Genomic DNA, 72089 nt, shown 5'->3' on the forward strand with positions numbered 1-72089 from the left:
TACTAAGTTAAGATTTTTCTTGACCAGGATTTTAATCCTAGCTGCTTCCTAATTGTGTAACCATTCTTTCCTGTCTAAGTGATCTCAGCTCTCAATTGTTATATCTTTATGGATAGGGGAATGATACAGTTCTACATGTCTACATTCATAATTTTTACCAAATATCAAGAGACTAACTTACAGTCTTTGCTTCCAGATACAGTCCTGTTTGCCTTAACTGTAATATCAGCTGCAGCTATTTGTGGCCATTATTTATCATGCCCATGAGAACAGTAGCTCCTTTATTTTCCTTCTGGTCCACTGGTGGTAGCCAGATGGCATTAACAGATTCTCATTAAACGAGAAATTTTTCTGTCTCTGCTAACAGAAGTGTTCTATCCCTTTTTGGGAGCCAGAATATCTAACTTGGCAAAGACTAACTTTGCAGAGATAGAGAACAAATGTTGTAAGAGAGTCATTGTGAATTATGGTGAGAAGACTGGATTCTTCCTCCTTCTGCTGCCTCCTGGACCTCGGGTCTTGGAAATGTAGCACCATGTATCAGCTGCTGGCTCAGGGAGCATCCTTCCTTCTATAGGACAGTTCCTAAACTAAAACAGGTCTCCTTCAGCTAACAGTCTGGCTGAGACTTCAAAATTCCATTCTTCCAATGTCTAGTTATGAGTGAAATAAAATCAGATGGCTCCACATTTGTAACTTCATTTTTCTAAGAATTTTTGCCATAAAAATGGATTTCTTTATCTAAAGTATTGTTGTGGAGAGGAGGTTGGCTATTCTGAAATTCTCAGGTGACTTTTTGGAATAATGACAAATACAAATAAATGTATATATTGATTTTCTTTTCAGAAGAATTTCAACCTCCTTCCCGATGTCTAGTAAAACCAAAACATAACCCAGAGACTGACTTATGTCACTGAATAGGGTGACATGCTGAATGTCCAGGCTTGGAACTAGAAAATGAAGTTTGGACACTTAGTAATGGCAACAGTGTTTTATTTGCCTTGGTGACTGAAACACCATTTGTTTAACCTATCTAGAACCCACAATTACTATTCTTGTGTATGTACAACAGAAGCATGTACAAGAGAAGCGTCGGCATGATTAATAGGAGGTAGCTAAAAGCTATACAAAAAAAGCAACCCTGGACTTTTGGACAGTACATCTTCTCTGATAAGCTAATGCATAAATAGGAGGGTGCACATATTTTGGACCTTTATCCATAGGTACAGCATTTAATGCTTCCACCAATGTTCTCATTTCTCAACTTATTCCAGTCCCTTAATTAACCTTCTAGTACATTATTCACTGTCCTGAAGTAAATGTTTATCCATCTATTACCTGTCTTCCACTCTAAGTGGATTTTCAAACACAATGACTGAAAATCTGCCTACCTAGAGAATTACTTGCCTTACACAGTGTACCTCAGTGTGACTTCTGGTAGAAGGAAGCAGTCAATTTAGACATGAACCAGGCCTGAGTATAGCCCTTCCTCTTCAGTTGAATGTAGGAAATACAAAGGGAATCTTCTTATGGTGATAGAGGCATGGGGTGAGAAAGGACACATTAGAGATCAGTGTATCTAATTGTTCTTAAGGTCTGGATGTTCTTGGTCCCACCAAAGCTCTTATATTGAAAGCCTGGTCTCCACATGGCAGTTGAGAGTTGGTAAGACCCATAAAAGGTGATTCCTAGTGGTAGCTGATAGCTGACAGGACATCTACCCTCAGAAAGAATTAAGATTGTTCCCAGTGGATCCTGAGTTAGTTATTCAGACAAAATTGTTATTAAAAACAACAACAGCAACAGTACCCATAGAGCTTTCTCTCACTTTGAGTTCATTGGTATTGTACATGCTCCCATTATTATATGTCACCATAACATCCTTTCTAAAGCAGAATCAGTGTTGACATCATGCCCTCAAGGCTGCAGAATTCAGAAATAAATAAACTTCTTCTCTTTAAAGTATACAACCTTATATATTTCCCTATAATAAAACGAGTGGGCTCACACAATTGAAATGTAAATTCTTTGTCTTCTAGACTTGCACCAGGTATTCCTAAGTCTAACATGTCCATGCTAAATTTGAGTTAATGATCTTATAAAGGCTCCCAGTTTATAATGAATAGTCCCAAATCATAGTGTCTCAGTATACCATGATAAAGCATTCACCCTCTACTGTTGTGATTAAGATATAAAAAGAAGTCAGAAAAGTTCATGCTGGTAATTCTTGCATTTTGAAATTTGAGGCAGGCAGATTTCCAGATTTTTCTATATAGTGAGTTTCAGGAAAGCCTGGGCTAGAGTGTAAGATCTTGTCTATGATAAGATATACAGGGAGTTGTTGTTTATAAGATGAATAATGCTCTATTACCAGAGGTCTTGCTTCTGTGACATAAAGGTCTGTACAACTCTGTGCGTTGTGTAAAATGTGATGCAGCAAACAGTCCTTTACCACACAAAGCCCCAGGATTCCTCAACCATGTGATCACCCTCAAACATCCCTGCAGCTTCCAAAGCATTGTAGGCAATGCTTCCTTCTTTCTGGAAAAGTATCTTTCTAGAGTATTAAAGGAGATTTTATTTTATTTTTTTCTTCAAAGTCTAGCTAGCCTTGTGTTCTCAACACAATAAAATGGTTGTATTCTTTATTCTGGGAGATACATATCCAAACTAATCTTCAACACAGTGGAAGAATACTACTTTTTCACTGTTTCAAGAGAAATTTCTCAAACAAAGAAGCAAACAAACAAACAAATCTCAAGATTGTAATTTTGTTGCCTTACTGAAGACACATGTATTCCATCAGCTGTGATTAGCTGTGCCACTTGGATCTTTCTTGATGGCCTATCAACATGCTCCACAACCAAACAAGGTTTAGCAAACTTCACTCTGTAAATTAAATGTTACTATAATTAGAACCTATATCCTTATTTATTTATTTGTTTGTTTTGACAATTCTTCTCTAGATTGATTAATTTCTTTCTAGATTGATTAATAATTTATAATATTTTGTGTCTACCATGGTGGTGGAGCAAATTGAGAAACCTCTACTTTTTTTTCCTTCAGAATGATGGTGAACCATGGGTTAAAGTACCAGCATGAAGAATTTTCAGCTGCTACATTTCCAACTAAATATATGAGGCTAAGCAAAACTGTTTCATAAAAGACTCAAATACTCACTGTATGGAAAATCAGGGAGGAAAATAGAAGGACCTGGAGGGGACAGAAGCTCCACAAGAAGATCAGCAGAGCACTAGCCAAGGACCACACATGAACTGGACCTAGGCCCCCCACACAGATGGGCAGCTTAGGCTTCATGTGGGTCCCCTCATAAATGGAGCAGGGTCTGCCATTGATATGGAGTCTGTTGCCTGCTTTTGGATCACTTCTGACTGGCAGGATTGCCTCAGCAGACCATAGGAGAAGAGGAAGCAGATGCAACTTGATGTGCTGGGGTGGGTTGGTAGGAAACTCTTCTTTGGAGAAGTTGGGGAAGGGGGATAGGTGAAAGAGGGAGGGAGGGTGGGACCAGGAGGTGAGGAAAAGGACTATGATCTGGATGTAAAGTGAATCAATCAATCAATAATGAACAAACAAATCAACAAACACTTAAAACGTTTTAGTAAAATTCCATTCATTCTCTGTAAACTCTCACTCTACTCAGGAAATTCTAGCAGTGGGTTTCCTTCACTGGTACTTTCTTGCTAGTTGCACATCTTAGAAAAGGGAGCACAGCTATCCTAGAAGTTGTTTGAAACCATTTTGTGAATGTTATGCAGTTAACAATGCTGTGAAAATTTCCTCAAGAGCCCTTGCCTTTCTTTTCAATCAATGAGCTGTCTCAGTGAACTGACAGATCTGGGACCAGGATTGAAAGTTAATTTTCCATCCCTATACTTGATAATAGTTTGTGTCATAGCCAGGTTTCTTTTATTTCTTTTTTTCACATATAAATAAAGTGCAATGCAGATAGCTTTAACAGACATATGGAGATGGATATGGGAGCCTGAAGCATCCTCAGTGCTTCACAGGCTGCACTGCCCTTTTTGGGGGCTACATCTCTAGTGGAATCCCCTCATCCTCAGAGGATGCCTGACATCACAGGTAGCTCCAGACCTTGGATAGACTGTGATGTTCATTCTTTCTACACCTAAATAATCTATACTGTAGTTAATAAATTAGACATGGTGAGATGTTCAGAGCAATAATAAGTGAATAAAACAACTAAAATAATACAGTGAGATAAATTACATATAAACAAATATGCTTTGTTTCTGTCAAAAACCTTACTGCCTTGTATTTACCCTTCTTTCCATAATGAGTGAGGTGAATGAAATCAGCTATATGTTATTATGTGGAGTCACTAGGCACAACCACCTTGATACTAGGACAGTCGATCTGGTCCCAAAATAGTTAATAAGTGACTAATAGTCCTGACATATTCAGAATGGAGTGAGTACACAAAGAAATGATTGGAGCTGTTTGCCTCTGGACAGGGATGAGCTGAGATTTTATCACATTTTCCAGAATGGCAGACAATATATAACTCATGAATTGTTTATTTCTGGTATTTTTCTGTTTAGTGTTTTCAGATCACAGCTGACTGCATATAAAAGGGGATTCTATATGTGCTTCATATTTGCAAGCTGCCACCTGCCCATACCATTTTAAAAATGTTGTCCTCTTCGTTAATACCTGAATCCCAGCTTCATAGTGACACATTCATGCAGATAAATCCCCTTCTAAAATGTATTCTTTGTCACTACAACAAAAGCAGTGCCTTTGAGTCCTCCCTGGAAACCTAGGCAGATAATTGTTTTCCAGTTATATTTACTCTGCAAATTTGTCACCAGCCTGGCAACTCCCTGTGAGTACAATCATCTCTTTCTGGAATCTCCACCCCATTTCCAAAGGTCACCTTATAGATAATCTTTAACAACAACAACAAAAACTTCAGAGCAAAATATAACCAGTTTTAGGAACACTTGTCAGAATGTTGAACATTAGTGTGAATAGCCATTGTGACAATGACTTATACTATAGCTTTGCAACATTGTTCTTGAAGTCCTTGCTAGAGCAATAAGACAATTGAAGGAGATCAAGGGGATACAAATGAGAAAGGAAGAAGTCAAAGTATCACTATTTGCAGATGATATGATAGTATACATGAGTGGCTCCAAATATTCTACCAGGGAACTCAAGGTAGAATTAACACCTTCAGCAAAGTGGCTGGATACAAAATTAACTCAAAAAAATCAGTAGCCCTCCTGTATACAAAAGACAAAAGGGCTGAGAAAGAAATTAGGAAAACAACACCCTTCACAATAAAGACAAAGGACATAAAGTATCTTGGTGTGAACCTAACCAAACAAGTCAAAGACTTATATGAAAAAAAGTTTCCAGTCTCTGAAGAAAGAATTAGAAGAAGATATCAGAAGATAGAAAGATCTCCCATGCTCATGGCTTGGCAGGATTAATATAGTAAAAATGGCCATCTTACCAAAAGCAATCTACAGATTCAATACAATTCCCATCAAATTACCAACACAATTCTTTACAGACCTTGAAAGAAAATTTCTTACCTTCATATGGAACAACAAGAATTGCTAAAACAATTCTCTACAGTAAAAGATCTTCTGGAGGTATCTTCATCCCTGATCTCAAACTGTACTATAGAGCAACAATACTAAAAACTGCATGGTACTTGCATAGAAATAGACTGGTGGATGAATGGAATCGAGTAGAAGACCCTGACATAAATCCACACACTTATGGACACCTGATCTTTGACAAAGATGTCAAAACCATTCAATGGAAAAAAGATAGCATCTTCAACAAATGGTGCTGGTCCAACTGGATGTCTACATATAGAAAAATGAAAATAGATTCATACTTATCACCCTGCACAAAACTAAAGTCCAAGTGGATCAAAGACCTCAATATAAAACCAGACACACTAAACCGCTAAGAAGAAAAAGTGGGGAAGAGCCTTGAACTCATTGGCACAGGAGACAACTTCCTGAACAGAACACCAACAGCACAGGCTCTAAGAGCAACAATCAATAAATGGGACCTCATGAAACTGAAAAGCTTCTGTAAAGCAACGGACACTGCTGTTTTTTCTCTTTCTAGATCATCCAGCCCAAAATTTGGTTCTGCACTTCAATCCCTGACAACAATGCCTGTGTATTAAATTTCTTTTCTTTTCTTTTCTTTTTTTTTTTTTTTTTTTTTTATTCACAGAACAATGTTTCTTGCTACCTTGGATACAAACAGGGCAAGTAGAGACAAGTATCACCTTGCTTCAGAAAAAATACTCCATGGTATTCAAATACAGAGATACTGTTTAGCAAGAAAAAGCCTGTTGTTTCTTACTGACCATGAAATCAATGAAACTTGATGTTTAAAATTCTTGTGTTCATAAATTAATCAACCTGCTTCTCTTTTCAAGGTTCTACTCCTTAGGAATGTATATTAAATCTCCTTTTGCAGCTTTGTTACTACAATGATCAAATCCAATGTCTCATTTTTAGTTTAGGCTATCTAGTTCATTAAAAAGAGAAGCCTTCTTAAAGGACATACACTAAGCCCTCCAACTTTTAAACCATGCTGTCAAAACCAGCCATTGGGTTTATAATCAATTGCTTATCATTGTTCCCTCATAGACTGGGTATATTAACCACTTAACCCTGCAATGTCCTATCTTCTGTAAGTACCTCAATTCTAAATTAGCTATAGGTGAAAGTTTTAAAAAGCACACACATCCTAGATTTTAAAATCTCTTAGCAGTAAGCCAAATTCAAACTCCCATCTTTTGCTTCTTTTCAGATTTAGATGCCCTATACATTAATCAAAGTTTTCTAGAAAACAGATTCTGAAATGGAGTTTGCATATGAATCCTTTGTTGAATAGATGCAATCACAGGACATGGAGGATATTAGTGAAAAAAGGAAAGAAAACACAAAGGGGTGTGTTAATCATAGCATCTTAGCAAAAGCCTTACAAGGCACAAAGCTGCTCCCTCAATACTTCAATTTAACTTCTTCCTATGTTCTGTGTTCTTGATCAGAACTTAGGGAACTCTTTTCCTGGCAAATTGCGGTTACTTCTAAGCAACAAGTAGCACCCTTGGTTGACTGGATTGCAGAAGAAGCCTTGCTAAAGTCCTAGTGTTCGTAGCTAGAAGAGAGCCAGATATGTTTGAAGTTATGTTAACACTGGAGGTGGTAACCCATCTTTTGTATGGATTGTCTCTCAGTACATTGAAGCTACTCATTTGGGGAATGGACATCCCAGTTGCTATTGGAAAGGCTGCTGAAGCTCTGTGACTCTGAGGAGTGGGTAAGCTAAGACAGTAAAGGTGCATACTCCCTCAATGGTGGCCTCTAGTGCCTGAGAGAACACTTCCTTGAGGCAGATGATGCGGAAATGCTAAAGGTGAGAGTTGAAATCCACAACTGAGTCTAATTCCCTCATGACCTCGACTGGCCACAGAATGCAACAATATCAAACAAACAAGCTACTATAGAAACCTGCCATAGCAAAAGTTAGGCTGTTATTAAAACCTTCAGCACAAATGGTGAGTTCAAAACAAATGATAAAAGGTACAAGCAGTTTTCAGTGATGATTTTCTGGAAGCGAACTGGAAATGTTAGTGGTACACACTGAAAATTTTTTTACAAGGTTATTCTTTCATTCCTGAAAATAACCCTCTCTGTCTTTTGAGGTTCAGAACTCTCATAAGAAAGTAATTGTTTTTGTTGAAACACCCATTTTCTGGGAACAAGTGTCCATATTTCCTCTAAAAAAATTACAAACACACAAAAAATTTTCTTTCATTATGATCTTGCCACTGATAGCAATAACTTATTTTCAGATTCTATTTGAAATAAATTTGACAAGAGAGATTAGTTTTCTTGGCTAAAAATAGCAGTGATAGTGAGGCTGTTTTGTCGACCACCTTGAGGAGTGAGGAATATATTGAAACTGTTTATTAAATTCAGAATGAGGGTGATCAGCATTTTGGTGCTTATTATATGCTTAGTGAAGGACAAAAAGTCCTATGAACACTTTGAGCAATAGAGGAAGGATGACTGAAATAAAGAAGTACATGGCAGAAGAAAGTGGGAATAACAACCAAGGAACTACTTTTCTCTTAATTGTTTTAATCAAAGAATTAGTTCAACTTGGTTTTTCCTTTTATTTAGTAATAAATACAGTCCTAGTTTTCATTAATGTAATATATTCTTGAAGTCTGAGAAGATCTCCATTGGTGTCATGCTGCCTGAGCAAACCTAAGAGGACCCCAGCCCAGTGTCATGAGTCCAAAGAGGGACGATCACACTTGAAATGACCACACTTGAAATGGGCACCTCTAAGATAAGCAAGTAAGTGGTGAAGAGATGAAGAGAAAGAGATTCAGAGGTGTGCATGTACAATGAAGAGAGCTAGAACTGAGTACTCAATAATAGCGAGGAACAGCCTGATATGAGTAGTGTGGGATGCCATAAGAAGCCATAAGAAGGAAGGTCCTGGACCATGCTGCCACTGAGGGCCATGTTTAGATTCATGGCCCTGAAACAGCAGGGCTCTGTTACCACCAAATGCCATGTGGACATCTCTGGTCTGGGCTTCCACCTGGGGCCATGTTGATGTCTGCGGGCTATGCATAGCTGGCTCTGCAGCTCACCAACTGCAACATGGTGGGAGAGATGGCCCTGAAGGTGTGAGAGCAGGAGAGCTAGCCCTGCTCCTCACTGGCTGCAGCACTCAGGAGAGTGGACTAGTATAGCAGAACTGCAGTAGAGCTGGCTCTGATTATAGGGATTTTAGGTGAGCCAGCCCCAAGTGTATGAGCTCCAGAAAGCTGACTCTACCCCTGTTGGTCATGCAGTGGTGTGGGTTTACAGGGGAGATTTGCCCCTTTCACCACCTGTGGCAAGCTGGAGAACTGGCCTTATCCTTAGCTTTGGCAGCATGGGAAAGCTGGCCTCAGGATCAGGAGAGCAGGAAAGCTGTCCCTGCCCATCATTAGCTGCAGTGCTCAAGAGAGGGGCCTTGAACCTCACCTGGGCAGCATAGTTGAGCTGACTGTGGTGGCAAGGGTGCAGGTGAGCCGCCCTAATGGTGTGAGTGCTGTAGAGCTGGCCCTACCACTTCTCTGCCCCACTGGAATGGGCAAGGAAGAGATGACCTGCCCCACCACCTTTCAGTCCTGGCCAACTGAGGCAGATGAGAGAGCTGGGCCTTGCATCTACCCTGGGCTGTCCTTGGTAGCATGGACAAGGATGAGCCAGCCCTGAGGCCCCAAGAGAGGAAGAGCTGGCTATGTCCCTTGCAGGTTGTGGAATTTTGTGAGCTAGCCTGGGCAATGCTGGAGAGTTCACTCTGGTAGTGTTGGAGCAGGAGAGTAGGTAGGTTGACCAGCTCAGTTACCACCCAAGCCCAGATCCAGGGCTTTGAGTTGGCCTACCCCAACATCTACTCCATCTAAGAATTGCTGGAGCATGTGAAGTGTTTGGTGCTGTAGATCCAAAGCCTTAGGATCTCCATGACACAGGGCAACAACAGAATATCCTTGAGGAGTCTTGTTAAGGATCCAGTATTGATAATATAGCAGAAGCCAGAGGCCTCAAATCAGACCAATGACTCATTGCAATGAACTTTTACACACTACAGCTCCCACAAGATTAAGTTTTTTTTTTGTTGTTTTTTTGTTTTGTTTTGTTTTTGTTTTTGTTTTTGTTTTGGTTTTTTTTTTTTTTTTTTTTTTTGAGGGGGGAGGTTGCAAAGGCAAAGCACTTACACATTATTTAAGGTGCTTATTGAGATTAAGAAGGACCTCTGGTTCCCAACAAAACTTATAAAGATTAGATTTGACCAGATAAGACCTACTACTAGCTGAGATATAAATGTCTTCACAGGTTTGCTGGTTTGGTGGTTACCTGGAGTTCTGAATATCCTCATGACTGAGATTGGTATTGCCATAAAAAGAATCCTACAACCCCTTTCCCTACTAATCTCCTACCTAAAGTTGGGGGAAGAGGGTTGGAAGTGAGGTAAAGATGTTTAAGAACCTTAAAGTAAGTAAATTTGTTGAAAAATCTAAACCCAAAACTTCTGAAACTAGCACACAAATGATTATCTAAACTAAGATAGAAATATTTCACTCTGCTATGCAGTATTGATGAAATAATGTGAGTTTTTCTACACTGATTGTAATAGTTAAAGACCACCACCAACATACACATGAACACCAGGATGCAGTTACTTCTCCCTGCAGAGCCAAGTAGAGAGCTGTGATTAGTCATGTGTCTCCCTGTCAATGTAACTCCACTGCCACCAAAGCAAAAAAATTCTTTTTTTTTTTAAAAGAATAAACAATTTGTTGAAGGTAGCCAGCTTATCAACAGCAGGTCCAAGGTCATGTGCGTAGAAAAATTGTACAACTTTAAATATATAAGAAAACAAGTAATTGTGGTCCTGAACAAACAAATAGCAATGTATTTTATTACATGGAAATTGGCTTCATGTTTAATTAACCTTCCCATATATTTATTCTACTTGGACATATGAGATGAATATCTAAAAAACCACCCACAGAAACTTGAAGCCTGCAGTAAGCAGTCATGGAACAACAATTTTATATTGAAAGTTCTCCAAGAAAGTAAAATATTTTTATTCTTTTCTTTTTTTTAAGAAATATTTTTTTAATTCTCATTAGTTACATTTTGTTAATTCTGTATCCCAGCTGTATCCCTCATTCCCTCCCCAATTCCACCCTCCCTCCTTCATCTCCTTCCTGCCCCTTTCCAAGTCCACTGATAAGGGAGGACCTCCTCCCCTTTCATATGACTCTGTTTTGTCAGGTATTTTCAGGACTGGCTGCAAAGTCCTCCTCTGTGACCTAACAGTACTGCTCCTCCCTTGGGAGGTGGGTAGGTCAAAGAGCCAGTCATTGAGTTCCTGTTAGAAATAGTCCTTGTTCCCCTTACTATGGGAAACCAATTGATTACTGAGCTATCACGGGTCACATCTGAGCAGAGGTTCTAGGTTTTATCCTCTCATGGTCTTTGGTTGAGTGTCCATCTCAGAAAAGACCCTGTGCCCAGATATGTTTGGTCCTTGTGGAGCTCCTATCCTTTCCACATCAAACTCCCCTTCTTTCACATGATTCCCTGCACTCTTCCGAAGGTTTGGTTATGAGTCTTAGTATCTACTTTGGAACACTGCTAGGTAGAGTCTTTCAGATGCTTTCTGCGGTAGACTCCTGTCATACGTTCAATGCATATCCCATTTGTCTTTCTAAATGAGGATTGATCATCATACCTTGTGTCTGCTTTCTTGACAAACATGGAATATACTCGCTTATATAGACCTAAAAGATATGATAAACATAATGAAATCTATACACCTATAGAAGATAATCAAGAAAGCAAAAGAATTCTTAACATTTTGGTAAACGAATCTCCTTTACTATATTCCATCATGCCACATTTCAGTTTGACATATAGTGGGATAATTATGTTCTCACCCATTGTGTTCGGTATTTCTTTCTTTCTTTTTTGCTTTTTAAAGATTTATTTATTTTATGTATAAATGAAGTGCTCTATCTATCTGCATGTAAACCTATATGCCACAAGCCAGAATGGGGATCATATCATATTATAGATGGTTGTGAGCCACCAGGTAATTGCTGAGAAATGAACTCAGTATGTCTGGAAGAGCAGCCAGTGCTCTTAACCACTGAGTCATCTTTCCAGTCCCATGTTTGGTATTTTCTAAAAGAACTCAATGTCTTTCTTTGTTTCTGCTTAAGAAGGCTTGTCAAGCATTTATACTATATTTACAGTATCTTTCAGGTTCTTATCCAGGCTATCTTTCAGAATTCATTTTCATGTCATATCTCTTAGCAGCTAGTGATCTCTTATTTTGTATATAGTTGGTATTTCTGAATATGAGATCCTAGGTTAAATATACTGTTTTATATATCCCCTGCCTTTCTGCTCTTCATTCCCTCCTCTCTTTCTCCCCCATTTCTCTTTCTTCTCTCCCTTTCCTCTCTCCATTCTCATGTCATTTATCATTCTAATACCTATTTCTATGTTCTTTAGAAGTATTTGTGTAATTTTCCTTAATATTAAAATTTGTGTCCAATTTGATTCTTTTCTAACTGAAGAACAATAATTTTAGATCTAAATTATTTTTAGATTATTATTTTAGTACTAACCATTGTTTTCTATAGATACGAAAAGTTCTTAAATATTTCTGATTATATTAATTAAAGGGAAATTTTGTTGGCATTTAAGTTGTTATTGTGACATCAGTTTTCTTTGATTGTAAGTTTTTGGTTTGTTTGCTTGAGTCTTCATTTTTATTCTGAGGCCTTCCCTGGAATTTTGAATTCTAAGTTACCTACTCTAAATGAATAATGAATGAACAAAAGGCTGACTGACCAGTACAGAGAAGTTCCCCAGACATTTCCCTTACTTTCTCTGTAAATAAATAAATAGATAGATAGATAGATAGATAGATAGATAAATAAATAAATAAATAAATGACGTATGTTTCTTTTCCCCTGTCAATGAATAGATTCCTGATTGTCCTCCTGTCTGTGGGACACTGTTGGAAGGTAGTGAGGTTGGTAGGAGGAGTGGGATGAAGCTTCAGGCTGTCCTCCTCTCTGAGGATACTGTGACAGGCTGAAAGTTTGGTCAGACATCAGACCAGTCTTCAATAGATGCCATTACCTCAGTCTCACTTGGGAAAACACCTCCTTCACCTGCTTATGCACATGCATAACCTAGGGTCTTCATTCTATTCCTTTTTCATCATGCTGTCAACTTCCACCCAATTTCTATTCTCAAACTCTTGCTATACTGTCACCATAGTCAGTGTCTTCATCATCTTTGTATTTTCTTACATATTTACTACTTCTTTGGTTCTCAGGACAGAGAAAGACCAACACCTGGTCTACCAGCTGTTCTAAACTTAAACTCCAGGATATAAATAATGAATTAATAAAGCAAAACAATCAAATAATTTGCATAATTTTTATAAGTGGGGAAGCAAGATCCCTAAATGGGTAAAGCACTTGTCATGCGTGCATGAGTTCCATTACAGGAACCAGGTGGAAAGAAAAAGCTAATTCCAGTGTTGGTGTTGTCTTCTGATGCCACATACTCACTGTGGCATACATGTGCTGTACACACACATACACATGGGGGAGGCAGACTGAGTGACAGAGGGATAGAGAAACAGAGATGTGATAAATAATATTTTAAAATTATCAGTTACTTCATAGACTAATTAGCCAATCACTCTACAATTTGTTTCACGAAGAATGGTGACAGACCACAATAAGTAAAAAAGGGATAGTGAAAATTATTTTATTTCTAGTCACGGACAACATTCTAGTTAATATCTAGTCAGTGTAGCCTTGGTGAAATTCCTGACTGCTTTAAAGAAAAAAAAAATCTGTCTGAAAAGAAATTGTTTCAGATGTGTTCACTCCTGCCTGCTGAGAGCTCAATACCCAGCATTTTATACCTAATCATAAAATGTATCCACCTTTTTTAGCCAATGTAGCTGGAAATTAATTGTATCATTTTGATTTTACATTAAAATTCTATGATTTCTTCTTAATGGCAAAATATGTCCCTTTAAACTTCAGTGAATGTCACTAATTTTTAAAGAAATTGATACTCTGTTTTACAGGATGGTACAAAGGTTTGTAATCCTGTGTTATGGCTTACATGTACAGCTTCTATCCCACTGGCTTTTGAGAGGCCAATCATCTGTAATTTAGCAGGGATTGTAGTGTTGGAGCCGTTTGCAGATTCCATTTCTCCTACTTTTGAGAGTGCTTGTCTACTTTACAAAAAGAATAAAAAGGAAACGAAAAGGAAAAAAATGCAATCTTTTCTTAAATTCAAATGAGCAGATAATTCTTGATTGCCCCCTCAGCTGGCTCCTGATGGGCATCAGTCAAGGGTCTCAAGACACTGTTCCTTAAAAGAAAGCAGTTTTGACTGTTTGAGCTTTGAATATCAACTATCTTGCCCTGGCAACCAGTGAATGTAATCATACACAGGTCTCCACGGGCCTCCCAACTCAGTACTGGCTTATGTTTGGTGACAATACAGTGTGTTCAAAGGCAACTATTCCCTTAAAAGTGCTCTGTGGTTCTCTAGACATAGAGTGAGTGGACACATTTTCTACTTTTTCTTATTCTTTATCTCTCTGTCTCTCTCTGTCTGTCTGTCTCTCTTATTTCTTTTTCTCATCTTCTCCTATAGTTTTCTTTTCTTATAAATTTTAATGTTAAGAGAGTCATCTTGCATAAGAATCAAGTGCAAAACTCTACGCTGCAGGGTATCAAAACAAATGCTGAAATCTACAGTAAAACTTTGGGCAGAGTGCGGGAATCTTATGAAAGAAATGAGAGATAGTAAGACCTGGAGAGGACAGGAGCTCCACAAGGAGAGCAACAAAAACAAAATATCTTGGGACAGGGGTCTTTTCTGAGACTGATACTCAAACCTCAGACCACTCATAGAGATAACCTAGAACCCCCGCACAGATGTAGCCCATAGCAGCTCAGTGTCGAAGTGTGTTCCCTAGTAATGGGAAAAGGGACTGTCTCTGACATGAACTGATTGGCCTGCTCTTTGATCACCTTCCCCTCAGGGGAGCGCAGCCATACCAGACCACAGAGGAAGACAATGCAGCCACTCCTGATGAGACCTGATAGACTAGGATCAGAAGGAAGGGGAAAAGGACCTCCCTTATAGTGGACTTGGGGAGGGGCATGGGCTGAGAAGAGGTAGGAAGGGTGGGATTGGGAGGGGAAAAGGGAGGGAGCTACAGGGGGCATACAAAGTGAATAAACTGTAATTAATAATAATAAAAGAAGAATCAAGTGCTGGCTGTGGTTAATGTAGTATGAGAGAGTTGCTGGGGGTTGGTGACCACAATCTTTTTATCTTCTTACTATTCTTCATGTTTGATTTTCCTCCATCTAGTCATTGTTACTTTCACAAGTTTGACTATGGGTCTCCATTCACAATAAGAAGAGCTCTCTGGATAACCACATATTTAGTCTCTTTGTCTTCTTCACACAGGATGTGGCAGTGCATCTGAAAAGAAAAAGTATGGATTGAGATAAACCTTCAAATAAAATAACCCTTACATTTTGGAATTTTCCTGTAGCTAGGAATGTCCACATGACCCAGTTCAGCATATTAAAGACAAATTTCCCATCCTCTAAATTTGTGTCCTGTAAAGATTTTCAAATGTATGGGAGAGGTGTTTGTGCTGGACTCCTTTTTTTCACTTGTCCTTCTTCCTCCTCTCCCTCTCCATCCTCCTTTCTCTCTTCCTTCCATTCCTCCACCTTCTACTTGTCTTCCTCCTCCTCTTCTTCTTTTTCCTGCCCAGAGAAAAATAGCAATTCCTAGACTTTTGTCAGCCATCATGAGAGTGAGAAATCCATAAACCAGGAAGTTCAGAGTTAGAAGGAGCAACCATCACAACCTCAAGTGGCTAATCTGAAGAAAAGCCATGCTCTAAGTGATTACAACACTAAAAAGCAGAATTCTTGAAGACTGGTGGTATGTTCCACCCTGAGACTGAAAACAAGATGAGGACTTCACAGACATTGCGGTTGATACCTGCTTGACTTTTTTCCATCAAGAGAGTTTTGGTTTTGTTTGTCGCCTGGAGTTTAGCACCCACAAACAGGTCTCCTCACACAAGGCGTGCAGTTCTCTTGGGGGCACCGAGTTCCCTAAGGTGAGGCAACACATTTTGAACAACCAGAGCAATCTTGCTTCCCTTCAAGACACCAAGTCTAACTAGCGTAGCAGAAAATTAAAACACATCTTAACCTTATCTCACAGGGCTGACAAGCTCACCCTTGAGCTTTTCTTCACCCCCGTGGGGCCCGTTAATGTAGGAGTCACCTAAGTCACCTCTGGGTTAGACGAAGGAACTTCTGAAAATGTGTCAAAACTTTCTGAGAGAAGAGGCATAGTTGGTCCTAAGGACAAACAACAGATGCACCAAATGCCAGTCTTTTCTTTTAATTAAAAGCAAATGATGGTAGCCACTTTTGTCGGAACTGGCACCCTTCCTTCACTTGACAGCCTCTCATTTACAGGAAAACGGGTATTTGTTTTGATCATCTTCACTGGGAGAGAGACTTCCTTCTTCCTATATACTGGCCAAAAAAGTAAATTTATGTTCATTTATATAGTAACCTCAGCCATTAATGTCTGTCTGATGGAACTTTGATATTTCTCTTGATGCAAAAACAGTCATTATTTTTTTTTGAAAAATGGGACTGGTCACCATCATATTAAAATAATTGGTTTCAGGATCTGGAGAGATGACTCAGTGTTAAATGCACTGGGTACTCTTCCAGAGAACCTGGGTTCAATTCCCATCCCCCCACACAGCAGATTGTAACCATCTATAGCTTAAGATCCAGGGGATACAATATCTTTTTCTGGCCTCTGAGGACACCAGTCATTCCAGATATAGTCAAGTTGACAACTGTGAACAGCTATCACAGATCCGGAGATCAAACTTAAGTCTTCAATTCCACTTAGCAAATGCAGTTACCCTCTCAAATTGTCTCACTGTACCCTAAGAAGGTAGTTTTAACAGACATTATGGGTGAGGATAATTTATATCTGCTTCTTGTTATATATTGTTATAAAGATAAAAAGCTTTTCAAGTATCATGCCATAATAGGATGTGAACTGTATCTGCAGTTTACCTTAGTTCAACAGCAGTTTTCCACACTACAGTGGGTTTAAATAAGCTGAAGGAGCCTTATGAAAAGAAGAAATTGTGAGATAATCCAGAACCTTAGAAAAGGAGCTGTGAACAATTAACATACATTTATAAAGTTATTAGGACTACTCATTAAAACAGCTGTTCTGTCAAGGATTTCTTTGATTTAATACACATTATTGCAGTTCATGTCTGTGGCATTCTGTGATATTTCTCCATCTATATTGCTTTTAAGAATCACCTCCTGCCTATACCTCTCTTTCTTCTTACTCATGAAGACTTCTCTAGTCTGTTTAATCTTCTCTGTCTGAGGCCATTCTGAGTCTGAACATATGGAAGCATCTTCCTTTGACTGATCTCTTTAGTTCTATTTGCCTATGACTATCTGTGGTGGTTTGAATAAGAATGGGCCCTATAGGTTAATAAATTTGAATATTTCATCATCAGAGAATGTCACTAATTGAAAGGATTAGGAGGTGTGGTCTTGTTGGAAGAAGTGGGAGTGGGCTTTGAAGTTTCTAAAAGCCCATTTCAAACCCAGAGGCTCTCTCTCCCTGCTGCCTGTGGATTAATTTGTAGACCTCTCCACTGCTTCTCCAACACCATGTCAGCCTGCATGCTGTTACACTGTTGACCAGGATGAAAATGGACTAAACCTCTAAAACTGTAAGAAAAGCCCAATTAAGCAATTTCTTTTTTATAAGAGTTGCTATGGTGATGGTGTCTCTTCACAGCAGTAGACCACTAAGACATTATCCCATTCATTTGTTTCTGAGATTCTCCCTTCTCTCCTCTCTACCACTGCCACTAAATGTGTCTTCTTGCTTCTTTGCTTATCAAGTGAACCTCCATTTTGATTTCTCAAAACAGTTTCCAACACTTCTTCAAACTACTTATATCTACCTTGCTAGATCTACTAGGTTTATCTCCAACCCCTCATCTCTTTAATTTCTTTGGTGCTTTGAAATTAAAAAAGAACAAAAACAAACACACAAACAAAAAAAAAATCCTCATAAAACTGCAGTTGTCTTTTCTTTCACTTCTCTTCTCTGTTTGGTAGAGAAGGACAACTCCTGTTTTTGAATTTACATCATACTCCATGGGAGAAAATCAGGATTGGAAATAGGAGTTTTACACTGTTGCAGATTAAAATATATTGGCATATCATATAACTCTAGAAGGTTTTTTTTTTCTCTTCCCACACTGAAAATAATACATATGTCATAACAGATAAAATTCTCAGAACAGAATGTGACAAAAGCTAAACTACTAATAAGCAAAAACTATAGTTATTTATAATCAAAATTTATATAACTTTTATTAGTTTTATTTTGGACAACTTTATTTATGTATGTAATACATCCTGGTTTATTTACCCTTATTTTCTCCTTAGGGTGTTATGGTGATGGGTAGCAATCAATCTCAAGGCTTCCTGTAGGTTAGGCAAGGACTCTGTCACTAAGCTATGCCCTCAGCCTTCCATTCCTCTCAGATGTCAAGGTCTTTCTCTAACATTTAGCATGTGATCAAGATCACTTAGGTCTTACATTGGTAACAGATACTCAACAGTGGATTTTATGGCATGTACAGTGCCAAGAGTTATCATTAAAACATGCTACAATAAAACTGGCAAAAATACCACCTTCATAAATTGATAATGAAGTGGAAAGTTTTTATTTGCACCATTTTTGTGCAAAATGGAAGATATATATACAAAGGAGAAACTAGTATTTCAACCAAATAACTCTAAGCTAAAGTTGAATAGTTTAAAACAGTTCAGTAAGTAAGAGAGTATATTTACAACTCAATCTATTTTACCATCTCATCTTGTCTATCAAAAGTATGTTTACCAAAACTATTTAATATGGAGGGTTTTTTATTTTAATAATAAGGTCCACCCTGCTTTGCTGGGTGTATGACATTGTAAATATCATTCCACAGCTGGCACTATGAAAGAATCAGAGAATTTCAATTGTAATTTCATTATGCATGTAATAACTATAACCAGAGGCCTATAGGTCAAAATAAATAGTAATATCTTATGGTAGATGAATTAGAGTGAAATAAAAAACTCTGGAGAAGAAAAATGTTGCTATGGCAACTTTAATGTTCACAATCCACTTTTGAAGTCTCTGCTGCCTCGGTAGGCTTTTGGCATTTAACTTTCTTTTCAGCATTTTATTTGAGAAAAATAAAAATCCCTTCACTGCTGAGTCCTAAAATGTGACAATGACAATCTGCTCTGTAGTCTTCTGAGATCTGTGTTAATAACTCAGCCTACTTACAGCTCCATGGTATAAAGACAACTTAATTGGACTGAAAAGAGGGTGAAGAAACAGCGGTATGCTCCAGCTAAGTTAGACTATTTCCTTCCAGGATGGATCCAATGGAAGAATATGGAACAATTTTAGTCCAAGGTCACACAGCTGACAAAAATGGCTCTTTAAGTCAAGTGTAAGGCATCGTGAGATGCTTTATTAGCACAACACCTAATGTCCACATTGTTTGAGAGAAGAAAAGTGCATACTATTTCAATTAACAAGTGAGTCAAAAGTGTCAAGTCAAACAAGAAACTTCTGGATCCAAAATTTTTAAGTGGTATTTATCTTAATTCCCTGAGCAACTCAAACACATCATTGCCATCTACATGTCTGGAAAGCTGAAACTTAATGAGACTAAATCCACTTCTGCGTTGTGAATCTTACCGGCATGGCTTGTGCTGTTGATCCTCTTCCTACCTGCCCACACACTCAGTAACAACTGTCAGTAAGGGATAACACTCCCTTACACTGCTTGAATTTCAGGATCATTGGTTTGGTCACAGGAAGCATACTCTCTTTATATATGATTCCTTGATGAATCAACCTACCATTCATAAATGAGACACTGTTCTCTTTCCCTCTAGGCATCTAGAATTATTTTTTTATTAATTATAGTTTATTCACTTTGTATCCCAACTATAGTCCCCTCTTCCACCCTCTCCCAACCCCACCCTCCATCCCTCTTCTTCCCCTATTCCCCTTCCCCAGTCCAATGATAGGGGAGGTCCTCCTCACCTTCCATCTGACCCAAGTCTATCAGGTCTCATCAGGACTGGCTTCTTTGTCTTCCTCTGTGGACTGGTAAGGCTACTTCCCTCTCAGATGGAGGTGATCAGGGCCAGCCCATGAGTTAATGTCAGAGATGGTCCCTATTCCTATTATTGGGGAACCCCCTTGGACACTGAGCTGCCATGAGCTATTTCTGCCTTTTGTTTTGTTTTGTTTTGTTTTTTGTTTTGTTTTGTGTGTGTGTGTGTGATTTTATTTATTTTACTTTTTTATTATTATTAATTACAATTACACTTTATTCACTTTGTATACCCCATAAACCCTTCCCTCCTCCCCTCCTGATCCCACCCTCTCTCCCCCTTCTTACATGCCCCTCCCCAAGTCCACTGACAGGGGAGGTCCTCTTCTCCTTCCTTCTGAGGTTAGTCTATCAGATCACATCAGGAGTGGCTGCATTTTCACCTTCTGTGGCCTGGTAAGGCTGCTCCACCCTCAGGGAGAGGTGATCAAAGAGCAGGCCAATCAGATTATGTCAGAGGCAGTCCCTCTTCCCATTTCTATGGAACCCACTTGGACACTAAACTGTCATGTGCTACATCTGTGCAAGGGTTCTAAGTCATCTCCATGAGTAGTCCTTGGTTGGAGTATGAGTCTCTGGGATGTTCGCTGTGTTCAAATTTTCTGGTTCTGTTGGTTTCCTTGTGTGGTTCCTGTCCTCTCCAGCTCTTAATATTTCCCACTTCTTACATAAGATTCCATGCACTCTGCCCAACAGTTGGCCAAAAGTCTCAGTGTCTGCTTTGATAGTATGCAGGGCAGAGGCTCTCAGAGGCCCTCTGTGGCAGGTTCCTAGGTTGTTTCCTGTTTTCTTCTTCTTCTGATGTCCTTTTTGCCTTTTAGGATGGGGATTGAGCATTTTAGTCAGGGTCCTCTGTCTTGATTAGTTTCTTTAGATGTACAGTTTTTAGTAGGTTTATGCTATGTTATATGTCTATATGAGTGAGTATATACCATGTGTGTCTTTCTGCTTCTGGGACAGCTCACTCAGGATGATCCTTTCTAGGTCCCACCATTTACATGCAAATTTCATGATTGCCTTATTTTTCATTCATTCTGTAGATGTACCACAATTTCTGCATCCATTCATCAGTTGAGGGGCATCTGGGCTATTTCCAGCTTCTGGTTGTTACAAATAAAGCTGCTACAAACATGGTTGAGCAAATGTCCTTATTGTATACTTGAGCTTCTTTTGGATATATGCCTAGGAGTGGTATGGCTGGATCTTGAGGAAGTGCTATTCCTAGTTGTCTGAGAAAGCGCCAGATTGATTTCCAGAGTAGTTGTACAATTTTACATTCCCACCAGCAGTGGAGGAGGGTTCCCCTTTCTCCACAACCTCTCCAATATGTATTGTCACTTGAGTTTTTCATCTTGGCCATTCTGATGGGTGTAAGGTGAAATCTCAGGGTCATTTTGATTTGCATTTCCCTAATGGATAATGACATTGTGCATTTCTTTAAGTGTTTCTCTGCCATTCGATATTCCTCTACAGAGAGTTCTCTGTTTAGCTCTGTTCCCCATTTTTTAATTGGATTATTTGGTTTGCTGTTTTCAGCTTCTTTAGTTTTTTATATATACTGTATATTAGTATATATATATATTCTTTAGTTTTTTATATTACTGGATATCTGACAGAGGTGTCAGATAAAGGGTTGGTGAAGATTCTTTACCAATCTGTAGGCAGTCGCTTTGTTTTGATGACAGTGTACTTTGATTTAAAGAAGCTTTTCAGTTTCATGAGGTCCCATTTTTTTATTATTGCTCTTAGAGCCTGAGCTGTTGGTGTTCTGTTCAGGAAGTTGTCTCTTGTACCAATGAGTTCAAGGGTATTCCCCACTTTTTTTTTTTTTTCTAAACGAGTTAATGTGTCTGGTTTTATGTTGAGGTCTTTGATCCACTTAGACTTTAGTTTTGTGCAGGGTGATAAGTATGGATCTATTTTCATTTTTCTACATGTTGACATCCAGTTAGACAAGCACCATTTGTTGAGGATGCTATCTTTTCTACATTGTATGGTTTTAGCATCTTTGTCAAAGATCAGGTGTCCATAGGGTGTGGGTTTATTTCTGGGTCTTCTGTTCGGTTCCATTGATCCAACATTCTGTTTTTATGCCAGTACCATGCAGTTTTTATTACTGTTGCTCTATAGTACAGCTTAAGATCAGGGATGAAGAAACCTCCAGAAGAACTTTTATTTTAGAGGACTGTTTTAGCAATTCTGGGTTTCTTGTCATTCCATATGAAGTTGAGAGTTTTTCTTTCAAGGTCTGTAAAGAATTGTGTTGGTAATTTGATGGGAATTGCATTGAATCTGTAGATTGCTTTTGGTAAAATGGCCATTTTTACTATGTTAATCCAGCCAAGCCATAAGCATGGGAGATCTTTCCATCTTCTGATATCTTCTAGTTCTTTCTTCAGAGACTTGAAATTTTTTCATACAAGTCTTTGACTTGCTTGGTTAGGGTTACTCCAAATTACTTTATGTCATTTGTGGTTATTTTGAAGGGTGTTGTTTCTCTAATTTCTCTCTCAGCCCTTTTGTCTTTTGTATACAGAAGGGCTACTGATTTTTTTGAGGTAATTTTGTATCCAGCCACTTTGCTGAAGGTGTTTATCAGCTGTAGAAGTTCCCTGGTAGAGTTTTTGGGGTCACTCACGTATACTATCATATCATCTACAAATAGTGATAATTTGACTTCTTCCTTTCCAATTTGTATCCCTTTGATCTCCTTCAACTGTCATATTGCTCTAGCAAGGACTTCCAGCACTATGTTGAAGAGATATGGAGAGAGTGGGCAGCCTTGTCTTGTCCCTGATTTCAGAGGGATTGCTTTAAGTTTCTCTCTGTTTAGTTTGATGTTGGCTTTGGCTTGCTGTATATTGCCTTTACTATGTTTAGGTATGTGTCTTGTATCCCTGATCTCTCCAATACTTTAAACATGAATGGATGTTGGATTTTGTCAAATGCTTTTTCAGCATCTAGGGAAATTATCATGTCGTTTTTTTTTTTCTTTCAGTTTGTTAATATGGTGGATCACATTCATGGATTTCTGTATATTGAACCACCCCTGCATACCTGGGATGAAGCCTACTTGGTCATGGTGGATGATATCTTTGATGTGTTCTTGTATTCAGTTTTCATGTATTTTGTTGAGTATTTTTGCATCAATGTTCATTAGGGAGATTGGCCTGAAATTCTCTTTCTTTGTTGGATATTTGTGTGGTTTAGGTACCAAGGTGACAGTGGCTACATAGAATGAGTTTGGTAATATTCCTTCTGTTTCTATTTTGTGGACTAGTTTGAAGAGAATTGGAGTTAGCTCTTCTTTGAAGGTCTGGTAGAATTCTGCGCTGAAGCCATCTGGTCTTGGGCTTTTTTTGGATGGAAGACTCTAGATGACCACTTCTATTTCCTTGGGGGATATAGGACTATTTAATTGATTTACCTGGTCCTGATTCAGCTTTGGCAATTGGAATCGATCAAGAAAATTGTCCATTTCATTTAGATTTTCAAATTTTGTGGCATATAGACTTTTGAAATAAGTCCTAATGATTGTGTGGATTTCCTCAGTGTCTGTGGTTATGTCTGCCGTTTCATTTCTGGTTTTGTTGAGTTAGGTGGTGTCTCTCTGCCTTTTAGTTAGCTTGGCTAATGGTTTGTCAATCTTGTTGATTTTTCTCAAAGAACCAGCTCTTGGTATCACTGATTCTTTGAATTGTTTTATTTGATTCTAATTGATTGATTTCAGCCCTGAGTTTGATTATTTCCAGCCATCTACTCCTTTTTGGTGTGTCTGCTTCTTCTTTTTCTAAGGTTTTTAAGTGAGCCATTAAGTTGCTTGAATAAGGTGTCTCAAATTTCTTCTTGAAGGTACTTAGTGCTATGAACTTTTCTCTTAGTACTGCTTTCATTGTGTCCCACAAGTTTGGGTATGTTGTGTCTTCATTTTCATGTTCTAGGAAGACTTTAATTTCTTTCTTTATTTCTCCCCTAACCCAGCTGTCATTTAGTAGCACGTTGTTTAGTTTCCATGTGTACATAGGCTTATTGCTATTTCTGTTGTTGAGGTCCAGCTTTATTCCATGGTGATTAGACAAGACACAAGGGATTATGTCAATCTTCTTGTATCTGTTGAGGCTTGCTTTGTGACCTACTATATGGTCTATTTTGGAGAAGGTTCCATGAGGTCCTGAGAAGAAGGTAAATTCTTTTGTGTTTGGGTGTAAGGTTCTGTAAATGTCTGTTAGGTCCATTTGTTTCATGATCGCTGTTAGAGAGACATTGTTTCTTTGTTTAATTTCTGTCTTGTTGACCTGTCCTTTGTTAAGAGTGGGGTGTTGAAGTCTCCCACTATTAATGTGTGGGAATCTATGTGTGGTTTAGGTTTTATCAATGTTTCTTTTACAAATGTGGGTGCCCTTGTATTTGGGGCATAGATGTTCAGGATTGTGATGTCTTCTTGGTGGAATTTTCCCTTGATGAGTATGAAGTGTCCTTCCCCATCTCTTTTTATTAATTTTGGTTGAAAGTCTATTTTATCAGCTATTAGAATGGCTACTCCTGCTTGCTTCTTGGGTCCATTTGCTTGGAAAGCCGTCTTCCAACCCTTTACCCTCAGGTAATGTCTGTCTTTGTGCCTTAGGTGTGTTTCTTGTATGCAACAGATTGCTGGGTTTTGTTTACACATCCATTCTGATAGTCTTTGTCTTTTTATTGCAGAATTGAGTCCATTGATGTTGAGAGAGATTAAAGACCAGTGGCTGTTAGATCCTTTGATTTTGATGTTGGTTGTGGTCATAAGTTTGTGTGCTTGGTTGCTTTTTGTTTTACTGTAGTGAGGTCAATTATTTCTTGTGTTTTCTTGAAAGTAGCTAATTTTCCTGGGTTGTATTTTCCCTTCTACTGTCTTCTGTAATGCTGGATTTGTGTGTAGGTATTGTTGAAATTTGTTTTTGTCATTGAATATCTTGTTTTCTCCATCTATGAGGACTGAGAGTTTTTCTGGGTATAATAGCCTAGGCTGACATCTGTGTTCTCTTAGGGTCTGCATGATATCTGTCCAGGCCCTTCTGGCTTTCATAGTCTCTGTTGAAAAGTCAGGTGTGATTCTATTGGGTTTGCATTATATGTTACTTGGCCTTTTTCCCTTGCAGCTTTTATTATCTTTTCTTTGTTCTGCATACTCACAGTTTTGATTATTATGTAGCGGGAGGATTTTTTTTTTCTGGTCTAATTTATTGGGTGTTCTGTAGGCCTCTTGTGTTCTGATTAGCCTCTCCTTTAAGTTGGGGAAATTTTCTTTAATGATTTTGTTGAAAATATTTTCTGGTCCTTGGAGCAGGGAATCTTCTTTTTTCTCTACTATTATTCTTAGGTTTTGTCTTTCTATGTTGTCTTGAATTTCTTGGATGGTCTGTGTCAGGAATTTTTTAGATTTAATATTTTCTTTGACAGATAAATTTATTTCTTCCATTGTATCTTCCACACCTGAGATTCTTTCTTCCATCTCTTGTAGTCTACTGGTTATGTTAACCTCTGTAGTTCCTATTTTCTTCCCTAAGTTCTTTCTTTCCACAATTTCCTCCATTTGTGTTTTCTTTAAGTTTTCCAATTCTGTCTTCAGGTCTTGAGCCATTTTATTGATTTCCTTCATTTGTCTGACTGTATTTTCCATCAATTTTGTCAGCTGTTTGTTTGAACAATCCTCTTTTTCTTTTATTTCATTCAGTGATTTAAGCATTTCCTCTCTATAGGCCACAAACTCTTTGGCTGAAACTTCCTCTATTTCTTTACGGATGGTCATAAACTGTTTTTATCTTCCTCTATTTCTTTACACATTTTATTTGTTTCCTCTGTTATCCTCTTCAGAATCATAGATGTTAGGTCCTCTTCTTGCATTTCAATTTTGCTGGAGTGTCTAGGGCTCCTTGTCCCTGGATAACTGGGTTCTGGAGATGCTCTGGCTTTTGTTGGTTGAAATTTTACGCTGGTCTCTACCCATTGGGTTATCTTAGGTGTTTGGAGTTGGTTTCTGGTGGTTCCTGGAATCCTGTGGTGGAGAGAATCTCTTTGGCAGGAAGATGGTTTTACCTGAAGGAAGCCTTCTCAGCTTTTTGGATATAGTTAGGGGATGGCTGTTGTTTTTCAGGAGTTGCCATTGCTCACCTCAGGCTTAGACACCTGAATGTGGTGTCTAAGGACCTGTGGTCCTTGTTGGCCGAGTGGGCTCTCCTCTCACCAGGAGAAGTCCCAAAGACAGCTGCCCAGTTTCTTGCTGTGAATTTAGTGATCTGCTGCTGTAACCTGTGTGTCCTGTGGTTTGGTTGGTTTTGTTAGGGATAACTGGTTGCCCCTTGGAGCAGTACCTGGGGGTTGATCTCAGGGATCCCGGGCTTTTGTAGGTCTGAGGCTGGGGCTCTGTGCCCCAGTACCCAAGCAGTAATCTGGCATGTGGGTACCTCTCTCCTGGTAGCAGCAGGCTATCTGGTGCACAGCAGGTCCCTGGTTTAGGCCAGGCTGCCAGACCTTTTCTGGGGTGGTCTAAGTCCATCCCCTATGCTTAGTTCCCTGTGAGGATTTCTCCAGAGAGTGACTCCAAGTCTCTGGTGTCCAGGGGTGCACAGTTCTGTCTGTGAGGAATAGTTGGTACAAAGCAGGTCTCTGGGCTGGAGGTACACGCGCCTGCCTGCTAGTCTACAGGAGCTGGGTACCCCACTACTCTCTGTGCTTCCAGCTTGGGGCCAGATCATTGATGGCGGCTCGTACCCACTGGTCTGAGAGAGACTTTCTCCAGGGTAAAGCCTGGGTGGCCGAAGTCAGTACTGTTTCCTTCCTTTCCTGGAGGCCTCTCCCGACAGGAACTCCCAGTCTCTGTTGCACTAGGGTGCACAGCTCTGTCTGTACAAGAGAGCTGGGTGTGCAGCCCTGTCCATGCTGGCACTGGCACTGGAGCCCAGTTCAGTGATGGGGCTCATATCCTCTGGTCTGCAAGACTTTTTCCAGGAGAAGACTGGGTGAGCCGTGGCCAGTCCCGCTACTTCCCTTCCCCTTGGGTTTTTCTCGTGACTGGGACTCTCAGTCTCTGGTGTTTTTGTGCTCACTGATCAGCCTGGGAAGGTGATCGAGACATGCAAGCATGTGGCTCTGGTCTGGCGACCTAGTCCCTGCGCGACCGGATCTCTTCCGGGTTCTGGCTGGGTGACCTGAGAGTGGACCCGACTGATTCCCATGCCGTGGGGGTTTCCTCTCACTTGAGGAACACGATCGCTGTTGTTTTAGGGCCCAGAGTTCAGTCTCTTGGTCTCTGTATGGAAAATGTTGTCCTGCTCCTCAGACGCAGTGTTCTCCTGGCGCAGCCATTTTGGCCCCCCTCTAGAATTATTTTTAAAGCCATCACACTCATTGTTCCCTTTTCTAAACTAAGGCTGAGGTCTAGGCACCTGGTAAAGTGGAGTGAATTGAACAGAAGGGCTTTCGATTAAACAAGTTTTGTAAGAACGCATCACTTCTGCTCATGGCCGTTGGGATATATTGTGTGCTTTCTGCTTGTTATGATGTTGGTGTTAAACACAAAACCATTATGTAAGGAAATTGAGGTTCCAAAGGCATTTTAAAGAAACGGATCCTAAATTTGAATGTAACAAAGAACAATAGTGTGTTATCTCTTTGTACTCACCGCAAGGAAACAAAAGGAAAATGAGACTATGAAAGCTCATATCTCTTTATTGAGTCCTTAGCTATACAGACTCAAAACCCTGCTTCAAATAGCCTAAGGTGTGCCTCTTGAAAGCTTTGGTTAGAAAATGTGCTGATTCATTTACACTAATGAACAATTCCGTTATTTTCATAAAGCAAGTTACAAGTTACACAGTGAGCTACACTGAATGCAGATAAAATGATTGACTACCAAATTGCTTACTCTGTGGACTAATGTTCTCTCCAAGGAAGAATATTTGAACATATATGCATATATGTGTGTATACATGTATATATGTGTGTGTATACATGTATATATGTATGTGTATACACACACACCAGACACACATATACATATTGGTTAGATTCATCCCTAAAATGCTTTACATCATAGCTTTGACCTGGAACATAACATAATTGGTGTTTCTTTTAAAAATTAAATGCAGCATTTAGATCGTAATTGTTTTTTTTTTCCTAATCTAATTGGCTATAAATGTAAATTCACATTTACTGCTTAGAATAATGGCTCTGTCCATAAGAACATTCTTATAGAACTGGCTTAGGAACAGTGAAGCTTCTAGAATCAATTGTCAACACCATTCTTAGTTTTTACCACATCACACACCTTCTAGCTGGTTAGCAATTAGCATGTGTAAAGTCCATGTAGCATTTTTAACTGGAGGCAATTTAAGAAGACCATTTAAATAAGAGATCCTTGGGCAAAGCAGAAATGGTTCTTGGGTTATGAGTGCTTTTGCTTATCCAAAGGACTCCTGTGCAGTTCCCAGAATCTGCCAGCAGTCTTACAACTGTGTATTCCAGCTCCAGCATTTCTAACACCCTCTTCTGACCTCTATGTGCAGTTTGCATACATTTTGCACTTATTCACAAAAAACCCATACACTAAAATATAATAGTAATATTAATGATGATGATGATATCTTTCAAAAATAAAGAGGCTAGCAATCCACAGTTTCATTCTGAATATTAAAACCATTGCTTTTCTTTTTAAATCTGTACAAATAATGGGATATTTGCTGGCTTAGCTTTCTGGACCACTTCAAGGTATGTTCATGAACCCTGATTTTGTTTTCTCAGTTTACTTTGGTTTGTTATTTAAGTAGTAAGTGTCAATTTACACCTTCTATCCTTTTGTCATTTAATTGCAGTGAAATATTTCACATGGATGTGCTCTATTTCTGTGTGAACATACACACCATCAATCCTAATTCATTCAAGGAGTATTCTAAAAATATAAGGAATAAAAAGAGGACAAAACCAAATTTAAATTTTTTTTTCACAAGTCCATGGATGAAGATCACGGTTTTGCACATTGGGTTTGTTTTTTGACTGGGTGTCAACTCAGTCACCTAAATCTCCATCATTAAATGAGAGTGCACTGGATCAAGCATCCTGAATGAAGTACCTCCTAGTGAAAGCTTTCTCAGGGGGAAAACAAGTGACAGGCAAACAGCATGCTATAAACCCTCTCCATGTAACTTAGGTTTCCTAAGTGGAAGTATTGCAGATATGAATGGAAAGATGTCCTGGCAGATGGAAGGCCAGGAATACTTCAAAGTCACACCACACAACAAACCTCACACAAGAGATTTATTGGAAAAGACGCAAAATGGGGTTGCCTGTGGTGGGGTGAGAAGCAGCAAAGAACTCAGCAGGAGGTAGGTTGTATACAGTGTTTTTTGGAGGGTAGAGCTTTCCAGGGTAGCCAGGGATTGGTGGGATTTTGTGGCCTTATTTTGGGGCAGCCTCAGGGATCGCTAGGATTTTGAGCTCAGGTATTGGTTGGTTTTCAAAACCTGGAAGTGAGCTCAGACTTTTTATCCTACTGTGCAAATAAACATATGAACACCGTGCATGTGACCATCTAGATTTTATGTTGCTAAGGGAAAGAAAGCACGCCTGATCAAGCTGAACGATGCCAGTGCTGCTCATATATGTTTTAGCTCCTCAGACTCACTGGAAACATGCTAATTTGAAAGTGTTTGTGCAGCAATTCAGACATGAGATAAAAATAATAAAAAGTAGAATTGTTAAATTTCTTAACAATCTTGAGCAGCCTTAGAAAGTTTTGACGCAAAATTCAAATGGAAAATCTGAAAAGAAAAAGAGGCTTGTCAGTACTCAATCATGGTTTTTATCAAAACTCCTTTAAGACCCCTTGATTCCACTTAACTAAAACACTGGGGATGGATCTTTGCAATAATGTGGATATTTAGAAATCTGACTCTTTTATATACTGCCTCTGAGAACGAACAAAATGCCATCTGGATGCAAGGTTTTCTTTTAGGTCAGAGTTTTACTGTTTCCATCATAGCTGGGGAGACTGATGGTGGCAATGTGAGGTCACAGTGCAGACGTGCAAATCAGAGAAGAGTGCTTCCTGGTGCTGGGCTCAGTTTCTTCCTTTTACAAGATATCAGCCCATGGGGTGGAACCATACAATCTCTCCTCAGCTGAACCTCTCTAGCAACACCTCATAAAAGTATGTCTCCTAGGTAATTCTAAATTCTGTCAAGTTCACAATTAAATTTAAGCATCATTATTTTCATTACAAGTAACCAATGAGATAAAGAATGAGAAATAATTTAAAAATCGTAATATATCTTAAAACTGTTCCTGAAATTCCACCCAAGGGAAGACCTAGGAAACTTCCATAAGGCAGTAAAAGCAGCAACAAACACTTCACCAAGAAGAAAGAGGGGTTTGACTATGGTGTTACTGCATAGAGTGACTCCTTCATGTCAATAAACTTGGGAAAGAGGTGGTAGGTTTGATACATACCCTCTTCTTATCACGTTTTTGTTTACCTACACGATGTAACGAATTTTCTCCTGGAAAAGTCACATAGATATACTCTTATTAAACCAAAAGAACTGAAATCTAATGTAAACATCCTTAAAAAAACACCCACATTGCAGCCCCAGGGGAAATAAACAAGGCCATGCAAAATTGCTTCCTTTGTCTATAGCTTCTGGTCTTGCTAGGAAACCTAATTCCTGGCTCATTTCATACCACATTCAAGCCTTTTGTTTTTGTTTTTGTTTTTCCAGTGTTCCGCATTTCCCATGATCCTCATTGACTTGCCATTGTCAAAATTTCCTCTCAGTGGACTATTTAAAGTTTTTGCTGATTTGAAACAAATATCATATTGGTTTCTTTTATTCCAGAGAAGGGAAACCTTGGTTCCCATAAGTAATTTCCTTAGTCATTTAATTTGATCTGGGAATTACTGTATTTTTGGTAGTAGTTGGATCACAAGATCTGAGCTTATTATTTGAGACTATGAATTTGAGACTGTAACTTCCTAATAAGTTAAAAAAAATTCTCTCTCTGACCCTTGTTAAGTCGATAAAGTCAAATGAACATCAGGTTAATATAAGTGTCTTTCATTTTGTCTCTGGCACACAAAAATTCTTGATGAAATAATATTTAATATATAATAATGATGTCAAGAAGATGGTGTTATTGAGGAATTGGTAAAGAATGTCTTTTTTCTAAAAGAAAAATGGCTTCTAAAGAAAGGAAAAAAGAAGGAAAGAAGGAAGGAAGGAAGGAAGGAAGGAAGGAAGGAAGGAAGGAAGGAAGAAAAGAAGGGAGGAAGGAAGGAAATAATAATAGGTGTATGCCAGGAGCAGAAATCAAGTTTGTGAACATGGTCATATCTAGAGCTATTTAAAGCATGCCTAAGAAAAATGTCACTTGCCTTTTCAATAGATGCTTGCTATTTTTTTTTAAACATGGAACTAATTGGACTATAACAAAATAAAAAAATTAAAATCAAACCAAGCAAAACCCTCTGTAGTTTTCAGATTTAATATTCTCAATTTTCTAAAGGAAATATTTTTAATAATTTAGATGGTTTCCCTTTTCTCCATGTTTACAAATTCTAATGCTGTATTCTTATTCTCTGGTTTATATATTTAGATACAATTTCTTGATGTCATTTAATGAATAATTACCTTCAATAAGCTCTCTCTATTGAATTATACTTTTAGAAATAACAGCGTTTCCTTGATGTGAGAGAATATTTCATGTTGAACATACAATGACTTTTTTTTTTTTTTTTTTTTTTTACAATGTCTGCTTTTTTACATTAAAGTCTGGAAGAATTATAAAATATAACCCCATGACAAAAGCATAAAATGTAGTATTCTTCAACAATAAAAAGAAATAAATAAAAATAAATAAATTACATATACATATAGACACAAAGATGGACCACAGTGCAATAAGCTAAGTGGCAAAAGTTAAATTTCAAAATCTACTAAATACATTGGATTTATGTGATATTTGTCTGACATTAGGGAAAAGGCAAGACTCTGAAGCCAACACTGACTGCTGGTCACCTGATTTAGGGGCTGGAGTAAGATTACCTAGTAGGATAGAGTGGAAACTGGGGTATTGATGGTATTATTCTAGATCTTGTGTTGTTTATAGGACTACATGCATTTTTTATGTAGGCAAGTTGGTATAGTTAAAAACATTGCTTTTGCAGAATAAAAGCTATACCTTAATACAAACTAAAAATATTGCTCAATATGCTAACTTATTACATGCTTCTTCACAGGCTCAACATTTTTCTTAATGCCTTAACACATCTCTCTGGGAAAAAAAAAAAAACTTCAAAAAACATCACCTATGACCTATCAATTGCTTTTGTTCATGAAGGAGTCCCACCTACCTCTTGCCTTCCATTTTGCTGCTTGCTGTTCACTGGTTTTCCACTGATCTGATTTGTGATTACTATATATGATTTATGTGCAGAAATATCCTGGGTGGGATACTTGGTCTGAGGACTTCAGTGCCTTACTTTTCAATTTTTATTGTGCTTCTGTTTATTGAAGCCAAATAAGGATTTTTATATACCAAATAAAGATTTACTTCTTATTAACCTATATTAAATATATTTAAATTAACATAACAGTGTAAATATCAGAGATAGGATAAATTAGAAAGATCTAAATAGAAACCTGAGCATTAACATAAACCACACACAGAGAGAAAGACAAACACACAGAGACAGGTAGATAGAGAGCCAGAAAGAAAAAGAAAGAGAGAGAGAGTGAGACAATTGTCTCAGATGCTAACAAATGGCTTTACTTCTCCCAAAGCATCACTGAGATCATAGAGAGGCATGGGAAGCCAGCTGGGGAGGAAAGCATGAAGGCATCTCATCTCATAACCCACTATTGGATGAAATAATGAAAGATCATCATACATCCGTAGGGAAATAAACAGGATCCTGCAAATCATTTCTATGTGCATAAGCCTTCAGTGTCTGGAGGAAAGCCTTTCTCTGCTTTATGAGAACTATATTTAAATCCCCCAGGCCTTTGTCTTCTTACCTAGAACACGGTGGCCTGTGCTACCACTCTATCTTCTTTCTGTTGCTTAAGGCCCATGTCCTTTCTATGTCTTCATTTCTAAACAGAATTAGCCTGTGGTTTGCTTGTCTCACATATTTTAGAGTTATGTAGCCAACATGCAATTTAAAACTCAATGCGGATTTAGAGTTTTTCCCCTATTAATGTTCAATTTTCTTCCCTTCTTTATGGGAAAAGACAAAAAACAAACAACAACACACGTTTACTACTTCAAAATGAATCAATTTCTTTTTAAAAATTATGTTCTTTCCTTTCATTTTCTTGCACAGGACCTCAGCATTTCCCAGCTCCTGCTCCCCCACTATTGCCATTTTAAAACAACTGCATGGAACTTTTTAAAGAAACATGACTCTATTTCAGCCCAGCTTTCTAGATCCCCACTAGTTTCTTTGCCTTCTGCCACTGTCTGAATTGGAGTGACTCCAGTGGATTCTCCCCACTGGCTTAAGAAAAAAAAAATTCCCTGGTAAATTGTGAGACTGGTACCATCACAATGTGTGAAAAATAAAGCTAGAACTTTCTATGGTAGGAGCCAATTTTTAAAGTCCCAGCCCTTAAGAAAAGGTCGAAAGATATGTGCTTTTCAGTTAGATGAGAAGTTCTGACACTGGGAAGATGGCCTCAGTGATTAAAAGAACTGCTTCCTCCTGCATAGGACCGTAGTTCACTTACCAACACCCACACAAAAACTTCCAACCATCTATAACTCCAGTTCCGGAGCATCTGATGACCTGCCTAGTCCTTGCACAGCCTCAGACACAGTCCTCACTGGGACAATGAGGGAATAAGGAAATGACAGAGACACACTGATATACAGAATAGTTGAGGTAGAATGAACTGGGATGGATAGTCAGACAGAAAAGCCACCATAACTTGGAAGCTCAGCATGCTCATGGTATGCAAGAGAACATTTGAGGCTTATCACATAGAGCTGAACAAGGAGACAGAGGTATTACATATGGATAAACAGGGATGCAGGGTTTTTGGTATACAGCTGGATCAAGGGGGTGGGCTCAGCTAATCTGAGTAGGAGCGGACTCTGTGGGGAGCAGTTAAGGACCTTTCTCTTGTGAGAAAAAGCTGCTGTGGATGAATTCTGCACACACTATCAACATTTGCACATTGACTAGATATTTGCCACCCATCTGATTTTGGGGAATGGGAGACGGGTTGCTTTACCCTACTTATGGGTCTGAGGCTTTTTGGTCTTTGACATGGTCATGTCCTTCACTTACTCAAGGATTCCTCCATTCCACAAAAATAAGAAAAACAGAAATGATGAGTACTGTTCACTAAATACTTCTAAATACTTAGGTAGAATTTGATGAATAAATTATATATATATTGATCGATTATGTCAATGTCATTTCAATTTCTCTTGTTGCTTACCCAAAATATTTTTAAACCACATTGAATATAGTTTTTAAAAATAATGGAATTTTATGTAAAAAGTGGGAAATAGTAAGAGCTGGAGGGGATGGGAACTCCACAAGGAGAGCAACAGAACAAGATAATTTGAACACAGGGAACTTCCCAGAAAATCATACTCCAACCAAGGACTATTCGTGGAGATGACCTGGAACCCCTGCACAGGTGTAGCCCATGGCAGTTCAGTGTCCAAGTGGGTTACATAGTAATGGGAAGAGGGACTGCCTGTGACATAATCTGATTGGCCTGCTTTTTGATCACCTCCCCCTGAGGGGGGAGCAGCCTTACCAGGCCACAGTAGAGGACAATGCAGCCACTTTTGATGAGAACTGATAGACTAAGATCAGAAAGAAGAGGAGAACCTCCCCTATCAGTGGACTTGGGGAATAGCATGCATGCAGAAAGGGGAGGGAGGGTGGGATCAGGAGGGGAGGAGGGAGGGGCTTATGGGGGGATACAAAATGAATAAAGTGTAATTAATAAAAAATTAAAAAAAATATTTTTGGTGAAGCACAAGAGAATTTCAAGGCAGAGTGAGGAGGTGAAAATAATATGTTTGAAAGTTTTATGTCCAGCTTGAATGTTGGCAGAGAGAGGTTGGGAGTATGTCCTCATTAACAACTCTTTCATCTCACTGTCTGGGGCATTCTTATTTTACTCTCAAGAATTAGCCTGCGTGAAAATCAGCCCGAAGGTTTTTCTGCAGCTGCAGACAACCTTGCGTATAATAACGCAGTATGAGAGTCATATTCAGTCCCTGGCAATATCTACCTGAATATGCCTTGTCAAGACAATATGCTAACTGTGCTCTTGTGTTGTTCTTTCAGAATGAAAATTAGTACTTTATGTAACAAAGCAAGACTGGAAAATAAGGCTTGGTGGCTACAAATATGTGGCTCTTCCTTTAGACATACCCAGCTTGAATTTGCTGTGGAATTAGTTTGTTCTCTTTTAACTTGTGCCATCACTTGGATATCTATCTTCCAGATTTTTATTGTGTTTAAATATCTATACATAAACTAAAACATTAGACTTCAAAAATACCATTATACTCCAACCAAGGATTATCCGTGGAGATAACCTAGAACCCTGACAATGCAGCCACTTCTGATGAGAACTGATAGACTAAGATCAGAAAGAATGAGAGGAGGACCTCCCCTATCAGTGGACTTGGGAGGGGCATGCATGCAGAAAGGGGAGGAAGGGTGGGATCGGGAGGGGAGGAAGAGGGGCTTATGGGGGGATACAAAATGAATAAAGTGTAATTAAAAGTTAAAAAAATTGTAATTAATATAAAAAATAAAAATAATTTAACAAATAAAATAAAATCAACAAAAAAAATACCATTGCATGGTACAACTTGTATTTATGTGAGGGCTGACTACTCTTTGCTTAGTTCAATTGTTATCTAGGTGGGAAGGAAATAACTGTCACATATCCATCGAAATGTGGCTTTACATATGGCAATATTACATAACTATAAACAGAGCATGGATATACTGTAGGTGAGGTTTACTGTTTTTTTGTTTTGTTTTGTTTTTCTTGCTGTCTCATACACTGCCTCCTTCAGCCTTCCCACTTCTGCTATATTCTTCTGCAAGGTTCACATGATTATCACCACACTAAGGAATTGATTCTGTCATATTCTTATGTTGGCAAATCCTCACAAAATGTTGATGAAGTCCTGCAAAAGCAGGTATTCTCAAGTATTTTTTTTTTTTTTTGGTGGAAATTATGACTGGCATTGTCTCTTTAGATGGAAACAGTGGATTAGAATTCCAGAATGAGCTGTTGGCAGCATAAATTGTAATAGGGCATTCTTACTCAGATGAACAGGAAAAAGGCTGATGAATAGAAAAAGACACAAGTAAGAGAAAAAATGCACATTATTTATAATGGCATTTAAAAAACATAGGTATGAGTTAAATGTTCTCCTTAGAGAAAGTAGGTCTGGGGGAATGTCCATAGAATATTTGAATCTTAAAAACCTGGGTTTGAATTGCTAATAGCTTTATATTAAGCACATTAAATTCTGCTCTAAAATGTCATCCAATTCTATGAAATGAGGAATTATGACTTGTCTCACAAGGGTTTGTAAGGTACCTTATTTGATGAGGAATGTGAAAATCAGCACCTTACCTTTCTGTAATGGCTATTCTTGGTTGTCAACTTGACAACATCTGTAAATAACTAAAGTACAAAAAAATAGAGAGCACAGCTGTGATGTATTTCTGCTTAATTTGAAGTAGGAAGATCAACTTCTAACCTAGGTCTTTGAGGTAGAAGCACATGCCTTTGTTCCAGATCTTTAGTTCAGATCTAACCTAGGCCACAACCCTCTGCTGGAACGCTATATGAGGATATGGAAGAAAGAAGCTTTTGCCCTTTACCTGCTCGATGTCATCTCATCAGCAAGTCCATTTCTTCCCTGGCATTAGAGCCTATGCATTTGGGATGACAGTGTATACTGAAGACCAACTAAGACATCTAGCCACAAGTACTGAGCAACTACTGGATTCCTGGACTTTTAATTCACAGCTAGCCATTATTGGATTAGCTAGACTATTGCCTATAAGTTATTCTAATTAATAGCCAGGGTGTGAGAGAGGGAGCAGAGAGAGAGAGTTTTGTTCTGTAGGTTCTATACTCTAGAGAACCCTGACAAATACACATTCTCTTCTGATGCTTGCTTTCCTAAGAAAACAAAGGATGACAGGAGAATGGGAAGATTTGAGGAGGATTCAGGAAGTCAATCATTTACATTACATAGAAATCAGAAAGAGGTTGTGAGGGTTGATGGATTTGTGGAAGAAACATCATGCGATGAGAGAGAACTTGAATGAAAAGAATTAACAGAAACAATTTTTGAATGCCACAGCTAAATGGAATACTGGGCATGTTAATTTAAAATCTAAAATAGAAGAAGAATCAAGGAAAAAATTTCAACAATGGGAAGCTACCTGGAGAAGTAAGATTGTATTACTAAAACATACCTTACTCTTCTAAGAGCTTAATAGCTGATGTTTTTGGCACACTGCTTAATAGATGGCCTTTCCAAGCCTAATCAGAGCATCCTGTCAGAAGTATTGGAAATACAATTATTCTCCTATTTAGGATGCTTCCATGCACTATTTTTGCACACATACACACAATCATCCAAGCTTCTCCCTGAGATTTCAGTATGGTACCGTGGTTCTTTATTTTTATCTTTAAAGGTGTGAGGTAGTCTTTGTAGGAATAATTGCTATAACTGTCTGGAATATTGGAAGGCTACTGAAATAGTTTAACTTGGACAGCCTGACAATGATGTGCTATCAAAATGTGCTATCAAGAAACCTGTCTTCAGTAAGGCCTTAGCATGATGAAAACATATACAGACCACTGGAAATCACAATGTTCTGAGCTGTTCATGTCAGATCATAGCACAGTGACTTTCAAACAAGCCATAAAGCCTGAAACTGACAAATGGCCAGCGACTTTGATTCAGTTTACTTTCTGCCTTCCTCTTCCCCTTGTTAAGAAGAAACGTGAAATAAAACATAGTGACCAGCTTCTTGTAACACTAGGTTATAGGGAATCTGCTAAAAAGACAACTACCTGCTTACTTATTTAAAACTGTTTACTCATTTCCCTGCATTGCTGTGAATTCATGTGTTGTCTCCGTTTCTTTCATATTTTAAATTTCTGAAACCTATTTCTTCTGGAACATGCAGCAGTATTATTATTGATGGTTTTGGGGATCAATCTTAGGAGCTTCCACTCTACCATTGAACCCCAAGACTGATATTTTGCTTTTTAAACAGGATCTCGCTCTGTAACCTAGGCTGGCCTTGAACTTACAATATTCCCAACTTCTCTGAGGTCCTGGTTTTACAGCTGTGTACCACCAGGTTTGGCCTAACAACACTCTTAAATGAGCTCAGGCTATCTTGGTTCATATATGTTTTTTTGAAGACAACAGTTTGTAATGGTCAAGCCTTATAGCCTGTCTTATTAATGTGTACATAATCTATGTTCTGGTTGCTTAAAGGATTCTGCTGCATGACCAATATTTCTGAAATGCAGTAAATGACATCTGCATCAGAGTGGTAACTAATGCCTATTCTTAAATTCCACCCGACTGCTTGTATCATGCCCTCATTTGCAAAAGACAATGCTTGAAACACTTCCTCTTTAAATGAAGAGAGGGCTCATTTCGGCTTTCTTGACAACCTGGCTAAGTGCCTCTCCAAAGAGCAGGAAGAAATTCCAAGTGTTGTCATTAGTCACTGAAAAGAACTGTGTAAAAATGTGTGAGTTCTTGTGTTGTCTGGGAGCTGGGTCTCTAGAAACATTCTTTTTTTTGTTTGTTTGTTTTTAAATTCAAAATTCATTTTTTTATTTTTTTATTTTTATTTTTTTAAAATTTTTTATTAATTACACTTTATTCATTTTGTATCCCCCCATAAGCCCCTCCCTCCTCCCCTCCCGATCCCACCCTCCCTCCCCTTTCTGCATGCAAGCCACTCCCCAAGTCCACTGATAGGGGAGATTCTCCTCTCCTTTCTGATCTTAGTCTATCAGTTCTCATCAAAAGTGGCTGCATTGTCCTCTACTGTGGCCTGGTAAGGCTGCTCCCCCCTCAGAGGGAGGTGATCAAAAAGCAGGCCAATCAGATTATGTCAGAGGCAGTCCCTCTTCCCATTACTATGGAACCCACTTGGACACTGAACTGCCATGGGCTACACCTGTGCAGGGGTTCCAGGTCATCTCCACGAATAGTCCTTGGTTGGAGTATGATTTTCTGGGAAGTTCCCTGTGTTCAAATTATCTTGTTCTGTTGCTCTCCTTGTGGAGTTCCTGTCCTCTCCAGCTCTTACTATTTCCCACTTCTTACATAAAATTCCATTCACTCTGCCCAGCAGTTGGCCATCAGGCTCAGCATCTGCTTTGACAGACCATACTGCAGAAGCTTTCAAAGGCCCTCTGTGGCAGGTTTCAAGGTTGTTTCCTGTTTTCTTCTGGCTTTCAGAGGCCCTCTGTAGCGGGTTCCGAGGTTGTTTCCTATTTTCTTTTTCTTCTGATGTCCATCCTCTTTGCCTTTCAGGATGGGGATTGAACATTTTAGTTAGGGTCCTCTCTTTTGCTTAGTTTGTTTAGATGTACAGATTTTAGTGGGTTTATTCTATGTTGTATGTTTATATGAGTGAGTATATACCATGCGTGTCTTTTTGTTTCTGGGACAACTCACTCAGGATGATCCTTTCCAGGTCCCACCATTTACATGCAAATTTCATGATTTCCTTATTTTTCATTGCTGAGTAATACTCCATTGTATAGATGTAACACAGTTTCTGCATCCATTCTTCAGTTGAGGGGCATCTGGGTTGTTTCCAGCTTCTGGCTATTACAAATAAAGCTGCTACAAACATGGTTGAGCAAATGTCCTTTTTGTGTACTTGAGCCTCTTTTGGGTATATGCCTAGGAGTGGTATGGCTGGATCTTGAGGAAGCGCTATTCCTAGTTGTCTGAGAAAGCGCCAGATTGATTTCCAGAGTGGTTGTACCAGTTTACATTCCCACCAGCAGTGGAGAAGGGTTCCCCTTTCTCCACAACCTCTCCAGCATGTGCTATCACTTGAGTTTTTCATCTTGGCCATTCTGATGGGTGTAAGGTGAAATCTCAGGGTTGTTTTGATTTGCATTTCCCTAATGGCTAATGAGGTTGAGCATTTCTTTAAGTGCTTCTCTGCCATTTGATATTCCTCTGCAGAGAATTCTCTCTTTAGCTCTGTTCCCCATTTTTTAAGTAGATTACTTGGTTTGTTGCTTTTCAGCTTGTTTAGTTCTTTATATATATTGGATATGAGTCCTCTGTCAGATAAAGGGTTGGTGAAGATTCTTTCCCAATCTGTGGGCAGTCGCTTTGTTTTGATGACGGTGTCTTTTGCTTTACAGAAGCTTTTCAGTTTCATGAGGTCCCATTTATTGATTGTTGCTCTTAGAGCCTGTGCTGTTGGTGTTCTGTTCAGGAAGTTGTCTCCTGTACCAATCAGTTCTAGGGTATTCCCCACTTTTTTTTCTAGCCGATTTAATGTGTCTGTTTTTATGTTGAGGTCTTTGATCCACTTGGACTTCAGTTTTATGAGAATATGGATAGAAACATTGTTAACACTAATCCAGAATGCTATTTTGACTTAAGTCCAAAGTTTCAGGGGCACACAAGGAATAATGTGCATGCCATAAACAATTCCCTGTTGCTTTTTTCTATGATTGGTTAACTAGATTAAAAAAAAAAAAAAAAAACTCAGTGGTCCACCAAAAGTAAATAAATAAGATTCTAATTATAACTTTTTAATAGGCTGATTAGGCATAAATTTTGTTGTCCATTCATGTGTAACAGTCATGATGAGTAAATATTCATGGCCTCAATTTTCCTTAATTCCTATTAAAGGGTACCATTGGGATATGCCAGCGATTTAGCAGCTTAGCTCTGCAGTTTGCATAGTTATCTGCTCACCAAGGAAGTGAGGTTGACTGCCTAGAGGGGGAGGGGTAAAGGGCACAGTGTTAGATATCTCACAGCAGTTTCCTATAGGTGCTGACAAATGTAATTGAAAAGGTGCAGGCATTTAGGTTGAAATTAAACTTAGATGAGATAATTTGTTCAGGCATGGTATTCATATCCATTATCCCATACTTATAAACCTGAGGCAGAGGGACCCATAGTTTGGGACAGCCTGGGCTACACACAATACAATGCAAAGCAACAACAAAACATGAATTTAGTTCCTCAGTAGTTTAAACACAGTTTCTTTCCTCTGCTCCAAAGCCACTTTTGGAGAATAGTACTGGAGGATACAGAACAAGCCGAAAATATTTGTACCATCCTCTGAAATAGCTCTGTGGTCATATGATGTTCTAGGTGAATGTGTATCCTCTTTGAGAAAACAATCATATACTACAATAGGGTAAATAGTTATTCACCATTTATAACTAATTAGCTACAAGAGAACAAGAAAGAGTTGCTTTTAAGCTCATGAACTGAGAATCAGCAATCCATCACTAGGAGAAAGAAAAGAGCAGATGATATAACATTAATGAACTCTGATATCTGATAATCATCAAAACAGAGTACTAAGAAATATCCCTCCAACTCATGGTGTGTGTGTGTGTGTGTGTGTGTGTGTGTGTGTGTGTGTAACACTTTGCACCTTTCTCTCCCTGCTTATCTGTGGAATCCCCACTTGCAATTCCCCCCACAAGCATCCCATTTTTCCTCTTTCTGAGCCTATACTCTATTATTCTCTTAGCATTTATGTTACTGACCTCTATCTTCTCTTGGAATTCTATTCTTAGCCTTAACCCATAGGGAACTATGCTCATATCTTTATGAATTAACGTGAACATTAATGTACAGCCTATTAAATACTGTCACTTCGTAGAAAGCAATTCAGTTAGCCAAGAAGCCCACAGCATGGTGAAAGAAACAGAAACAGCCAAATTGAATTGTGGTATATTAGTTCAAAAGATTTCATGGGATCATGGTAGTTGTGATGGCCGTGCAGTCTTTTCTGCAGAAATGTCATTGGAGATAGTTATAGTGGGAGAGTGAGAAAGGGAGAGAAAGAGAGAGGGGGGAAGAGAGATTCTCAGATACAAGGAAAGATTTGAGTCAAAGTTTTATTCTAGATGGTAAGCAATTTAATATTTTAATTTGCAATTACATTATCATCAATAACCTGTAACAACTTTTCATATTAATGATCCACAAGATTTTTGTGAGATAGTCTCATACATATATGGTTTTGTTCTCTTTTCTTTCAGTATAATTTTTATGACTTTTGTTGAATTCATTTAACTTTATCAGAGTCTGCTAGATCCAGCAGAGAAATTTCAGAGCAAAAATTGCTAAACAATATATAACCATATAATTTAATATGCAAAGTTTCTATCATTCATTTCTAAACAAAAGAGTACTGTGAGTTTCTTTAGGGGTGAAAATGGCTGGTTCACACATGTTTGCTCCTGGATTTACCATCAGATATGTTTCTAAACAACCCACTCCTTCATGATATGCTTCCGTTGGCTTGGCTCTGATTCTTTGGAGAGGCAGTGTATGTTCATGACATCCAACATAGATTTGTGTCCTGAATCAAGTTTTAGTGTGATTAGGCAGGTTATTTAACTTCAATGCCATCTAGTTTCTTTATTTTAAGCTCTTAATAGTCATAATATTCATCTCTTAAATTTGCCCTTGAGCGAAACAAGATGCCGGTAAAGCCCTTAAAACACTGCTTGTACCTACCCAGAAATAGAGTAAACTGTGTGTTGCTAAAGATGACAGTGGTACTAGGAAAAAACACCAACCTCTAAGCTTTGTGCTATCCCTGAAATATTTTTTTTTGATAGTTTAACTGAATCAGGCTTTTCCTTTTGACATGAAATCCTCTGAGTTCCATTTAAAATCCCTACTGGAAAGTTCATGGAAACATTTTCCTGATTTTAAGGCTTTTGCCTTTTGCCTTTCACACTGAGGTTTCATCTGAAATTAACGTTTGTGTATAATACTATGGGATGAAGGAATCCAATTCCTTTTCCTTTCCTTTGACTTTTGTTTGGGATGCAACAGCTGAGCCAATATCCCAGCATCACTTTGTGAATGTTGCTCTCATCCAAAAGTAAGTCTCTGTCTTTGTCATACATCAAGTTTTGTTAGTTTGCCTTGTAGAATTAGAATAAGTTGTCCTGGTGCAAAGGAACTCTGCGTATCTACAACATAGATTGATGTTCAAGCACGGTGAATCTAACTTCAGATTGTAATCTTATAGTTATGTAACTGGGCCTTGGCCAATCATAACAGCTGACCCTGAAGGGTAATTATGTTCTAATTAATCAATGACTAGAGTGCACCAATCAGGTAACATCTATGTCTTATTTTCAATACATCCGCTTATAAAAGTCATTCATTATCTTGCAAATAGAGAACATTCAGAATCAATTTTTGTCTAGAATGTACACTTGTTCTAAAAGCTGCTTGCTTAAATAAACATTGTTAAATTGAGGTGATCTTAGCATTTGACAGCCTTTTCCCCTTGAGTTTTCTACTAGTTAATGGATCTATTGGTGTTCTGAGGCAAGTGTACGATTTTACTACTAACTCATTTTGCATATGCTTCTTTTCATAGTGTAACATATTTTAAAATTTTTTTCTACATAATATATTTTGATTACAGTTTTCCCTCTCTCTACCTCTCCCAAGTTTTTCCCTTCCTTCCCTCCCATCCAGATGCATTCCTAGTCTGTCTTTCATTAGAAAAAAAGGGATTCTAATGGATAATAATAAATATAATATGATGAAACAAACAAAAACAAACCTAACACTGGAATTAGACAAAACAAACCAAAGAGAAAGAATCTAAAAGAATGCAAGAATTACAGACTCACTTGTTCTCACTCTCGTGAGTCCTATAAAAATGCTAAATTGGAACCATAATACATACACAGAGGACCTGGTGCAGTCCCTGTGCATACTGCCTCTGTCTCTGTGGATTCATAGGAGCTTTGAACATGGTGATTTAGGATCATACTTTCTTGGTGTTATCTATCAACTTGGGCTCTCACACTCTTTCTACCTGCTCTTCCAAAGGATTTTCTGAGCCCTCTGAAGAGATTTGATGGAGACATTCAATTTAGGGCTAAGTGCTCTAAGGTCTTTCAATTTCTGCATAATTTCTTGCCGGGTCTCTGAGTCTTTGTGTTTGTTCCCAATCTGATGATGGCAGGGCAAGGCACTGATCTATGAGTATAGCAGATCAATAGAAGTCATTTTATGGCTATAGGCTTAGGGGATTTTGTTGTTGTTGTTTTGTAGTTGTTTTCTATTGTTTTGTTTAAAGCAGTAGTATAGGTCCCTGGACTATATAGGCTCACGACTATAATGTATCTTACCAATATATCTAGCAATTTGTTCTTTTAATTTTCTGTTGACTGTTTTGGATGAAATTTAAAAAATATATTTAAATCTATTTTACATAATATCTTTTTATATTGTTATTTAGTACTTGAAAGCAACAAAATGCAATTTTATTTGTTTTAGAATTTCTTCTCAAATCCCATCTAATTTTCATTTAAAATGCTTCGAGTTGGTATTTGAAGTTCAATTTTCTTTATTTTTGGTATTCCTCCTTATTGAATGGCCATATTTTCTATTCTCTTTGGTTAGAGCAGACTAGTTTAGGAAGACCCAGAAGCTGTTGTCTGAGTTGCAATTCTAGAAGCCGTGGTGAAGGCAAACAGACTCATTGAAAGGTTAGCTCGCAGAGAGCTGTGGTAGTTTGAATAGGAATGGTCCCCGTAGTCCTGTATCTAAGTGTTTGGTCCACTGGGGTGGCACCATTAACAGGTATGGCCTTAGAGGAAGTATGTTAAGGTGAGGGCCAGCTTTGAGGTCTCCTGTGTTCAAGCTTCACCCAGTGTAAAATTCCAGCCTCTTCTTAACTGCCTTTAGATCAAGATGTAGAACTCTCGGTTCCTTCAGCACCTTGTCTGTCTGCAGGCTGCCATGCTTCCTCACATGATGGTAATAGACTGAACCTTTAAAACTATAAGCCAGCTCCAGTTAAATGTTTTCCATTATAAGAGTTGCCTTGGTCATGGTGCCTCTTCACAACAATAAAACCCTAACTAATACAGAGCTTAAGGGCCCTAGACCCCTAAAGAAAGGGCTACATTGAAGATCATTCAGGGTTTGCTGACTGACTGGCTACACAGATGAGTTGGAGGCTTGCATCTTTTATCTCCACTCATTTAAATCATCTTTATCTTTTTGATCATGTTTTGTGACTTTTTTTTCTAGCAGAAATCATAGATATCTTTATAAAACTTTGACAAAATAAAACTTTTTGGATGTAATATCATAATTAAATCATATTTGCAAAGCTTTTAATAGTTAACAGAAATCCAGTTAAATTTTGTGTATGTATTTCATATCCAGCAATGTAGCTGTACTTTTACTAGCCTTCTACGTGGAGTTTTCAAGATTCTTTCTGTGGACAAATTATTAATCCCATTATTGTCATAAATTATTTACTTTTTAATTTTGTTTTACTGACTATAACTTTTAAGACAATGTCAGATCAAGTAATGGTACTTTTATTATAACTGCAACTTTAAGACATTAAATTTCCATTATTTGTTTTAAAAGTGTTTGCCATGGTTTTGATATTTCCTGAGGATCTGTTGCCATTACCTCTCATCAAGATAACAAAATCTTTTTCATCATGGTTAGATTGAATGTTTCTAAATTGCATTCCTCTGTAAATGGAGAAAACCAGTTTTCTCCTTTAATATGGTAATGTGCTAAAAGTGTAAATACATTCTCCAATATTAGCTAAGTAGCAGAAACCACATATAATCCAATTACATAACAGCAAGTGATCTGAACAGACCTTTCTCAAAGGAAGACATGCAAATGCTTAACTATATGGTCAATATCCTTTGTCATCAGACATATATAAATCAAAACCCTATAGAGATAATTCACCCAATTAGAATGGATATAATAATACAATACTCTCACTCTCTCTCTCCTTCTGTCTTAAACACACACATACACACACACACACACACACACTCACACTCACAAATACTGGCAAGGATGCAGAGAAGGAAGACTTCTTATAGACTGCTGGTAGGAATGTAATTCATAAAGGTGAAGAAATATGTATGGAGGTTATTCAAAATATTAGCATCACCATATAATCAGCAGTTACATCACTGAGAGCATAGGGGAAAAATGATATCATTATATCAAAAGACAAATCTCTGTGACCTTGAGATGTACAAGAAAGGATATGTAGTTTGGAATGGCTACAATTTTATATCTTTGTGGCTTATACACTAAAATCATTGTTGAACTAGAGTTTCATTTAAATGCTACTTTAGCTGGGTCCAAGAAAACACTTCCCTTTGTGTTGCATATAAATATTAACCACCTGTGGATTGGTCCAAAGTAGAACAGAAAATCACGTGTTCTACCACTCTTATTACCAACTTTACAAGTCAGAAAGACACATGAGTAAACAGCCTCATGATATCTATTTATAAAGTCTACATGTGTGCTCAGTAAAGTTGAGTTATTATTTTCAAAGCATACAGTGAACAACAGCTATGGTATGGCTAAAACTTTCATGATGATAATGCAGCTGTCCCTGCTTATCCATTTGGATACATTTCAAGACTTCTAGAAGATATATGAAGCCATCACTAGCACAGAATTTTATTCACTATCTGTTTTCTTCTCTACTTACACTGAATTTGAACAAATACATTAGGTACAGAAGGTGATTAACAAAGTTAGAAAGTGGCTTAGTGGCAGACAGTTTGCCTAGCATACACAGGACCCTCATTACTATAAAAAATAAAAAGACAGGAAAAGAATGAGAGGGAGTCAAGGAGGAGGGGGGGAGGGAGAGAGAGAGCAAAAGAAGGAAGAACAACAATAACTAACAAAAAAGAAACCATTAAAACACTATAGTATAACTTACATTTTGTGGCTATGATTTTTGTGTTAAAAAAGCCAAGGGAAATATTAACATTTTCAAGTGAGTTTGACTGTAGATTACTACTCGGGTAATCCAAACTGTAGCAAAGGACAATAAGCAACTGTTGCCATGTGCTGGGAGGGTCCATTTTCTCTTAGACAAATAAGATGAGAAACAAATTATAGATAAAAATTCTAGTTTGGTTACAGGTTTTATACCATTGTATATTAATTTAAGAATTGCAGGTTCTTCACCATCACCACCAACTGAAAACTTTACAATTAAGAAATTTTCCTGTCAACTTTTTTTTTCTATGTTCTATTGGTTAATTAAACAATCTGCCTGCTGCTGCTTCAGGAAATAAAAATCACAGACGCTTTGTGTGCTGATTAAAATCTAAGCAATCTATGAAGCTTAATTAGGAAAAAATGAACAATAAAGTTTTATTTGGCTTCCTAAATTTTAGTGGCTAACATGTTGCTTTATTTTCCATTGCTTTACTTCTTCGCAATCCTAAAAAGATTTGACAATTCTCACCAGAGAAACAGGGTTTTGCTTTGTGTAGATTATGTAAAAGACATAAAATAGAAGCATTGCATCGACTCCTGGTATTATATCTTAATGCTTAGGATTAGTTTTAAGCAGTTGTTCTCAATATCTACTTTCAACATTTTAATTGTCCATCCTAGTAGTTTCCTTTGATTGTCCTGAATTTTGGTATTAGCTCCTGGGCTATTGGATAGAATCTAATTCATTCACAATTCCTCCTGTACTTTCAATGTATTCACTATGAAGCTATTTGGGGGAGGAAGAGGAAGGAAGCATGAGAAGGTGAAAAAATACACACAAACACACACACACACACACATATACATACATCATATATATAGCATTTGCATGCATATATTTACATATATGAATAAAAATGTCATGATAAATCCTGTTATTTTGGATGCGATTTTAAACAATTGGGTATAGAAAAATGCACATTTACATACATGTAATTTAATAACTCATTGCTATTTGAATTTTTAGGAGTTCTTACCATTTCTAGTTATTATCATTTGCTCAGCTTTTTAAAATACAGTTTTTCTGCTTCTCATTAGAAGAGTTACTTTATTTACCTAGTTTCAATTTTTTAATCAAAGTTTGAACCTCAGCAAGTCTGATATATTAGTACTCAGTGATAAGAAAATCTATTCACTTGCTATTTGTAAAATCATAAATTTATATAATGTTTAAAGTGAAATGACAAACTATACCAAGAACGTAAATGATTTTCATTCCTTAAGCATCTCTATTCTTAGACAGTCACCTTAATCAAATAATTCAGTAGTAAAAGACACAAAATGTCTAAATGATTGATTGTGTTCCAATTTAGAATTGTGAAAATATGGTGGAAAATTCTACATGTATAAAAAATGGGAAATTTGTCATAACTTATCAACTATAATTTATAGTATAAATTATACTTGAGGGTATAAGTGTGCTTATGATTTTAATGGGATCATGAATAAAACTGTATTGAGTTTTATTCAAGTGTGTATCTTATAAAATTCTGGACCCTTAGTCTTTACCAAGAAGTAGCTATGCAGCTCTAAGGCAGGGATCTAGTCCTGTTCTTGCGTTCATCAGCTCCCGCTTGGCCTGTGCCATCTTGTCAGCGTGTTCCCTCATCTCTGAGCTGTAATGTATACAGGCTCTGATCTACAACATTTAGCACACAAAGGTGTGTGAGGCTCTCTTTCCTTAGATTTAGAGCAACACTCGCTTCTTTCTACAAATAGTCTGCCTGCCATGAGAAAGTGCTGCCATCTGGCAAACTGAGGAGAGCCCTGGATGTTTAATGCAGCTGATATCCTGTGGAGCAATAGTCAAGTCCTGACCATAGACACCAGTCTTCCAAAGAGACTGTGTGTATTTGCCCTGCCTGGCTGGCTGAGAACATTGCTGCAGGCTGCCTGCATGACTATCTCGCAACTCTGCTGATGACTTGGCTCCCTGCCTAACTTCACAGCCAGAGGCAGGGCTGGGCCAGAGTGATTATCTGGGTGTGAGGGCAAAGGCATGATTACTTAAGAATCACTCAGCCTGTAAAAAGGCCTGTTGTTGTGCAGCTTCCCTCGGCCTTGCTCTTCAAAATCACTTGAGCTGATCACAACCAGCCTAGCACAGAAGAGCTCTGTGTTCATTTTAGCTGCTATCCCTAAGAGCACAGTATTGTCATCAGAGATTCCATTAATCACTAAAACTAACAGAACAAGGGATGAATTCTCAGCACTCCACAAGTACGAGAACCCTATGGAGAAAAGGAGGCTTTTTCCTTGGTTTGAAAGTAGATAATGCTCTGAAATTTCCTCCATGAAAGCGAAGGATAAGTGGTTGAGAGGAAAGAGATCTGAGAGGTGGCATGAGCTCAGAAGAGGAAAGGGGCATCGGCTTCAAGGACTAATACAAGCATAGACCAGAGCGGGCCAGCATCTTCTATCAGAGCTCTGCTGCCCACCCCAACCTCATTTTAATCTGTGAACATTTCCTTTAGGAAGTCAACAGGGCCCAATAGAAATCATGGATAATAGAAATGGCCCTCTGCTTTCTAAAATGAAAGTCTTATGAACAAGGAGCAGAGTCTGAGGTGATCTCCCCCATCTATTACTCAGCTCGTAGGAAAATAGTCTGGCAGAGAATCATTCTTAAAGTTCCTGTGTTTGTTAATGGCACTATTTTATCCCAGTTCTGTCTGTACCATTTGATGTAATGGTACATCAGCAGGAATAAAGAAGAAGGAAACCTTGTCCCAGCCTTCATTTATTTAAGAGTGGACTAAGGTTATGCACTGACTATGGACTAAGGAGATGGTGGGTATTTTGAAAGAGGTGAGAAATGGGAGCAACACCACAGAATAACAGATTGCAAAAGCAAACACTGCAGACAGAAAAGACTCCTAGCCAGGCTCATGGTGAAAGGAAGGGGAATAAGAGGAAGGGAAAAAATGAGAATGGAAAGAGGAAGAGGAGGGGTAGGGAGAAAGAAAGGGAAGGTGAAGGAAGTGATAAAGGGTATGAAAATAGAAAAGGAGAGAAGCAGGAAAGTAGAAAGGGATCGAAATGGGGTGTTTCTCCATATGAATAGAGTCTGAAGTTACAAGTTTAAGGTTTCATTAGTCCTATGCATGGTAACATGGAGCCATCATAGCCCTATGAAACACATCTTCACTTTACAGAGTTTAAATCACAACAAGGCCTGCTAACTCACTGGAATAATTTCAACATGACCTGCTATTATTGCTCTGTAATATGAATATGTTTTTTTCTCATATGAACATTTTCTAAGAAAGGTTTTTCCTTATATCTGATTCTTGCCTCATCCCCGTGCCACATTTAATTAAATTATTACATCAACATTTTGTATCCCTACCAAGAAGCCCTAAGGCCAACAGCAATATTTTTTAATAAATCAAAAGGATAAAGTAAAATAAATAAATGATTTAGGTGGAAAAGGGCAGAAAAGTTCAGATGGAACTCAGAAAGGGTCTTGGCTCAGCTTAAAGTTGAAAGTGCATCGTCAGCGGATTCATTCATGGTGGTTTTCAGGTTATAAGACAAGATTTTTATATTGTGCTAATTATGGCTGGATTTTGAGAGACATAAAGGAGAATAATGGAAAAGCAGAATGGAGTGATGGACAAGTTGGATGTCCCTATCATACTCAGAAGACTCATTTTCCATGACAGAACTTCTCAGCAGAAGCTCTTCATGGTGGGTTTACCAGGATGACAATCAATTTAGAGAGCTCCTCTCCTTCTCTTTCTCCCCTGCCCCACTCCATCTCCCTCTTTCTATCCTCCTTCTGCCAATATTTCCATGTTCACTCTTTCTATCTTTCTTTCCCTCTCTCCTTCTATTTGTTTCTCTCCGGTTGTGTTTTTAATTTACTTTTACCAACATGATTTTTCATGAACGATTTTTCATGGGAAGGAAAAATGACCTTCCCATGGGTAAAGCTGATATAATACATTTTCTCTTCTTTTAAATGTATACGAATGTCTTTGAGCCATTTCTTATATTGTGTTCAATTTAAGACACACTGCACACACACACACACACACACACACACACACACACACACATTGATAAGGCACTCCATATATTCATTCCAACCTTTTGTTCTCATGACTGTGTTAAACAGCCAACATGGATTTGCTTTTGTAACCATAAAGCAACGATGGCAGTGCAGTGCCATTTATTTATTTTACTAATGTGGAACTATATTTTTTAAATGGAGGATGGTGTGTTGGTTTAAGAGTGAAGAGACCTACCACCAAGACTAACAGCCTATGCGTTTTCCTCACTAATGGTGAAAAGAGAAAGCAGAGTCTCCCAAATTGTCCTTTGCCTTTCTTATATGTGCTCAAGGATACTGTTGAGAGCACTTTCACAATGGACAGACAGATAGACAGGCAGACAGGCAGTCAGACAGGCAAGCAGGCAGGCAGGCAAGCAGGCAGATAGAAAGATGGATGATAGATGACAGATAGATCGATCCATCCATCCCTCCATTGATAGATAGGCATTTAGACATGCAATAGCATTTTAACAAATTGGGAGGCAAAACCAACATTAAGTCTCTAAATTATAAGATGAGAATTCTCTTTTCGACATCTAGGGATGCTGTTTCATAACTTGTCCAAACATATTATTTATTACTCAGCAACCCCATTAAAAAAAAAAAAAATAAACAGACAAGACTTTTCCTCATACTTTTACACAATGGAATACTACTCAGCAATTAAAAATGAGGAAATCATGAAATTTGCAGGCAAATGGTGGGACCTAGAAACGATCATCCTGAGTGAGGTATCCCAAAAGCAGAAAGACACACATGGTATATACTCACTTATATAGACCTATAAGATAGGATAAACATACTGAAATCTATACACCTAAAGAAGATAAACCAAAAAGAGGACCCAGGGTACAATGATCAATCCTCACTTAGAAAGACAAATGAGATGGACATTGGATATAGGAGCAATCAAGTAACAGGACAGGAGCCTACCACAGAGGACCTCTGAAAGACTACCTAGCAGTGTATCAAAGCAGATATTAAGACTCATAACCAAACCTTTGGCAGAGTGCAGGGAATCATGAAAAAGGAGGGGGGAGTTAATATGACCTGGAAAGGACAGGAGCTCCACAAGGACCAAATATATCTGGGCACAGGGTCTTTATGAGACTGTTTCTCCAAACAGGTACCATGTATGGATGCAACCTAGAACCTCTTCCCAGATGTAGCCCTTGGTAGCTCACTATCCAACTGGGCACCCTAATAAGGGGAACAGGGACTGTTTCTGACATGAACTCAGTGGTGGACTCTTTAACCCCCGACACACACCGAGGGAGGAGCAGCCCTGCTAGGCCACAGAGGAGGACTTTGCAGCCAGTCCTGAAGATACCTCATAAACCAGGGTCAGATGAAAGGGGAGGAGGACCTCCCCTATCAGTGGACTTGGAAAGGGGCAGGGAGGAGATGAGGGAGGGAGGGTGGAATTGGGAGGGAAAGAGGGAGCAGGATACATCTGGGATACAGAGTTAATAAACTGTAACTAATATTAAAAAATAAAAATTATAAAAAAGAAAAAAAAGACTCTTCCTCAGAGACACAATGCACACACACACATCTGTTCTCCCCAAATAGGGAGCCCATGTCTTCAATAGTATTCCATAGTACAAACATGACCAATATATACAGTATACAGGCCAATAAAAAATCACCCTGTTCTGCCTGCATGTTTCCACAAAGGAGTAGGTGGCCCTGCTCTAGGAAAGAAGCAGCAGGGAACTGAACAGGAGACAGGCTTTATATAGGGTTTCTTGGGGGCAGAATCTTCCATGGTAGAGATAGCTTGTGTGGGGATTGGTGGATTTCAAGTTCTGAGCTAGGGCTAGCTCAGGGATTGGTGAGATTTCAAACCTGGAAATGAACTCCAACTTTTTACCCTACAATGTGACTGTGTGGTATTTCTTAGTTCCTGCCTGCCAAGATGCCCTTGCACTAGAAAAATCCTTTCATAAAGCCCATCTTAGTGAATCAGTGAATTGTAGTGAGTTATTTTCAGGACAGTGGGTGAGGTGTTACTTACAGAACCAGAAAGGACTAATAGACACCTTATCCCCAAAGTCTACCCTGTGTGCTACAGCTCACAAAAGCTGAGAATTGGAACACACTGTACAGCGTACAGGCAGTTCAACAGGTTAGACTCAGCTGTTCTAAAGATCCTCCAGGCAGTTAGTCTGGTTTCTGCTTCTTCCAGGCCTGGCCTCAGAGTCTTCTTCCCACCTTAGCTGGTCAAAAAGTGACTCAGTATACAAGTGCGTTTCCCTAGTAAAGGGAGCAGGAACTATTTCTGACATGAACTCAATGACTGGCTCCTTTACCTCCCCCAGCCCCTCCTCCCCCCAAGGGTGGAACAGCCTTGCTAGGCCACAGAGGAGGACATGGCAGCCAAGCCTGAAGACACCTGATAAGCTAAGGTCAGATAGAAGGGGAGGAGGACCTCCCCTAGTAGTGGATTTGGAAAGGGGCAAGGAGGAGATGAGGGAGAGATGATGGGATTGGGAGGGAATAAAGGAGGGGTCTACGGCTAAAATACAAAGTAAATAACCTGTGATTAATATAAACAATTGATATTAAAAAAATGACTATCACTTATTCCTGCAAGTAAGGCCCTGGCGAATCTGTTCAGTTTCAGAAGCACCCTGAAGCTATTTTGAGTTGATTGTTTTTGTCTTAAGGAGCTTCCTTCCCTGAGAGGGGGGGACGTTTCAGTCTTGCAGGAAAACACAATATAAAAACAGGACACTATCAGTCCATCCACTTTTTCGGAGTTTACAAGTTGAGGAGGTTTTGTAGGGATTAACAGTGGAGTGCTAAAGTTGATGGTTGCTCTCTGGGAAGCACACTGCTGTTCTTGGCACGGTCAGGTGCCACATAGGCAATATATAGGACTAAGAACACTCCCTGCAATAGAAGCAAACAAATGAAAAGGAAATAACCAGACCTAGGGCTACAGAAGAGGAAAGGTAAGAATTTTATAGCAAGGACTGTTATTTGCTTTATGTTTTATAACTTTACTAATATTAGTTTAACTGTTTAGGAATATATACATAGTATACTACTGTATTTCTCTGGTTTTCCTAGGTCAAACAGGAACACAGATACTCCATGGAAACAGAGGTTGTAACAACCGAATCATTCATCATGCATCTAAAACTTTTGGTGCCTATTAAACCCACCTAGTGAACTTTTCCAAATTAGCATATAATTAACAAATAAGCTGAATAAAGCATTCACATGCCAGGGTCTTATATGAGACCCCAAAATAAGGCCTAAGCCTTGGTAATTACGTTTATCAGGTGATTTAATGAACTGCCAAGATTGCTGAGCTTTCCTCTAAGTCATTAAAATCAACCTTATTATTCAAACTATTTCCTTCTCCACTGAGTTTGCACTGGTTTGTCCCCTTTTAGGTTTGCTGGTGAAAAACAATCTAAGGTACTTGTCAATGAATTTTCACTTCCAGAATAACAAAACGTAGTGCTCTCTCTTGCCTTTTGTCTGATGACAACAGACCTTGCTCAAGTCTACACAGCTGCTACTCCTTTCCAGTTGTTCCAGCTGCTGCTCTTCACCCAGACATACAAATGCTAGAACTTAGTCCTGTAAACACTCTTAGCTTTCAGGTTAGGACAAAATACCGCCATAAACAGCTTACAAGGAAAAAGGGTTTATTTTGGCTTGTGATTCCTGAGATTTTGGTCCATAGTTGCCTGGTCCTGCAGTAGTCAGTATCATAAATCATCATAATGGCAGATGGTGGAGATGACCTGATGATGATGGGAAACAAATATGGAAGAGAGGCCACTTGGCCTTTGACATGAGTAAAGCTCTACTTCTGTGTTTTAGAACTTCCCTTCTGTCTCCGGGCTGACTTCCCAGCACACAGCCCTTTGCAAACCTCACCATGACATCACAGCCTGCTCTGCAGCTTCTTGCTTTGATGGACTAGATTAAATGGCTGGAATATCTTCACTATGGTGTTATCCCCCCATCCCCCACCCAAGACCACACTCTGATTTTGGGAGGTATGGGGTGATGGTAAAAGTGGACATGTGTTGTATTTTGAACAGATAAATTAGCTTGCTTATATGCATCTTTTAGCTAAAAATGTAAAGAAAAATCCAACTATTCCATATTCTTCATTCTCCTAGGTGATATTTACACACCTGTGTGGCTGTTTGTTTCTCCTTAGAAACACACTGGAAGCAGTATTGAGTGTATATACATTGGAATTTTATTGTTGCATCATTAGAGAATACACATCTTCATATTTGCTAGATAAGTACTAAATTGTTTTTCAAATCATTTTACATTCCCACCCAGAGAAAGCAAATGTTTAGCTGTACCAATCTTCATGAATCCCTGATAACTGTTGAATTTTCCACATTTTGCTCTCCCTTAGGGATGAAATTGTATCTGAACATAATCTTGGCTTTATTTCCCTGATTGCTAGTAAGGTTAAGTATATATATATATTTGTCAGACATTTATATTTCATTTTTTTCTAGTATCTATTCACACAGAAACTGTTTCATTCTTACTGATTTCACATGTATCTAGTCTTTATCGATGATGTACATGCAAATTCCTTTCTCTAATATATGGTATTTCCTTTAATGTTTTAACTATTTTTTTATTTTTAATAATCAAAGTGTTACAATTCATTGTTTACTTTTTGGTCATTATCTATGATGTTGAATTTTTTAGATTTTATATTTATTTATCATGCATGTGTTTGTATGTGTATATTGGTACCCAATAGCACATTTGGAGGTCAGATGACAAGTTAGTAGAATAATTCTTTTCTTTGAGTATGTGGTTCCAAGGTATCAGCTCAAGTAATCAGTGTGGCAAAAAACTTACCTTACCCAGTCAGACATCTCAACAGCCTGAATCTTTTTTTCTTTCTACTTCTTTTCAAAAAATTCATTATTATCATTTATTACAATGTATTCAATTTGTATCCCAGCTGTGGTCCCTTCCTTTGTTTCCTCCTATGCCCCTCCCCTAATCCACTGACATCCCCTCTGTTTGACTCTAGCCTGAATCTTTGTAAAGGTATGCAGTAATAATGAATCAGCTACAATACTTCTTTTACTCCATTCTCTTTTAAATGTTTGTAATAGTTATTTTTCTATTACTGTGATAAAATACCATGACCAAGACAACTTATGAAATAAAGCATTGTAGTCAGGTTTACAATTTCTGAAGGGTTAGACTTCATGGTGGTTGAGTTCAGTAGCAGGAACAGCTTAGAGCTCACATCTCAAGCCACAAGTTGAAGGCAGAGAACACAATGGGAATAGTGTAAGTCTTTTGAAACCTCATAGCCTGCCTCTATGACATACTTCATTTAAGGAAGCCATACTTTCTAACCCTTCCCAAAAGTTCCACTAACTGAGATGCAGTATTCAAACATATGACCCCATGAGGACTTTTCTTATTCAAGCCACCACAGATTTTGACATCTAAAGCTATAGTGTCCTTGGAATTGACTTTTATTTATGACAGGAACAAAAATCCTTTCCCATCAATTTCCATGTAATACAACTGATTGTGCAAGAACAAGAGCTTGTTTTTAACATTTGGTCTCAAATACTAATCATTTTATTTATTTATTTTTGTTATTTATTTATTTATTTATCTTTAATTTTTATTAATTACATTTTATTCACTTTGTATCCCCCATAAGCCCCTCCATTCTTCCCTCCCAATTCCACCTTTCTTCCCCCTTCTCCACTCATGCCTTTCTCCAAGTCCACTGATAGGGTAGGCCTTCCTCTCTTTCCTTCTGATCCTAGTCTATCAGATCTCATCAGGAGTGACTGCATTGTCTTCCTCTGTGGCCTGGTAAGGCTGCTCCCCCATCAGGGTGAGGTGATCAAAGAGCAGGTCAATCAGTTCATGTCAGAAGCAGATGCTGAGACTTATAGCCAACTGTTGGGCAGAGTGCATGGAATCTTATGAAAGAAGTGGGAAATAGTAAGATCTGGAGAGGACAGGAGCTCCACAAGGAGAGAAACAGAACCAAAAAATCTGAGCACAGGGGTCTTTCCTGAGACTCATACTCCAACCAATTACCATGCATGGAGATAACCTAGAATCCCTGCACAGAGGTAGCCCATGGCAGTTCAGTATCCAAGTGGGTTCCATAGTAGTGGGAACAGGGACTGCCTCTGACTAATCATTTTATAATCCTTTTTTTTCCAAAATGTATTGGTTTGGTTCTTTATTACACTGCCCATTTATCAGTACCTGAAAAAACTGTATTTTTCTTAAATACAGTTGCCAATAATAAAGTATTAATACCTGGTACAGCAGGAAGCACCCATATTCTTTCATCATATATCTCTACAAGAGATGTCCAATATTTAACATTACAACAAGATATTATCATCTATACATTCTGCATTCAAGAACTGTATAAGTTAAAAAGATGTCACACCCTCCAAAATTCTTATAATGCTTTAAAGAACCTCGTGTTTTTCTGTTGGGCCACATTCGTTGCTCTCCTCGGCCACTTAAGGCTAAGCTGAATTGATCCTATGCTCTTCAATATTAATTTTAAAGCCAGTTAATCAAAAGCAATGGCAGTGATCACATTGTAGACACTGAGAGAGTTACACTTAATCTGGAGATCAACTTGAGCAAAATAGTTTTATGATATTGAATTACGTGATATTGAATTTATTTGATGCAGAGTTCCAGTCCATCAATACTAGATAGCTCTCAGGTTATTCAGTTTTTTTGCAATGTTTTTCAAAATGTTTTGTAATATTCTACTTGTCTTGCATATCTTATGTTAGATATTTTCCAGTTTACATTCTGACACTGAATAATACTTTAATGATAGTCTCTGTATTGTGACAGGAATGCAAATTAATTTTGTGTTGATCTAACAACCAGTTTTACTAAGCTATTGTTAGTTTTAATAATTTACCTTTAAGTAATAAAATTTTACTATGCTTCTTTTTTAGTGTATCATTATGGTTAGATTCTCAAAATGAAATAATCATAGAAAGTGCATTTTTAAAAAAAAATTAAGGAAAATGCCTTCAATTTAATACTACCAATGAAAATATTGATTATAAGATTTTTGGTTATTTTATCATTAATATTTTTCTTTTATTTTTTCTTTTTATGAAAGTAGGTTTTTGGAGGGGAATCCAAGATGGCGGCACCGGGGGGACACTGTGTCTGAGGAGTAGGACACCAATGTCAGTACAGCGACCAAGAGCCTGCACTCTGCGCCCTAGATCAACAGCGATCGTGTTTCCCAGGTGAGAGGAAAAGCCACGGTGTGGGAATCAGTCAGGTCCACACTCACGTCACTCAGCCAGAACACAGAAGAGATCCCAGGTCATACAGACACTCAGTCACCAGACCAGAGCCACACGCCTACGTGTCCTGATCACCTTCCCAGGAATGAACTGTGGGCTGAACACCAGAGACTGGGAGTCCCAGTGGCGAGAAAACCCTTCAGAGAAGGAAGCAAAGGGGACTGACCTTAGGTCACCCAGTCTATCTGTGGAAAATGTCCTGAAGACCTGTCGGTGCACAGCATTCAACCCTGAGCAGGGCTCCAGCCACCAGCGCAGAGAACTACTGTGCACCTGACTCTCCATCACAGACAGAACTGTACACTCCAGAGCACCAGAGACTGGGTTTTCCCATTGGGAGAAAACCCATAGTGAAGGAAGCAAATGGGAATGATTTCAGGTCACCCAGTCCATCCCTGGAAAAGGTCCCGCAGACTGGCAGGAGGACAGCTGCTAGCCCAGAGACCTGGTACCTGCCTGATTCTCTATCACCAACAGAACTATGAGCCCCATAATACCAGAGACTGGGTTTCTCTGTTGGGAGAAAACCCCACATGAAGGAAAACAGCAGGTCCCAGGTTAGAGCACTCAGAAGACCCCACCACCACCACCACCACCACCACACATGGGGAAGTTCTTGGGAAAAGGGCTCAGATTCTTGCCCAATCACCAGCTTGGAGCCACTATCCGCCAGCGCCTATGTGTTCGACACACCTCCCCAAACACCACAGACTGGGTCTTCCTGTTGGGAGGAAACTCCATGGTGGGGGAAACATCTGGCCCTACCTCAGGACACCTCGCTCTGGAAAACTTTCTGGTTATCCACAGGCTCCAGACTCTAGCATGCTGTGGCATGCATGAGAGGAGTGTTCACCTGCCACTGATTACAGTTGGGGTACTGGGGCACAGAGCTCCAACCTCAGACTTACAGAAGCCTGGGATCCCCGAGATCAACCCCCAGATACTGCTCCAAGGGGCAGCCAGTTATCCCTAACTAAACTGACCAAACCACGAGGCACCCAGGTTATAGCAGCAGCTCACTAAATTTACAGCTAGAAACCTAGAAGCAAGGTAGCTGTCTCCAGGACTTCTCTGGGTGAGAGGAGAGCCCTCTTGACTAACAAGGACCACAGTTACCACTCAGGTCTATACGCCTGAGGTGAGCTGTGGAAATTCCTGAAAAACATTGGCTATTCAGTGACCACACCCAAAAAGCTGAGTAGGCCTCCTTCAGGAAAAATCATCTTCCTGCCAAGGAGATTCTCCCCACCACAGGATTCCAGGAAGCACCAGAAACTAACAGCCAACAACAAAATATGGCGCAATGGGTAGAGGCCAGCTTAAAGCTCAACCAACAAAAGACAGAGCAATATGGCATCTCCAAAACCCAGTTATCCAGGGGCAAGCAACCCTGGATACCCCAGCATAAATGAAATTCAAGAAGATGACCTTATATCTATGCTAATGAAGAGGATAATAGAGGAAACAAGTAAAATGTGTAAAGAACTAGTGGAAGATAAAGAAAAACAGATTATGGCCATCCTTGAAGAAATACAGGAAGTTGCAGTCAAAAAGTTTGTGGCCTTTAGAGAGGAAATACTTAAATTACTGGAAGAAATAAAGTAAACAAAGTATAGTTCAAACAAACAGATGAAGGAATTGAAGGAAATACAGGAAAATACAATCAGACAGGTGAAAGAAATCAACAAAACGGATCAAGATCTGAAGATAGAATTGGAAAAAATTAAAGAAAACACAAATGGAGGAAATTGTGGAGAGAAAGAACTTACGGAAGAAAACAGAAACTACAGAGGTAAGCATAACCAATAGACTACAAGAGATGGAAGAAAGAATCTCAGGTGTGGAAGATACAATGGAAGAAATCAATGTAACTGTCAAAGAAAATGTTAAATATAAAAAATTCCTGACACAGACCGTCCAAGAAACCCAAGACAACATGAAAAGATAAAACCTAAGATTAATAGGAATAGAGGAAAAAGAAGATTCTGTCCTCCAAGGCCCAGAAAATATTTTCAACAAATCATAGAAGAAAACTTCCCAAATTAAAGGAGAGGTGTATAAGAACATAAGAGGCCTACAGAAAGCCAAATAAATTAAACCAGGAAAGAAAATCCTCCCGCCAAATAATAATCAAAATAGTAAGGATACAGAACAAAGAAAAAATACTAAAAGCTGCAAGGAAAAAAGGCCAAATCACATATAATGGCAAACTCATCAAAATCACACCTGACTTCTCAACAGAGACTATGAAAGCCAGAAGGGCCTGGATGGATATCATGCAGACCCTAAGAGAACACAGACGTAAGCTTGGCTACTATACCCAGCAAAACTCTCAGCCCTAATGGACAGAAAAAACAAGATAATCAATGCTAAAAACAAATTTCAGCAACACCACAATAAATACACACAAATCTGGTGTTACAGAAGATACTAGAAGGAAAAATCCAACCCAAGAAAACTAACTACTTTCAAGAAAACACAGAAATAATTAACCTCACTATAGCAAAACAAAATGTAACCAAGCACACAAACTTACTACCATACCCAACATCAAAATCAAATGTCTAACAGGCTCTGGTCATTAATCTCTCTCAACATCAATGGACTCAATTCTCTAATAAAAATACACAGACTAACAGAATGCATAAACAAGTCCCAAAAATCTGTTGTATACAAGAAACACATCTAAGCCACCAAGATAGACATTACCTGAGGGTAAAGGGCTGGAAGATGTTTTTCCCAAGCAAATGGATCCAAGAAGCAAGCAGGAGTAGCCTTTCTAATATCTAAAAAAATAGATTTTCAACCAAAATTAATAAAAAGAGATGGGGAAGGACACTTAATACTCACAAGGGAAAATTCTGCCAGGAAGACGTCACAATCCTGAACATCTAAGTCCCAAATACAAAGGCACCCACATTTGAAAAAGAAACATTAATAAAACTGAAACCACACATAGATCCCCACACATTAATAGTGGGAGACTTCAACACCCCACTTTCAACCATGGTCAGATCAACAAAACAGAAATTAAACAAAGAAACAATATCTCTAACAGAGGTCATGAATCAAATGGACCTAACAGACATCTACAGAACTTTACACCCAAACACAAAAGAATTTACCTTCTTCTCAGCACCTCATGAAACCTGCTCCAAAATAGACCATATGGTTGGTCACAAAGCAAGCCTCAACAGATACAGGAAGATTGACATAATACCTTGTATCCTATATGAACGCCATAGACTAAGGCTGGACCTCAACAACAGAAAAAGCAAAAAGCCTACACACACATCGAAACTGAACAACTCACTACTAAATGACAGCTAGGTCAGGGAAGAAATAAAGAAAGTAATTAAAGTCTTCTTAGAATTCAATGAAAATGAAGACACAACATACCCAAAATTATGGGACACAATGAAAGCAGTGCAGGAGGAAAGTTCATAGCACTAAGTGCCTTCAAGAAGAAATTTGAGACAGCTCAAACAAGCAACTTAATGGCTCCCCTAAAAACCCTGGGGGGGGGGGGGAAGAAGCAGACACACCAAAGAGGAGTAGATGGCTGGAAATAATCAAACTCAGGGCTGAAATCAATCAATTATAAACAAATAAAAAATTCAAAGAATCAGTGAAACCAAGAGCTCATTCCTTGAGAAAATCAACAAGATAGATAAACCCTTAGCCAAACTAACGAAAAGGCAGAGAGACACTATACAAATTAACACAATCAGAAATGAAAAGGGGAACATAACATCAGACACTGAGGAAATCCAAACAATCATTAGGTTTTATTTCAAAAATCTATATGCCACAAAATTTGAAAATCTAAATGAAATGGACAATTTTCTTGATCGAGTCCACTTACCAAAGCTGAATCAAGATCAGGAAAATCAATTAAATAATCCTATAGCCCCTAAGGAAATAGAAGTGGTCATCAAAAGTCTCCCATCCAAAAAAAGCTCAGGGCCAGATGATTTCAGCACAGAATTCTACCAGACCTTCAAAGAAGAGCTAACTCCAATTCTCTTCAAACTATTCCACAAAATTGAAACAGAAGGAATACTACCAAACTCATTCTATGAAGCCACAGTCACCTTGGTACCTAAACCTCACAAAGACCCAACAAAGAAAGAGAATTTCAGGCCAATCTCCCTTATGAACATTGATGAAAAAATACTCAACAAAATACTTGCAAACCAAATACAAGAACACATCAGATATCATCCACTATGACCAAGTAGGCTTCATCTCAGGTATCCAAGGAAATCCATCAATGTAATCCACCGTATTAACAAACTGAAATAAAAACAAAAAACAAAAAACAAAAACAAAAACAAAAACAAATGATAATCTCCTTAGATGCTGAAAAAGCATTTGACAATATCCAACATCCATTCCTGATCTCTTGGAGAGATCAGGGATGCAAGGCACATACCTAAACATAATAAAGGCAATATTCAGCAAGCCTATAGCCAACATCAAACTAAACAGAGAGAAACTTAAAGCAATTCCACTGAAATAAGGGACAAGGCAAGGCTGCCCACTCTCTCCATATCTCTTCAACATAGTTCTGGAAGTCCTTTCTAGAGCAATAGAACAATTAAGGGAGATCAAAGGGATAAAAATTGGAAAGGAAAAAGTCAAAATATCACTATTTGCAGATGATATGATAGTATACCTGAGTGACCTCCAAAATTCTACCAGGGAACTACTACAACTGATAAACACCTTCAGCAAAGTGGCTGAATATAAAACTAACTCAAAAAAAAGAATCACTAGCCCTTCTGTATATAAAAGACAAAAGGACTGAGAAAGAAATTAGGGGAACAACACCCTTCACAATAGCCACAAAGAACAGAAAGTATGTTGATGTGACCCTAACAAAGCAAGTCAAAGAATCAAAGTATCAAAAAAATTTCCAGTCTCTGAAGAAAGAATTGGAAGAAGATATCAGAAGACGAAAAGATCTCCCATGCTCACTGCTCGGCAGGATTAACATAATAAAAATGGCCATCTTACCAAAAGCAATCTACAGATTCAATGCAATTCCCATAAAATTACCAACACAACTCTTTACAGACCTTGAAAGAAAAATTCTCAACTTCATATCAAATAAGAAGAAACCCAGAATGGCTAAAACAATCCTCTACAATAAAAGATCTTCTGGAGGTATCTCCATCCCTTATCTCGAGCTGTACTATAGAGCAACAGTAATGAAAACTGCATGGTATTGGCATAGAAACAGAGTGATAGATCAATGGAATTGGTTAGAAGACCCAGAAATAAAACCATACACTTATGGACAACTGGTTTTTGACAATGATGCCAAAACTATACAATGGAAAAAAGATACCATCTTCAACAAATGGTGCTGGTCTAGCTGTATAGCTACATGTAGAAAAATGCAAATAGATCCATATTTATCACCCTGCACAAAACTAAAGTCCAAGTGGATCAAAGACCTCAACATAAAACCAGACACACTAAATCAGTTAGAAGAAAAAGGGGGGAAGAGCCTTGAACTCATTGGCACAGGAGACAACTTCCTGAACAGAACACCAACAGCACAGGCTCTAAGAGCAACATTCAATAAATGGGATCTCATGAAATTGAAAGCTTCTGTAAAGCAAAGGACACTATCATCAAAACAAAATGACTGCCTACAGGTTGGGAAAGGAACTTCACCAACTCTATATCTGACAGAGGGCTAATATCCAGTAAATATAAAGAACTCAAGAAGTTAAACAGCAACAAATCAAGTAATCCAATTTTAAAAATTGGGTACAGATATAAACAGAGAACTCTCAGTAGATGAATATCAAATGACAGAGAAACATCTAAAGAATTGCTCAGCATCTTTAGTCATCAGGCAGATGCGAATCAAAATGACCCTGAGATTTCACCTTATACCCATCAGAATGGCTAAGATGAATAACTCAATTAAGAACACATGCTAGAGAGGATCTGGAATAAGGGGAACCCTCCTCCACTGCTGGTGGGAATGTAAACTTATACAACCACTTTGGAAATCAATCTGGTGCTTTCTCAGATAATTAGAAATAGTGCTTCCTCAATATCCAGCTATACCACTCCTAAGCATATATCCAAAAGATGTTCAATTATACAATAAGGACATCTGCTCAACCATGTTTGTAGCAGCTTTATTTCTAATAGCCAGAAGTTGGAAACAGCCCAGATGCTCCTCAGTTGAGGAATGGATACAGAAATCCTGGCACATGGAATATTACTCAGCAACAAAAAACAAGGAAATACTGAAATTTGCAGGTAAATGTTGGGAACTGGAAAAGATTATCCTGAATGAGGTATCCCAGAAGCAGAGAGACACACAGAGTATATACTCACTCATAAGTGGATATTAGACCTAGAATATAGGATAAACATACTAAAATCTGTACACCTAAGGAAGCTAATCAGGAAGGAGGCCTCTGCCTAAGATGCTCAATCCCCATTCAGAAAGGCAAAGAGGATGGACTTCGGAGGAGGGAGAAAACAGGAGCTTTACCCTGATGGGTATCAAGGTAAACGCTGAGACTCATAGCCAAACTTTGGGCAGAGTGCAGGGAATCTTATGAAAGAAGGAGGAGATAGTAAGACCTGGAGAGGACAGGAGATCCACAAGGACAGGAACACATCCAAAAAGACTGGGCACATGGGTCTTTTCTGAAACTGATACTCCAGCCACGGACCATGCATGGACATGGCCTGGAACCTCTGCACAGAGGTAGCTTATGGTAGTTCAGTATCCAAATGGGTTCCATCGTAATGGGAACAGAGACTGTCTCTGACAGGAACTGATTGGCCTGCTCTTTGATCACTTCCCCCTGGGGGGGGGGGGGCAGCCTTACCAGGCCACAGAAGAGAATGCATCCAGTCCTGATGAGACCTGATAGACTAGGATCAGAGGGAAGAGGAGGACCTCCTGTAACAGTGGACTGGGAGATGGGCACGGGTGGGGAAGAGGGAGGGTGGGAGGGGAGGAGGGAGGGAGGTACAGGGGAGATACACAGTGAATAAACTGTAATTAATAATAATAAAAATAACTTTAAAAAAGAAAGTAGGTTTTCTTCTTTCATAATATGTTTTTTTCCTCCCTCCACTCCTCTCAGTCCCCCACCCCACACCCATCCACTCCCTCTTTCTGACATTACAAATCAAAGAGGCTTCTAAGAGATACAAATAAAATATCATAAGATAAAACCAAAACTAACACATTGAAACAAGACATAACAAACATGCAGAAGAAAAAAAAAGCATAAGAACCATGTATAGGCTCAGAGACCCTCTCATTAACACATTCAGATAGCCCATTAAAACACAATGAAATGAAAGTCATAATATGTAAGAAAAGAACCTGTAGGATAAAAATAGAAAAAAAAAGGTATATAAATAAAATAAATTTAGGAAAACATTTTAATTAATTAATTAATTTAATCACTTTACAGCCTGATCCTTCTGTCTTCCCATCCCACCACCATATTCTGCTCCCCCTATTCTGCTCTCTCCCTCTTCTCAAAGAAAGGGAGTCCACAAAGGGTACCTACCCTTCCTGGTACCACAAGTCACAGAAGGACTAAGCCCATCCTCTGCCGCTGTGACCAGACAAGCAGCCAAGCTATGGGAAGGGAATCCAGTGGCTGGCAACAGAATCAGTACAGCCCCTACTCTTACTATTAGAGGACTCAAATATTGACAATGCTGAACATCTGCTACACATGTGAACATCTACACATGTAGAGGTCCAGCCCATCCATGCTCTTTGGTTGGTGGTTCAGTCTCTGTGAGGCCCAAGTTAGTTTATTGTAAGTCTTCTTGTGCTGTCTCTGACTCCCTCTATCCTTCCTCCTACTCTTCCACAAAGTGCTCCCTAAGCTCACTCTATGGTTTGGCTGTAGGTCTCCTCATCTGTTTCCATCAGCTGTTGGATGAGGCCTCTCAGAGAATAGTTTTGCTAGGCTCCTGTCTGCAAGCATAGCAAAGCATCACTAACAGTGAAAGGGATTGGTTCTTTCCCATGGAGTTAGTCTCAAGTTGGGCTGGTCATTGATTTACATTCCTTTAATTTCTGCTCTGTCTTAATACCTATACTTCTTATTGGAAAGACAAATTTTGGATTGATGGTCATATGGGTAAGTTGGTGCTCCCTTCCCTCCACTGGAAGTCCCAATTGGCTACAGGAGGTGGCTACTTTTACTTCATACTCCTGGACCCTCACTGCTCAGAGTCTCAGCTAGGGTCACCTCCATAGACTCCTGGGAGCCTCCCTTGTCCCAGAGATGACACCCACCAATTTTTGTCCTCTTTGGGTATGTGCCTGTTAGGGTTACTATTGCTGTGATAAAACACAATGGCCAAGATGGAGAGGATTTTATTTCCACATTGTAGTCCATCACTGAAGGAAGCCAGGACATGAACTCACATAGGGAAGGACATTGGAGGCAGGAGCTGATGGAGAGATGATGGAGGCATGCTGCTTACTGGCTTGCTCTTCATGGCTTGTTCAGCCTGCTTTCATATAAAAGCAGAACCACTAGTCCAGGGATGGCACCATCCACAATGGTCTGGGCTTTAATTCATCAATCACTGATCAAAAAAGTTCCTTACTGGCTTGTCTATAGCCCAATCTCATGGAGACTTTTACTTAATTGAGCTTCCCTCCTCTCAGTTGACTTTGCTAGTGTAAGGTCGTCATAAAAGTTATCCACCACAATGCCCGAGAATGGAATAACTGGACCTTGAGATAAGTCAATTCCCACTTTCTTGAGTAACCACAACACTGATTTCTACAGTAGCTGTACAAGTTTGCATTCCCTTCATCAATAGATGAGTGTTTCCCTTATTACACACCTTCTACACCATGAGCTGTCACTTGTTTTGTTTTAGCCATTTTGACAGGTGTAAAATGAAATCTAAAAGTACTTTTGACTTGCATTTTTTTCTGCTGGCTAAGGATGTACAACCACTTTGCAATCATGTCTATTTCAGGAGGTCATTATGACTGAATTTTGTTCTTTGTCTTGTGTTGCGTTTTGCTTCTCTTTATGCATTCCACCTAGGGATTGCTCTATGTACTGGTTCATTTTCACTCTCTTGTTTGTGTTTCTGTGCCATTTACAAGTTACTTGTGGGTTAGAACGAGCTCTAGCTGGCACTACTTCACATCGCTGGGCAATGTGGTCAGACCACCAGCATACTACCCTGTGTGTATTCTTTGTGCCTTGCCCACCCAGGTCCAAATCCAACACTGCAGCTTGCCGTGGCTGCTTTGATAGCCAAGGCACAGAATTCCTCACCTCTTAGCTTTCCAGTCATCGGATTCAGTTTCTCAGGGATTTAAAAGTCTTTTGGGAATGCTTAATGTTGAGATATTGTTTTATGATCTTCTACTGTACTGAAAAGCTGTCTCTGGAGTTGTAAAGTTTCTGATCGGTGTCAGGCAAACCACCTGATTTTGTGGCAGTAAAAAGGAGCAAGGCCAAGTGTAAAGAAAATTAGAGTATTGGTTTAATTGTCTACAAGTTTGGCTAAGTTGTAAACCTTATCTCTATAAACTATTACAGGTGCTCTCTGTACCTCTGGATTTGTAAGTTTATTTGATATGATTTTAAAAATCTATAGAATCTATAACTCAAGTTGATTTAAAACTTACAAAACAATGTTAATAATTAGAAGGCTACATAGGGAATCTTTAAACAAAGACCTAATCCATCACTGTCTATAGTTCTGGGCAAACATTCAAATGTGCTAACCTTGCTTTTTAACCCCTGTCATTCTGCTGCTGTCTAACTGTTTTTGTTAACTGAAATATGTCTACCTAAAACATAGATTTTATGCTTAAAGGTTCACCCTGAGGAAGATTCAAGAATACACTGGAATCTCAAATGCCCAGTGTAATTGCTGGCCAATTAAAGTTAAGGCCACAACTACTAAACACAAGAAACTGGATTATTCCTATCTTATGATACAGCAAGCCAATGATATAGGCAGTGAGACAAAGAGCCTATAAAATGTCTCTCCTTAACTAAGGTCTGTTCAGACTAACAGACTGATTTAATACTGTATGTCTAGCCTCCTTGTCCTTGCTATATCTGTTAAGCTTTAGCTATTTTGATATGAGTGATACAGAAACTGTGATATTCTGTAATGAGCACTATGAAAGGACTAGAAAACTACAGCTGAGAGTCTCCCTATGGACTGTCTATGGTTTAAAGTTTTATTTTGATGCTAAAAAAGGTTCAATCAAAGACCTTTAATTTTTTAAGGCTAAACTTAACAGCCATAAAACTATAGAATCTTAATCTTATAAAAGCTACTAATGTGTAATTGTTCAAGGTAATTAAGACATAAAGATTAATAGTCATCTTATAAGTGATCAAATTCTTTACAAATGCAATTCATTTAGAGGAACAAGCTTTATTTACCCTGAAATATATGATTTCAATGTTACACCTAGAACAAATAGCTAAAAGCAAATAAAGTTTGTTTAAAATCAAGTATATTTAATAGACAGCTCTCAAAACTTTTCAGAGATCTACTGAATATTGGCATTTAAAATGTTTAATGGAGATAGATTCCTATGACAGACAGAAGTTTCAACTTCTAACAGCAACTTTAATGTCTCCAAGGAAGACAGACTCGCATGACAACTCCACCTGGACTTTAGCAATGCTAACCACAGGGCAAAATTGCCCCACTCCTCACCTGCCACAGGGCCCTGCACAAGTTGTGGAAATAGTCAGATTGACTGTTCTACTCTGCTTTGTCAAAATAATGTCAGTCCCCCAGGTTTGCCCGCTTCAGGAAAATCTCTCAGGCTTGGGTTAGCCAAAGGCTGATGCTGTTCTGGGTGGTAAAGATTTGGTGATGCCTATTATGACACAGGAAGACCTACACCACTGTCCTCAAAAAACCATTAAGAGCACATAAGCTTAGGACAACCATTTAGGTAGTAGATATGTCTCTGTAATTTTAATTGATACTAGGCCATTTGTACTATACTTCCTGCTACCATTTACCCTATTCAGATCTCTATGGTGTTGATGGCTAACTGTAGCACCATCAGTTTAACAGCAGCTGCTTGGTCGATGCACTTCATACATAAAAACAGGCCTTACTTTCCTAGAGATAGTAGCTTACCTGGTAAGACAGGCAAAGTCACAGAGAGGTTTGCCTCTCTAACAGGCATCCTACTAAAGGGTAAGCTTCAGGTGTAACTTTTGCTATTTAAAGGAACTTGCTTTGCAAAGACTTCTCTTGGTAAGAGCCACTTATGTACATACAGTGATATATAATTTAAGGTTTATATAAACGATAAAATTTAAAAAAATAAATTATAAACATCTGAGGTTGTAAAAAATATAAGTAATGTATGGGTATCTATGAAAATTACTTAAGGTATACAAATACAAATTACTCTATAGTATTGTTATACTAAGATTTGAAATGTTCACAGTTCTAACATCAATTAATGGGATTCTGTTACACTTGTAAAACACTGAATACTATTATCAGTCACAAGCTCAAGATTTTAAATTTCCTCTGGTTATCTTCTAAATACAGACTTAAAGATGCTTTTCAACATGCTAAGCATTCTTTGCCCAATGTATATATCCAGCTCTGGACAGAGGAAACAAATATTCGTACTTTTTTATCCAAAGCTATAGGTTTTGTTATGATTCAATGTGTGAGTATACTCTGTTTTACAGCTATTGTTAGCTGCTTTTTCTAAAATATGGATATCAATACAAGTTACAAACAATGATGATATAAGCTTCAGGGAGTCAAAAAATCATAATACTTTGATCCACCTCTCACATATCAAAAGGACTTCAGCTAAGTACTCCTGTCAATTGCCAGCCTAAGCTTCCTTGTCTATTACCTATCCCTGAGGTGAAAGCTCCAAATTTGAAAATATCCTTTAAGTTCTTTAACTTTAACTTCTGCCCCTAGTCTGTATTTATTTTGGCAGAGTTCCACTGAGCTAGTAGCCACCATCCAGAAATCAGCTGTGGACTACAAACTGCTCCAAAGATGATCCACATGATGCCAGCACAACCAGGAAGCTTATGCTGAAAGCTTATGTGAACAAGTCCTGTCAACGCGATTGCTCCTTCTCTTCAGCTGGGTCAGCAAACCAGATGCTTCTGATGAATACTCCATTGCCTAAATCCCCTCCTGGACATTGGCTAATATGCCATTCTTCCAAAGCCCTGACCATGACATCCTGATTTCAACAGGAGGTAGTTACAGAGGAGAATACATCATCCTTTCTTCTCAACAAAGTTTTGTAATATTAGATTCAAGGAAACTTCCAGGCAAAGGGGACAAAATGGCTACCTTTATTACTTATTGGCATACCAAGATTATAGAGCCTTAAAATGTTTGTTTTATTTATACTAACTAAACAGATATAATTTTGAATGAGCAATGCATCTTTTGATGCATTACAAATATTGTTTCTCTCAGATAAAAGAATGCTAAGACCCTATCAAGGATTTGACATTGACACATAAGACAAGGAAGGGAATGAAGTAAGGATAAACTAAGTTCATTTTTGTTTGTGATTAAACTTCTGTTTCTTAACCATTGGGCTATGCCCTACCTGTAATCTTAAGTACAAATGGTTGTGCACTGCCTGTCCCAGGAATGGCAATCATGTTTTTGTTTCAAAAGTTAAGAACTATCTTGCAACCCTACCTTTGTTTAAAAAGGATTGTTATAGCACGTTTTATATGGATACATTGTTATGACCACCTTGCAATCATTTCTTTTTTTCAGGACGTTTTATAATTTGTTATGTTTATGATCTGCTCCCATAACTCCATCCCTTTTGCCCACCAAATTCTGTTCGGGGTTAGTCTGGTGCTATGTATTGAAGTGCTAAATACTGGCCCCCAAGATCTAGTTGCTCTCCAGACAAGCACATCCTCAAATACACCAAGTAATGTTGTATAAACCTTGCTCTCCAATTTAAGGTTGATTGGCTAATAACAATGGCTAGACAGCCTATAGAGGAACAGAAGAGAAACAGGCAGAGCTTACGTTCCTGGGCTTGGGGTCAGATGGTTACCAGGGTGTGGGATAGAGAAGGAAGAAAAGAAGGAAGTCACCGTGGGGCAGTATGGACAGTGAGCACATGGCCTTGGTTCCTGGCCTGATAGAGCAGAAACAGCCCAGGCAGAAACAATTATGTCAAGTAATATTGGTACAAGGCTGGAAAATAGCGAAATAGCTTAGAGGGCTTATCATAAATCTAAAAGGTCTCTGTGTCTTTTATAGGGAACTTAACAGTCTGAAGTGGGGTAAAAAAAAAAACCCAAATAAATAATTTAGGAGCAAAGTGAGAGTAGGTAGTGAACCATACAAATGTAGTTATGGTAATAAAATTCCCTATTTGGAGACCTTCTCCTCTTAAGCATTGTTTTCCTCACATTCCAAGGCTGACTTCTCAAACCCCACTTTATGGGAAGCAGCCTGTGAATATGAATGAAAAAGGTTACTTTAGCTAATTCGTCAATAATGATTTGGATTGGTGGTCTTTTTCTTTCCATCCTTTGGGATTAACAGAGCTAACAGATACTTATGCCTGTCTCTGCAGAGAATTACAAAATTGCAAAGCAAAAGAAGAAAATGATAATTAAAAAACAGACTGT

The sequence above is a fragment of the Psammomys obesus genome, unplaced genomic scaffold, assembly GCF_907164565.1.
Source record: "Psammomys obesus unplaced genomic scaffold, mPsaObe1.curated_primary_1811, whole genome shotgun sequence".
In the NCBI taxonomy this organism is placed as follows: domain Eukaryota; kingdom Metazoa; phylum Chordata; class Mammalia; order Rodentia; family Muridae; genus Psammomys; species Psammomys obesus.